Source organism: Bufo gargarizans, chromosome 2, assembly GCF_014858855.1.
Source record: "Bufo gargarizans isolate SCDJY-AF-19 chromosome 2, ASM1485885v1, whole genome shotgun sequence".
NCBI classification, from domain to species: domain Eukaryota; kingdom Metazoa; phylum Chordata; class Amphibia; order Anura; family Bufonidae; genus Bufo; species Bufo gargarizans.
Window position 1 is genome coordinate 238950456 of NC_058081.1, and position 72089 is coordinate 239022544.

Genomic DNA, 72089 nt, shown 5'->3' on the forward strand with positions numbered 1-72089 from the left:
GTATTAAATGGCAGCATTCGCCTTATAAGATGCACTTTTGGGGGGAAAAAGTGCGTCTTATAGGGAGAAAAATATGGTACATTTATATATGTTTTTATATATTATATTTGTGTATATTTTTATAAACCTTTTCTTTTTATATTTTTTCTTATATTGTATACTATTTTATATGTGAGAACAACTAATAAATGAGATATTTGAATAATATGGATAAGATTCTTCTGGATTCCTCCAAATGAAGTGTGCCTGTCTACAGTTATAAATCAATTTGATAATATATATATGAACGGGGTGAATCATAAAGTCAGAGCACCTTATACATAGTGGAGAAGGGAGGTGAGTTGCCAAGTTAAAATATTGTGCAATAGCCTTAATCCTATTTGCTAAAGATTTATTAGCTCTGTTTCTGCAATAATAATACATGGATTTGGATTTGTGGAGGTAGACCTCAAATCTGGATTGCACTAACGCATATTTTAAATTTTTCTATTGGGTTTAGAAGGTAATTTTGGCAGATTTTTGATTGTCACGCTCTACTTGTCTAATCTGGCCTATGAGTAGTTTGATCTTTTGATTTCTCTCTTTTCCAAAGCAGAGTATTTTACAAAGATACCCCTCATGACCGCTTTGTGAGCGCACCAGATCGTGGACAATGTTCCTGCAGAGCGGTGCGGAATAGAGGTAAATATTTAGGGTTATTCAAAATGGAATTATTCAATCTCCACGGGGCTCACGAGGGAGAGTATTGTAGGTTAACGAGTATAGAGGTAGGGGCATGGTCGGACCAAGTTATCGTACTGATATCTGATGAAATTATATTTTGTAGTAGTCTTTTATCCACTAATTCAAGAAAATATAATAAAGTCTCTGTACAGGATATTTGCCCCCTCAAGCGCTGCAAATCCTAGGACAATGTGAGTGAAAGAGTCCACCAAATATAGCAATAGAAAAGGATTGCGCTGCAGGAGAAAGTTATTTTTCTATTTCAGTCAGTTCCCTTTCTTTTTTATTCGAAAAAGGTCTTCAGCTAATAGGACCACATACACACGTCAAATCTCAACAGTGGCAAGGAAACCTGAAATGGAGTGAAAAAACGCACTATGGTGTAGTATGCTCCAAACACCTGTTGCGCCTTGTGAATAAGTTATACAAAAGTACAGGTATAAAAGCGTGTTTAAAAACAATCTGTTTTTAAACACGCTTTTATACCTGTACTTTTGTGAGTATATTAAAATATTTTTATCTGACACATTGGTACGTACTTCACCATTCTTGTGACCTCCTTCCTTTGAGACCTCTGGAAGTGGAAGTCCGGTGCTATCCTCTACAAGCAGCATTCTACCTTTGGATCGCAGTTTGGATTAACACCTGCTGAACCGACGGCTCCAGGCTTACGTCTGCTATACCTACTGAGCTCTCCTATAGAAGACACCGATGAGACCTCTATCCACGTGTTTCACCAGTGGAGTCTTGTGAGTATAACTTATTCACAAGGCGCGATAGATATTTGGAGCATACTACACCATAGTGCTTTTTTTTTACTCCATTTCAGGTTTCCATGCCACTGTTCAGATTTGACGTGTGTATGTGGTCCTATTAGCTGAAGACCTTTTTCGAATACAAAAGAAAGGGAACTGACTGAAATAGAAAAAGAACTTTCTCCTGCAGTGCAATCCTTTACTATTGTTTTATCCACTAATGCCATATCTATGCGGGAGTATGAGTTATGGGGGCTTGAGAAAAAAGTTAAGTATTTTTCAGACTCATGGAATATGCGCCATGGGTCAAAAATCTCTTAATGAGAAGTCTCTGTCCGTACTGTCCACTGGTGTCTTGTCAATCGCAGGGTCAATAATTTTATTATTGTCGCTGCAGAGTATTAAAAACCCCTGTCTTATTGGTGTCAGTTTGTTGAAGAAGCAGTAAAGGAAGTGAAGCTGTGATTTTTTAGGTGCGTATATGGATGCTATAGTGTAAAGCTGATTATTGATTAGACAGACAATGATAATGTAGCGGCCTTGGCTGTCTGTAGTAGTAGATATAAGTTTAAAAGAGACCATATCTTCAATGGCTAGCATCACCCCTGCTTTTTTCTTTTCAGGGTGGGAGTGAAAAATATGAGGAACGCGCCTATTTTGAATCCTAAAAACTATCTTTAGGCAATACATGAGTTTCCTGGGCACCTAGAATGTCACAATGTAAGTTAGATACTTCTTTCCAGAAGCATGCTCTTTTGAAAGGGTTCAACCCTTTGACATTTAGGGATGAGATCTTTAATGCCATATCAGGTACCTAAGAACAAGCCCATAAACCTCTGTAATGCCATATAAAATGTACAATGCTACATAGAACAATAGAGTGCAAAGATGTGTCAGTAAATCAGAAGTGGGTAATGACATGTCAACCTAAAAAAAAAAAAAAAAAAAACAGAACAACCAACAAGGAAAGTAAAACTTTTAAGAAACCATACAAACCCAGTAACAATTGCCATGGTTAGGGTTGGAGAGAGAGGGGGAGATCCTGTTCGCTATGTAAAAACAACTACATGAGCTAAGAAAAAGAACAAAAATATCAAAAATAAAAAAAAATGTGGCAAAAAAAAATCTGAATTTTATCTAACAGCGGACCTTCAACAGCCACCGCCAAGACATGATTTATTGGGATGTCCCAACAGAAAACCAACAGCTCGTATATGGGGGAGTCTCCAAAGTAGATGAGAAAGTCAATGACATTTGTGTGTTTCCCTCTTGTGGCTGGAGTAAGGACCACCTCTCCGGAAGGTTTGCAGCTTGAGATGGAGAAAGTAAAATAAAGTTAGTGCCATTTCTACTGACAATAGGTTTCACTGGGAAACCCAAGCGATATGGAATTCCAGAGAGATTATGGTATATTAAGCAAACTCCCCCCTCCTGGCTAGAGTTGCTGGAGAAAGGTCAGCATAGAAAGAAACTTGTTTAAAACGCTCAGGAATGTCTTTTTTTCTTCCTGCTTCCCCGAGCAGCTTGTTTTTTAAATGGAAGAAGTAAAGGCGAGCTAGTACATCCCTCGGTGTGCTGGCGGGCATAGATTTGGGTTTAGGGACTCTGTGCACCCTATCTATAAGTAAATCCCTCTCTGGGGTGTCCAGCAGGATTGATGTAAAGAGATATATCAGATAATCATGGAGAGAGTCCTCTTTAATGTCTTCAGGGATATTTCTGAGTCTGATATTATTCCTTCTAGACCTATTCTCAAGATCTGCTAATTTCAGTTTCATGGCAGCAACCTCATCCTGTGTCTCATTATGGGAATCCACTAGGGAGTTGTGTGCCTGCTTAAATTCCTCCATCTTTTTCTCAAGGTGCGCAGTGTGATCCCCAATGGACATGATGTCTGTCCTTATAGTGTTTAAGACTAACTGAATATGCTCCAGCGCAGTTTGGGTGCCTCTGGGACACTTTATAATGCTGTACTCGGATGTGGCTGCTGGAGCTCAGCTATGCTGCTTAGCTCTGCATCTGGCTCATTCGACAAAAAATGAGACCCTATCTAAGAGAATCACATTAAAAAACTATGGCAAATGCAAACCAATCCATCAAAATCTCTGCTGCAAAAGCCATATAGCGCTCCTCCCATTCTGAATCCTGCCATGTGCCCCCACAGCAGTTTACCGCCACATATGGGGTGTTGCCGTATTCAGAAGAAAATGGGTAACAAATTATGGGGTCCTTTTTCTCCTGTTACCCCTTGTGAAAATGAAAAATTTGGGGGGCTAAAGCAACACTTTATTGAAAGAAACAAAACTTTAATTTTCACAGCCAAGTAACATAGTAACATAGTACATAAGGCTGAAAAAAGACATTTGTCCATCCAGTTCGGCCTGTCATCCTGCAAGTTGATCCAGAGGAAGGCAAAAAACCCCTGTGAGGTAGAAGCCAATTTTCCTCACTTTATGGGAATAAAAAATTCCTTCCCGACTCCAATCAGGCCATCAGAATAACTCCCTGGATCAACGACCCCTCTCTAGTAGCTATAGTCTGTAATATTATTACGCTCCAGAAATACATACAGGCCCCTCCTGAATTGCTTTATTGTACTCACCATCACCACCTCCTCAGGCAGAGAGTTCCATAGTCTCACTGCTCCTACCGTAAAGAATCCTCTTCTATGTTTGTGTACAAACCTTCTTTCCTGCAGAGGATGTCCCCTCGTCACAGTCACAGTCCTGGGGATAAATAGATGACGGGAGAGATCTCTGTACTGACCCCTGATATAGTTATACATATTAATTAGATCTCCCCTCAGTCGTCTTTTTTCTAAAGTGAATAACCCTAATTTTGATAATCTTTCAGGGTACTGTAGTTGCCCCATTCCAGTTATTACTTTAGTTGCCCTCCTCTGGACCCTCTCCAGCTCTGCTAAGTCTGCTTTGTTCACTGGAGCCCAGAACTGTACACAGTACTCCATGTGTGGTCTGACTAATGAGTTGTAAAGTGGTAGGACTATGTTCTCATCACGGGCATCTATGCCCCTTTTGATGCAACCCATTATCTTATTGGCCTAACTTCCGTAAAACGCTTAGGGGGTCAAAGTGCTCAGTACCCCTCTTAATATATTTTGTGAAGGGTGCAGTTTCCAAAAATGGGGTCACTTTTTTTATGAGGGCTTCCACTGTAGGGGTACGTCAGGGTCTCTTCAAATACAAAATGGTGCCCAAAAATCATTCTAGCAAAATCTGCCTCAAAAATCCATATGGCGCGCCTTTTCTTCTGACCACTGCCACATGCCCATAGAGCAGTTTACCACCACATATGGGGTATTTCTGTAAACTGCAGAATCAGAATAATGCATATTGAGGTTTAATTTGCCTTTGACCATTGCTGCGTTGCAAGAAAAAATTGATTAACATGAAAAATCTGCATTAAAAAAATGAAAATTTGAACTTTCACCTCCATTTTCCTTTAATTCTTGTGGAACACGTAAAGAGTTAACAAAGTTCGTAACATCAGTTTTAAATAATTTGAGGTGTAGTTTCTAAAATGGGGTCATTTATGGGTGGTTTCCATTATGTAAGAACCTCAAAATCACTTTATAACTGAATTTGTGCTTAAAAAAATTGAAAATTTTGTTGAAAATTTGAAAAATGACTTCTAAGCCTTCTAACGTCCTAAAAAAATAAAATGACATTTACAAAATGATGCCAACATAAAGCAGACATATGGGGAATGATGACTGATTTTATGAGGCATTACTATCTGTCTTAAAAGTAGAGAAATACAAATGTAGAAAATTTAGAATTTTTTTCACATTATTGGTAAATTGGGGATTTGTTTATAGATAAGGGAAAAATATATTGACTCAAATTTAGCACTGCTGTGAAGTGTCACAAGAAAACAGTTGCAGAATGGCTCAGATAAGTAATAGTGTTCCAAAGTTATTACCACATAAAGTTACACATGTCGGATTTGCAAAAAATGGCCTGGGCAGGAAGGTGAAAACTGGCCCGGGGTAGAAAGGGTTAATGTATTTTATTTAATAAACAAGTTATTTTCATCTGTATCTAAAGGTTGTGTAGGTATCAGTATATTTGCTATTCTGCTGGCAGTTGTTATTTTTCTAACTTGTGTAACACTATTTTAACATTATCTCAGCATTTTCTTGTTTCCCTTGTCAACATCCTCTGTGCAACCTGTGGAACATCTGCTTGTACTTCTTTTTTTGGGCAATCTGCAATAAGTGGCAAACGCCTGTAGAAGACATACATTTTTACAAAGAATTTCCAAAGATTGATACAATCTTTCATTCATATCTGCATCAGAGCCTCCATTTGGAGCCTCCACCACAGATTCTATCCAAAAGCCTGACAAAAAATGTGTGGCAGACTGTGCTATTTTATTTGGCAGAAATCTGAAAAACCCCATTATACACAGTTAGGTCTGTTGGCGTGTGTAATTTTGGTTATGTGCCTAGGACGAAATAGTACAATGGAAGTAGATAGAAGTGATGTGAACATAGTCTAACATATTTCACGTGGGAATATAATGAAAACATATTATGAGCACATGGGATAGTATTACTTTTAGCTCAATCTTTTTGTGTTACATGTTTTACCATCTTCATCCACTAGATGGAAGCCTACATGTGTTTTCCTATGAAATTAGTATTGTTTATGGCTATAATAATACATTGTATATTTGCAGGCTATATGGAAGTAACATGTAAGTAACATGTAAATAACATGTAAGGAACATTATTATGTTTAGTAAATGATAAATTATTATTTTTGTTAAAGCAGCTGAGGATCCCTAACACTGATTCTAATTCTGACCTTGTAAGCAAGGGGAGAGATTAACCCCTTGAGTCTTGGAGGATTTTTCATTTTTGCATTTTTGTTTTTTCTCCCTGCCATCACAGACCCATTACTTTTTTATATTTTTCCATTCACATAGCCATATCAGGGCTTGCCTTTTGCGGTACAAGTTGTAGTTTCTAATGGCACTTCATAATATTGCATACAATGTAGGAGGAAGCTGGGGTGGAATTGGAAAATAAAAAAATAAAATGCAATTCCGCCACAGATTTCAGGTTTTGTCTCTGTGGCGTTCTCTTTGTGATAAAAGTGACCTGTTACCTTTATTCTTTAGATCAGTCTGGTTACAAAAATACCACATCTATATATTTTTCCTTTTAATACTTAACTTAAATTAAAACTTTAAAAACATTTTTTTTTCTTTTCATTGTTATATTCTGACCCCATTAACGTTTTTTTTTGTTATGTCTACAGAGCTGTTTTGGCGCTTATTTTTTGCAAGACCATCTGTGGTTTGTATTGATACCATTTTAGAGTTTGTGTAACTTTTTGATCTCATTTTATTTTCATATTTTTTATTCTTTTTGGTAAGTGAGATGAAAAAATTGTGAATTGGCCATTTAATTACACAATTTGTCATATGGGGTAAATATTTTTATATTTCAATAGTTCAGGAGTTATGCCTATGATCTTTATTTTTTATTATTTATTTTTATTATAATCTTGGGGAAAGAGGGGTGATTTCAATTTTTTTTATTTTTTTTATTATTTTAAACTTTTTTTTTTCTTGGCCCGGAAGTGCGTGCTTTTGTCACATTTGATCACCTGGATATTCGGGTTCGACAGGTTTGGCCGAACTTCACAAAAAAGTTCGAGTTCGGGACCCAAACTTGACCCCGAACCCCATTGAAGTCAATGGGGACCCGAACTTTTGAGCACTAAAATGGCTGTAAAAATGTCATGGAAAAGGCTAGAGAGCTGCAAATGGCAGCAAAATGTGGTTAAGAGCATGGCAAGTGCTCTGCAAACAAATGTGGATAGGGAAATGACTTTAAATAACATAAAATACAAAAAAATAAATAAAAATCTTGATCTAGGAGGACGTGGTCCATATGGAGTAGGAGGTTGAGGAGGTGGTGGATGTGGCGGTGTAGGTGGAAGCAGCGGTGGAGGAGGAGGAGGTAGCCTCCAATGCTTTTTGGTTTTAAATTTATTTTTATTTTTTAAATTAGGGTATACCCCAAAACATTGGGAAATATAACCTGTGATAACCCACTCCAGTCGTGCTAAACACACGTTCAGACAATACACTGGCTGCAGGGCAGGCCAGCACCTCCAAGGCTTAAAGGGCAAGCTCAGGCCATGTGCCCAATTTGGAGACCCAGAAGTTGCAGGAGGCAGAACCATCAGTCAGTTTGTGTAGGCATGTGCAAACATACTGCCCCACCATGTCGCACGTCCCTGTGATGTTCACGATCCAATTGGATATCTGCTCTATCAACTTTCGATGTTCTTTTCTGCGCCTAACATGTTGATTATGGTTAGCGGCGAATCAGGGTTCCACCCCGGAGAGGGAGCGTGAGAAAGAGAAACTACATCCAAGGGAGATAAATGAATGAAATTTAATTGTGATCGAGCGGAAATGTGGGAGAAGCTATTAAAACAGAAGAATTGCAGAAAAGGAGTGGGGCGCTGCAATTACCCACTCCCGACTCAGGGAGATAGTGACGATAAATGACAATGCAGGACTCTTAAGATGCCCTGTTATTGGAATGATTAATAAAAAATTATAGGGAATGTCACTAGGGTATTTTGGATTTGGAAACGTTAGCCAGGAGAGGCCCTGCTGCCGCTTTGTTGACTCTAGATAAATTCTGCCTGATCGCACGTTCCTGTGACGTCCACCATCCATTTGGATTTCTTCTCTATCAACTTTCGATGTTCTTTTATGACTAAAATAGAAAGAAATATCTCCCAATATGTTATAGGGTACTTATCGGCGCTGCAAGTCCACCGCGTGACGTGGGTCAAGTTCACATAAAGTTTAAGCGAAAATAAACGGTGGTCGAGCTGCCCAATGCACAGGAGTCCGTCCAGCCAGAGATATATCGGGTAATCAAGCTTCTCACAATGCAGCCACACAATGAATCCAGGGGTCGATACACCAATTGGCATCCAAAAACCGCTGTAATGAAATTCTGCCGCACAATAGTGAAGTTCCACAGGATTGGTTTCCCAAAAGTATTTATCATACTTACAAAATCGTATATGTTAAAAGGCATAAACATATCATAGTTCCGCGCGTAGCACCCGACCTAGATTTCGCCAGTCAGCTTCGTCAGGGGCAATAGAACCACTCCCTTCAGGTGTGGTATTTAAGGACAATGCTTAAAGCATGCCCCCTCCTCGAGGTTACAACGTATTCTTTAAAGCAATCACATTCTTTTACAGCAATATCACATCATATCTATTCGATAAAACAACTAAATGTTCTCATAAATAAAATGTATAATAAAATCGCAAAAATTAAATCATTCCTCCTTTTCATTCTAAACAACCACCCTTGCCATTGATAAAGTGATCATCTGACTCTTCCTCTGATCACATGATCACCTTCATCCAATAAAATTTTACAACTCCTAGTAGTCTAATCACATGGTACCAAGATACACTCCTCCTTTCATTCATACGATGGTCCCTGTTCACCCAATCCGATCATATGTCGATTTTCATCCGATTAAATCCTACACTTATCCACCTAATCCAAATATTGCATATTTACTTCTGTTTCATTAAATCGCAAAAATATTGATTCTATCTTCGACAGAGCGAATATACAGGAGACGGTCCACAAGCCTCACTTATTCAACCAAGCAAGGCTTAAGATTTTATGGGATTAGAAAAAGGTCAATCCTAATTGGCGGGGGGGGGGGGGGGATCCTGTATCTGAGATTAATCACAAAGAAGTGGAGTGAATATATAAAATGGACACCCTGAAACCGAGCGGGCTAAATATCGATTTCGATATTTCGAATGTTGTTTTTCATCGATTTCGCCTCTGATGAAGCTGACTGGCGAAACCTAGGTCGGGTGCTACACAAGGAACTATTATATGTTTTATGTCTTTTAACATATATACGATTTTGTAAGTATAATAAATACTTTTGAGAAACCAATCCTGTCGGAACTTCACTATTGTGCGCCACGATTTCATTACAGCGTTTTTTGGATGCCAATTGGAGTATCGACCCCTGGATTCATTGTGTGGCTGCATTGTGAGAAGCTTGATAACTAGATATATCTCTGGCTGGACGGACTCTTGTGCATTGGGCAGCGCGACCACCATTTATTTTCTATGTTCTTTTATGAGTCTACCATGTTGATCACGGTTATCGGCGAATCAGGGTTAATGATGATGATGATGATGATGATGATGTATAGTCTTGTGTACACGCAGTCTTACCCTTAGGGCCTCGATGCACTTAGCTGGCTGATTCAACAAGGGAGGAAAAAAAGAAGGCATGACACTTTGCTATGGGCCGCAAAGGCTTAGAGTATAAGGCACCTATTCCAGAGACCGATTTCCTAGCACTTATCAAATGGAGAATCAAGAAAAAGGGAGGGAAGGTAGTGGAATCTCAAGGTTCAAAGGGTTAGGACGAGATATAGAGAATGTGAAGAGAACAAAATTTATAAACGTGAGGAAAAGGTATCTTTAAAATAGAAGGGACATTACCAACCGTGAATTTATAGACTAAGGTTTAGGAAAACCCACAAAATTATATGAACCAAAAATAAGTGTTACATAGGAAGATCAAATGCCTGTTTGAAAAGTAGGGTTTTCAGTGCACGTCTGAATGAGAGAAGACTGTGAATCATTTTCAGGGCCAAAAGGTAGGTGGTGCCAAAATCTGGCCCCTTGAGCCAAAAAGGATCTATCTCCACGTCTGATCTTATTAACTTGCGAGATGTTAAAATTCGCAGAGTTACTAGACCTCAATGTCCTCAACGGGACGTACCTGGTGAATTTACGTTGCAGGTACAAGGGCCCCACACCATGGAATACCCTATGCATGAAGCATCCAATCTTGAACATCGCCTATTGTTGGACGGTGAGCCAGTGGAAGGCATTAACAGAGGGAGTGATATGCTCTCGGCGGGCAACACCCGTTAATAGCCTTGCTGCGCATTCTGCACAAGTTGAAATCTATGCAAGTCCCATGTACAAGGCATTACAATTGTCCAAACCAACTGCTGATCCAACCAAGGCTTTCCTTAGAGGGGATTCGATGTATTTTAAGATCCTTCTCAGAAGTTTCAGCTGGTAGTGGCAGGTACTAACCACCTGATTTATCTGAGGAGCCAGGGTTAGTCTGGAGACCAAGAGCACTCCCAAATCCCTGACCTGGATGGCTGTCTCAGGGACAGGTCCAAAAGACAATGGCCATTGGGGTGCTGAGGGTGTAATTTTCTGGTCACTGAATGTAATACATTCAGTTTTGGTGCCATTAAGCTTTAGATGATTGATCCAGTGATTCATTTCCAAGAGACATCCGGCCAGATCGACTTGATCAACTGTACCCTTGGCAAGCCTAAAGTACAGTTGTGTATCATCCGCATAAACATGAAACTGAAGATTGTGGCTCCTGATGATGTCGTCCAATGGTCTCAGATAGATGTTAAACAAGACTGGAGATAGTGCCGAGCCTTGTGGTACTCCACAGGACAGTGGGAGATCAGCTGAGTGAAATACCGCCAGCTTCGCTTGTTACACCCTGTCCTGGAGAAATTAGACCATCCATGCCAAGGTCTTTCCATCTAGTCCGGCTACCACTTTCAACCGGTTCAGTAACACTTGATGGTCAATAGTGTCAAAAGCGGATGATAGGTCCAGAAGGACTAGGACCATAGAGTCGTTCTGGTCTAATGCCATCAGTAGATCGTCCTAGACATTGACCAGAGCGGTCTCAGTACGCCTTCCGGGTCGGAATCCAGACTGGAAGTCATGAAGAATGTAATTGGCCTCCAGATATCCCTGTAGTTGTGCAACAACCTCCCTCTCGCCTATCTTTGCAGCGAACGGCATTCCTGAAATCGGTCTAAGATTACTCAGATCAGTCACAGGTAGCACCTGGTTTCTTAGGCAGGGGTGTTACTACTGCCTGCTTTATAATAGCCGGCACCTGACCGCTGGAAAAGGTGCAAACAGATCTGGGATCCACTGCCCGCTTACCCGCTGGGGGGAGTCAATTAGCCGCTGGGGTTCCACCCTAGAGAGGGAGCGTGAGAAAGGGAGACCTCGTCCAAGGGAGTTCAATGGCTGCAATGGGATGAAGCGGAAATGTGGGACAAATTATTAAAGCAGAAGGATCGAAGGAAAGGGCCAATTAAAGACGAATTTTAGAAATTTAAGTCTCTGTCACCTATGCAGAGCAGGGTTTTTTATCGCCAGAAATGAGTTAATGTCACCCACCAATGGAACAGATTATTTTAAAAAATTTCGGTCCCTGTCATCAATGCAGAGCAGGGGTTTATTCACGTCAAAAATGGTAAAATGTCAACCCAAGAATGTAACAGAAAAATAAGTGAAATTTATTAACCTGTCTACTAGGTAGAGTAGGGGTCTATCACAGCCAACAATTGTTGAATGTCACCCGAAAATGTAAAAGAAAAATTTGTAAAATTTATTAAGCTGTCAACTAGGTAGAGCAGGGGTATATCACAGCAAAAAATTGGTTAATTTAACCAGAAAATGTAACAGACAAATTAGTGAATTTTTTAACTGTCTACTAGGTAAAGCAGTGGTGTATCACACCCAAAAATTTGTGAATTTAACCCGAAAACAGACCAATTAGTGAAATGACATAACATAAAATACGTACAAATAAAAAAATAAAAATGTGATTTATGAGGTGGAGGACTATATGAAGTAGGATTTTGAGGAGGAGGTGGATGTAGCGGTGAAGGTGGAAGCGGCAGTGGAGGAGGACGAGGTAGCCAACACTAGTTTTTGGTTTTAATTTCTATTTTTATTATTTTTATTAGGGTACACCCCTAAAGAGTGGGAAATATCAAAAATACAACAATGAGCGTAGTAAAGAATGGCTGAGTAAGGCCGATATAAATGTCTATTCTGAAAACGGTACGGACAAGTCCTGTGTAGGGATGAGCGAACCCAAACTGTATAGTTCGGGTTCGTACCGAATTTTGGGGTGTCCGTGACACGGACCCGAACATTTTCGTAAAAGTCCGGGTTCGTGTTCGGCGCTTTTTGAAAGGCTGCAAAGCAGCCAATCAACAAGCGTCATACTACTTGCCCCAAGAGGCCGTCACAGCCATGCCTACTATTGGCATGGCTGTGATTGGCCAGAGCACCATGTGACCCAGCCTCTATTTAAGCTGGAGTCACGTAGCGCCGCACGTCACTCTGCTCTGATCAGCATAGGGAGAGGTTGCAGCCGCGACGTTAGGGCGAGATTAGGCAGTGATTAACTCCTCCAAAGGACTTCATTCAGAGATCGATCTGCAGCTGTGGATAATTGAACTGCTGCTATAGAATTGCTCACTGTTTTTAGGCTGCCCAGAGCGTTTTTCAGTCACTTTTTTCTGGGGTGATCGGCGGCCATTTTGTGTCTTGTGGTGTGCCAGCACAAGCTGCCACCAAGTGCATTTAACCCTCAATGGTGTGGTTGTTTTTTGGCTAAATCCTACATCAGGGTGAAGCTGTCACACCAAGTGCATTTAACCAGCAATAGTCTGGTTATTTTTTGGCCATATACTACATCAGGGGCAAGCTGAGCCTGTCACCAAGTGCATTTAACCCTCAACGGTGTGGTTGTTTTTTGGCTAAATCCTACATCAGGGTGAAGCTGTCACACCAAGTGCATTTAACCAGCAATAGTCTGTTTATTTTTTTGGCCATATACTACATCAGGGGCAAGCTGTCACCAAGTGCATTTAACCCTCAATGGTGTGGTTGTTTTTTGGCTAAATCCTACATCAGGGTGAAGCTGTCACACCAAGTGCATTTAACCAGCAATAGTCTGTTTATTTTTTGGCCATATACTACATCAGGGGCAAGCTGCGCCTGTCACCAAGTGCATTTAACCCTCAATAGTGTGGTTGGTCAAGCTGTCACACCAAGTGCATTTAACCATCAATAGTGTGGTTCTTTTTTGGCCATATCCCAGTCTAATTCTGTCAGTAAACGTATACCTGTCACCCAGCGCCTAAATACTAGGCCTCAAATTTATATCCAGCTAAATCTGTTGTTACTGCTGTGGCTGGTCAAGTTATTTAGTGTCCGTCAAAGCACATTTTTTGTTCTGGGTTGAAATACAATTCCCAATTTAGAAATTTCCTAATTTAGTGGTTTCTGCTGTATCAGGCCTACTTTAAATTTATCCCTAAAAGGGTATATTAGATTCAAGGTGCACATAGGGTCATTCTGAATAACTTCACACACACGCTACTGTGCATTTCCAAGTCTAATTCTGTCAGTAAACCTATACCTGTCACCCAGCGCCTAAATAATAGGCCTCAAATTTATAGTCAGCTAAATCTGTCGTTACTGGTGTGGCTGGTCAAGTTATTTAGTGTCCGTCAAAGCACAGTTTTTGTTCTGGGTTGAAATACAATTCCCAATTTAGCAATTTCCTAATTTAGTGGTTTCTGCTGTATCAGGCCTACTTTAAATTTATCCCTAAAAGGGTATATTAGATTCAAGGTGCACATAGGGTCATTCTGAATAACTTCACACACACGCTACTGTGCATTTCCAAGTCTAATTCTGTCAGTAAACCTATACCTGTCACCCAGCGCCTAAATAATAGGCCTCAAATTTATAGTCCGCTAAATCTGTGGTTACTGCTGTGCCTGTATTAGTGTAATACGGTACCTAAATAGATAGCCAGATAGTGTTAGGTGTCTTTAAAAAAAGGCCTGAATTTGAATTCAATACATTGGGTCAAATAATATTTTTGTTGTTGTGGTGAACGATAACAATGAGGAAAACATCTAGTAAAGGACGCGGACGAGGACATGGTCGTGGTGGTGTTAGTGGACCCTCTGGTGCTGGGAGAGGACATGGCCGTTTTGCCACAGCCACACGTCCTAGTGTACCAACTACCTCAGGTCCCAGTAGCCGCCATAATTTACAGCGATATTTGGTGGGGCCGAATGCCGTTCTAAGGATGGTAAGGCCTGAGCAGGTACAGGCATTAGTCAATTGGGTGGCCGACAGTGGATCCAGCACGTTCACATTATCTCCCACCCAGTCTTCTGCAGAAAGCGCACAGATGGCGCCTGAAAACCAAGCCCATCAGTCTGTCACATCACCCTCATGCATACCAGGGAAACTGTCTGAGCCTCAAGTTATGCAGCAGTCGCTTATGCTGTTTGAAGACTCCGCTGGCAGGGTTTCCCAAGGGCATCCACCCAGCCCTTCCCCAGCGGTGGAAGACATAGAATGCACTGACGCACAACCACTTATGTTTCCTGATGATGAGGACATGGGAATACCACCTCAGCATGTCTCTGATGATGACGAAACACAGGTGCCAACTGCTGCGTCTTTCTGCAGTGTGCAGACTGAACAGGAGGTCAGTGATCAAGACTGGGTGGAGGACGATGCAGGGGACGATGAGGTCCTAGACCACACATGGAATGAAGGTCGTGCCACTGACTTTCACAGTTCGGAGGAAGAGGCAGTGGTGAGACCGAGCCAACAGCGTAGCAAAAGAGGGAGCAGTGGGCAAAAGCAGAACACCTGCCGCCAAGAGACTGCGCCTGCTACTGACCGCCGCCATCTGGGACCGAGCACCCCAAAGGCAGCTTCAAGGAGTTCCCTGGCATGACACTTCTTCAAACAATGTGCTGACGAGAAGACCCGAGTGGTTTGCACGCTATGCCATCAGAGCCTGAAGCGAGGCATTAACGTTCTGAACCTTAGCACAACCTGCATGACCAGGCACCTGCATGCAAAGCATGAACTGCAGTGGAGTAAACACCTTAAAACCAAGGAAGTCACTCAGGCTCCCCCTGCTACCTCTTCTGCTGCTGCCGCCTCGGCCTCTTCTGCTGCTGCCGCCTTGGCCTCTTCTGCTGCTGCCGCCTCGGCCTCTTCTGCTGCTGCCGCCTCGGCCTCTTCCTCCGCCTCTGGAGGAACGTTGGCACCTGCCGCCCAGCAAACAGGGGATGTACCACCAACACCACCACCACCTCCGTCACCAAGCATCTCAACCATGTCACACGGCAGCGTTCAGCTCTCCATCTCACAAACATTTGAGAGAAAGCGTAAATTCCCACCTAGCCACCCTCGATCCCTGGCCCTGAATGTCAGCATTTCTAAACTACTGGCGTATGAAATGCTGGTGGACACAGACAGCTTCAAACAGCTCATGTCGCTTGCTGTCCCACAGTATGTTGTTCCTAGCCGGCACTACTTCTCCAAGAGAGCCGTGCCTTCCCTGCACAACCAAGTATCCGATAAAATCAAGTGTGCACTGCGCAACGCCATCTGTGGCAAGGTCCACCTAACCACAGATACGTGGACCAGTAAGCACGGCCAGGGACGCTATATCTCCCTAACTGCACACTGGGTAAATGTAGTGGCAGCTGGGCCCCAGGCGGAGAGCTGTTTGGCGCACGTCCTTCCGCCGGCAAGGATCGCAGGGCAACATTCTTTGCCTCCTGTTGCCACCTCCTCCTTCTCGGCTTCCTCCTCCTCTTCTTCCACCTGCTCATCCAGTCAGCCACACACCTTCACCACCAACTTCAGCACAGCCCGGGGTAAACGTCAGCAGGCCATTCTGAAACTCATATGTTTGGGGGACAGGCCCCACACCGCACAGGAGTTGTGGCGGGGTATAGAACAACAGACCGACGAGTGGTTACTGCCGGTGAGCCTCAAGCCCGGCCTGGTGGTGTGTGATAATGGGCGAAATCTCGTTGCAGCTCTGGGACTAGCCGGTTTGACGCACATCCCTTGCTTGGCGCATGTGCTGAATTTGGTGGTGCAGAAGTTCATTCACAACTACCCCGACATGTCAGAGCTGCTGCATAAAGTGCGGGCCGTCTGTTCGCGCTTCCGGAGTTCACATCCTGCCGCTGCTCGCCTGTCTGCGCTACAGCGTAACTTCGGCCTTCCCGCTCACCGCCTCATATGCGACGTGCCCACCAGGTGGAACTCCACCTTGCACATGCTGGACAGACTGTGCGAGCAGCAGCAGGCCATAGTGGAGTTTCAGCTGCAGCACGCACGGGTCAGTCGCACTACGGAACAGCACCACTTCACCACCAATGACTGGGCCTCCATGCGAGACCTGTGTGCCCTGTTGCGCTGTTTCGAGTACTCCACCAACATGGCCAGTGGCGATGACGCCATTATCAGCGTTACAATACCACTTCTATGTCTCCTTGAGAAAACACTTAGGGCGATGATGGAAGAGGAGGTGGCCCAGGAGGAGGAGGAGGAGGAGGAAGAGGGGTCATTTTTAGCACTTTCAGGCCAGTCTCTTCGAAGTGACTCAGAGGGAGGTTTTTTGCAACACCAGAGGCCAGGTACAAATGTGGCCAGCCAGGGCCCACTACTGGAGGACGAGGAGGACGAGGATGAGGAGGAGGTGGAGGAGGATGAGGATGAAGCATGGTCACAGCGGGGTGGCACCCAACGCAGCTCGGGCCCATCACTGGTGCGTGGCTGGGGGGAAAGGCAGGACGATGACGATACGCCTCCCACAGAGGACAGCTTGTCCTTACCTCTGGGCAGCCTGGCACACATGAGCGACTACATGCTGCAGTGCCTGCGCAACGACAGCAGAGTTGCCCACATTTCAACCTGTGCGGACTACTGGGTTGCCACCCTGCTGGATCCATGCTACAAAGACAATGTGCCCACCTTACTTCCTTCACTGGAGCGTGATAGGAAGATGCGCGAGTACAAGCGCACGTCGGTAGACCCGCTACTGAGAGCATTCCCAAATGTCACAGGGGAACAAGTGGAAGCCCAGGGGCAAGGCAGAGGAGGAGCAAGAGGTCGCCAAGGCAGCTGTGTCACGGCCAGCTCCTCTGAGGGCAGGGTTAGCATGGCAGAGATGTGGAAAAGTTTTGTCAACACGCCACAGCTAACTGCACCACCACCTGATACGCAACGTGTTAGCAGGAGGCAACATTTCACTAACATGGTGGAACAGTACGTGTGCACACCCCTCCACGTACTGACTGATGGTTCGGCCCAATTCAACTTCTGGGTCTCCAAATTGTCCACATGGCCAGAGCTAGCCTTTTATGCCTTGGAGGTGCTGGCCTGCCCGGCGGCCAGCGTTTTGTCTGAACGTGTATTCAGCACGGCAGGAGGCGTCATTACAGACAAACGCAGCCGCCTGTCTACAGCCAATGTGGACAAGCTGACGTTCATAAAAATGAACCAGGCATGGATCCCACAGGACCTGTCCATCCCTTGTGCAGATTAGACATTAACTACCTCCCCTTAACCATATATTATTGTACTCCAGGGCACTTCTTCATTCAATCCTCTTTTTATTTTCATTTTACCATTATATTGCGGGGCAACCCAAAGTTGAATGAACATCTCCTCTGTCTGGGTGCCGGGGCCTAAATATATGCCAATGGACTGTTCCAATGTTGGCTGACGTGAAGCCTGATTCTCTGCTATGACATGCAGACTGATTCTCTGCTGACATGAAGCCAGATTCTCTGTTATGGGACCTCTCTCCTCTGGCTGGGTGCCTGGGCCTAAATATATGACAATGGACTGTTACAGTGGTGGCTGACGTGAAGCCTGATTCTCTGCTATGACATGCAGACTAATTCTCTGCTGACATGAAGCCAGATTCTCTGTTACGGGACCTCTCTCCTCTGGCTGGGTGCCTGGGCCTAAATATATGACAATGGACTGTTACAGTGGTGGCTGACGTGAAGCCTGATTCTCTGCTATGACATGCAGACTGATTCTCTGCTGACATGAAGCCAGATTCTCTGTTACGGGACCTCTCTCCTCTGGCTGGGTGCCTGGGCCTAAATATATGACAATGGACTGTTGCAGTGGTGGCTGACGTGAAGCCTGATTCTCTTCTATGACATGCAGACTGATTCTCTGCTGACATGAAGCCAGATTCTCTGTTACAGGACCTCTCTTCTCTGGCTGGGTACCTGGGCCTAAATATATGCCAATGGACTGTTGCAGTGGTGGCTGACGTGAAGCCTGATTCTCTTCTATGACATGCAGACTGATTCTCTGCTGACATAAAGCCAGATTCTCTGTTACAGGACCTCTCTCCTCTGGCTGGGTACCTGGGCCTAAATATATGCCAATGGACTGTTGCAGTGGTGGCTGACGTGAAGCCTGATTCTCTGCTATGACATGCAGACTGATTCTCTGCTGACATGAAGCCAGATTCTCTGTTACAGGACCTCTCTCCTCTGGCTGGGTACCTGGGCCTAAATATATGCCAATGGACTGTTGCAGTGGTGGCTGACGTGAAGCCTGATTCTCTGCTATGATATGCAGACTGATTCTCTGCTGACATGAAGCCAGATTCTCTGTTACGGGACCTCTCTCCTCTGGCTGGGTGCCTGGGCCTAAATATATGACAATGGACTGTTGCAGTGGTGGCTGACGTGAAGCCTGATTCTCTTCTATGACATGCAGACTGATTCTCTGCTGACATGAAGCCAGATTCTCTGTTACGGGACCTCTCTCCTCTGCCTGGGTGCTGGGCCTAAATATATGCCAATGGACTGTTACAGTGGTGGCTGACGTGAAGCCTAATTCTCTGCTATGGGACCTCTCTCCAATTGATATTGGTTAATTTTTTATTATTTTATTTTTATTTTTATTCATTTCCCTATCCACATTTGTTTGCAGGGGATTTACCTACATGTTGCTGCCTTTTGCAGCCTTCTAGCTCTTTCCTGGGCTGTTTTACAGCCTTTTTAGTGCCGAAAAGTTCGGGTCCCCATTGACTTCAATGGGGTTCGGGTTCGGGACGAAGTTCGGATCCCGAACCCGAACATTTCCGGGAAGTTCGGCCGAACTTCTCGAACCCGAACATCCAGGTGTCCGCTCAACTCTAGTCCTGTGGGATCATTGTCTGGTTCATTTTAATGAATGTGAGCTTGTCTACATTGTCTGTGGACAGGCGGCTGCGCTTGTCTGTGATAACGCCCCCTGCCGTGCACAACACACGTTAAGATAATACACTGGCTGCAGGGCAGGCCAGCACCTCTAAGGTGTAAAGGACAAGCTCAGGCCATGTGCCCAATTTAGAGACCCAGAAGTTGAAGGGGGCAGACCCGTCATTCAGTACGTAAAGGCGTGTGCACACATACTGCTCCACCATGTTGCTGAAATGAAGCCTCCTGCTAAGACGTTCCACATCCGCTGGTGGTGCTGGTTGTTGTGGCGTGCTGACAAAGCTTTTCCACATTTCGGCCATGCTAACCCTGCTTTCTGAGGTGCTGGCAGTGCCCCAGCTGCGTTGGCGACCTCTTACTCCTCCTCTGCCTTCGCCTTGTGCTTCCACTGTGCCCCCGCTGTCAGGTGGGAATGCCACCAGCAGCACGTCTACCAGCGTGCGCTTGTACTCGCGCATCTTACGTTCACGCTCCAGTGAGGGAATTAAGGACGGTACATTGTCCTTGTAACGAGGATCCAGCAACGTGGCCACCCAGTAATCAGCACAAGTTAGAATGTGGGCAACTTGGTGGTCGTTGCGGAGACACTGCAGCATGTAATCGCTCATGTGTGCCAGGCTGCCCAGAGGCAACGAAAAGCTGTCCTCTGTGGGAGGTGTATCGTCTGTGTCCTCTGTATTCCCCCAGCCACTCACCAGTGATGGCCATGAGCTGGTTTGGGTGACACCCTGCTGTGAACACGGTTCCTCCTCCTCCATCTCTTCATCCTCCACCTCATCATCCTCCAGAACTGTGTCCTGGCTGGACAATTGTGTACCTGGCGTTTGTGGGTGCAGGAACGCACCCTCGGAGCCACTTGTGAATGACTGGACGGAAACCCTACGAAATGATCTCTCTTCCTCCTCCTCCTCCTGTTCCACATCCTCTTCCATCATCGCCAGCAGCGTTTTTTCAAGGAGGCATAGAAGTGGGATAGTAACGCTGAGAATGGCGTAATCGGCACTGACCATGTTGGTGGAGTACTCAAAACAGCACAACAAGGAACACAGGTTTTGCATGGAGGCCCAGTCATTGGTGGTGAAGTGGTGCTGTTCCGCAGAGCGACTCACCCGTGCTTGCTGCAGCTGAAACTCCACTATCACCTGCTGCTGCTCGCACAGTGTGGCCAGCATGTGCAAGGTGGAGTTCCAACTTGTGGGCACATCGCATATGAGGCGTTGAGCGGGAAGGCCGAAGTTACGCTGCAGCGCTGACAGGCGAGCAGCAGCAGGGTGAGTACGTCAAAAGTCCGCACAGATGGCCCGCACTTTATGCAGCAGCTCTGACATATTGGGGTAATTTTGAAGGAATCTCTGCACCAGCAAATTCAGCACATGCGCCAGGCAAGGGATGTGCGTCAAACCGGCTAGTCCCAGAGCTGCTACGAGATTTTGCCAATTATCGCACACCACCTGCTGGGTTTGAGGCTCACTGGCACCAACCACTCATCGGTCTGTTGTTCAAGGCCCGTCCACAGCTCCTGCGCGGTGTTGGGTTTGTCCTTCAAGCAGATAGGTTTTAAAACTGCCTGCTATCATTTACCCCTGGCTGTGCTGAAGTTGGTGGTGAAGGTGTTACGCTGACCGGATGAGGAGCTAGTAGAGGATGAGAAAGCGGAGTAGGAGGAGGAAGCAACAGGAGGCAAACTAAAGCGCCCTGAAATCCTCTGTGGTGGAAGTACATGCGGCAAACTGCTATCCGACTCAGGCCCAGATGTAGGATATTGCCAAAAAAGGGTGTTTTTTTTTAAAACCAGATTATTATTGCAGTATTTCAAGCTTGGATTTGAATGTCACAAAAGCACCTATGCTGTGCTGGTGCACTGAGATTGCATAAAATGGCTGCCGCCGCCCATCTAACTAACAGATGGATAAAAGTCGCTGGGCTCAGGGCATGGTAAAAAGATTGTGCACTGCACCCACACAACTAAATCTATGTAGATCGCTGAGTTCAATTGGAGTTCTGATTAAAGATTCTGTCCTATTCTCTCCCTCACAGCAGCAGCATACTCTCCCTACACTAAGCACAGCAGAGTGACGTGCAGTGCTATGTGACTCCAGCTTATATAGAGGCTGAGTTAGATGGCTTCTAAGGGCACACAGTTAAACGCTTGTTGATTGGCTGCTCTGTAGCCTTTCAAAAAGCGCTAAGAAATCACTGAACACCGAACCCGAACTTTTATAGACATGTTCAAGTTAGGGTTCGGGGTCCAAAAATCCTAAAGTTCGGTACGAACCCAAACTTTACAGTTCGGGTTCGCTCAACCCTAATCACGACATCAAAAGGGTTAAATCTCTGCAATCCGCATCATAGATAGTCGCAGACATTAGCCCTGTCTTATCATTCCTGGTGCTGTTTGAAACTGAGGTAAGACTTTAGGGGTTAATCCTCAATATGTTCACTTAAAGTTAGAATCATTCACATGTAGTGATGTCAGAGACTAAAATGATGTTTTGTACCGCACTGTTCTTTGTAAAGGACAATGATGCTGGAATTAAAATGTTATTTTTTCTAGGGAGATTAGACAATCCTTAGAGGTCAAATCTCCACTATCATATCCTAAATAGTGATGAGCGGCATAGGCAATATTCAAACTCGCGATATTTTGCGAATTTTTGGCCGAATATTCGCCATAAATTCGCAAATTTAAGAATTTGTGATCTCCAGTTAATAGTCGCGATAAAAATTCGTGATTAGAATATTCGCGATCAACACTAAGGGGTAGGCAACTTTCCTATTGGTTGCTAGGGATGTTGCTAAGTGCAGATATTCGCTATATATTCTAAATATTCGCAAATTCTCGAAGTGGCGATATTCTCGATTAAAATTCTCGATTCGAATATTCGCGCTTAACACTAATCCTATACATCGAGATCTGTCATCAATAAGAAGCCAAGAAGATGAAAATCGTTTTTACTAACTTGTGAGCAGTGTTTAAAGTATCACTAACATTTGCAGATGTGTATTGTTATGCTGTGACGGCTAATAAAGAAGGCAATAGATTCAGTAATAATCTGAAACAGAATGCATGTAGAGAAATATTGTGCAACCGTAATTAGATATTCCTAGTAGTAACTTAATACGGTATAATTCCATTCTGACTGCATCATACTTCTTATCCATTTGGTAACATAGCATATGCAAGAACACTAAAGTAGGTCAAATCACAGTTTGACATTTCCTGTGAATAGCGAAAGTAACAGGAACTGTTCTAAAAGCAAGACACATGAAGTAAATGTAGTGTCCTGGAGCAAGGGTTCTTTGGCGACTTGTGGACATTTGCCTCTATTGCTACTATGCACAGCCATCAATTCCCTACTTTATTGCACTTTGAAGGGTTAACTTCCCCTATAATTTATGCTGTTATTTACACTTATACTGTTTGATATTGTTGAACTGTATTTTATATGCTTATTGTAATATATGCTGTTCATTTGCACCGCATACATAAAAAAAATATATATATATGAAAATTCTGCCATTGTAGTGGCGGGCCAGATGACTGTTGGGAATGGTTCATTCTATATTGCTGGACTGCTGCTTTAGAGACAATATCATTGCTGTGCAGTGAACAGCTAATTTCTATGCCTTTTATCTAGTATTTATATCAATATAAATGATTCTCTCACCAGGACAAACACCGAGATGGTAGTTGTTTTCCCCCACAGAGAAATTATAACATTGCATGACTACCCAGGTTATGCATGGATGGCCAGTTTCAATAAAGCGGAGCTACTCTTTCAGAATTGCTCTCCATTCTAATATGGTTTCTACATTGTATCAGCTAGTGGCTATTATCTTCACCATAACACATATTTTACTACAAATAAATATGGATAAGCTATACATCTTCCTTTCCATACAAAAGTATCACATCAGAAAGGTTCAAACATGTGGGATTTATATAATTCCATTTAACAATTATTAAGCCTGTTTATCACTGATATCATAAAATGATTTGTTTTACACCTTGGTGTTCATTGTCTTCTTGTCTGAATTTGCAAGACCAAACAAATTACATATTTTATCATGCTGTTGTCTTACTGTGCTGTTATGTTACAAGGTCTTAGTACTGAAGCTGTATTACGGTAAATCATCTCATTACTATTTAAAGCGTAACTGAGTTTTCAAAACAGCTGTATAGGTAGATTCATATCACTCAGAAGCAGGAGGCGTATCCTTTCAGTGAAATCTGCCAGCACTGTACTGCTGTGACATCCTTTCCCTTACTTCCCACTACATTTTTTTTACAGAAGAGATAAGGAGGGGGAAATCAAACTTACAGATATACAGGGGACTCCTAAAATTTTTAAAAGTTGTCTAGAAGCAGTACTTTTATCAGATTAAGGATCTCAGCTAGCTCTGACACACACCAATCTACTCTCAGGGATCTTCTGAGTCTCTGTTACCAGGGACAGATCTTGTCTGACAACAAGCAGTAGACTGCAAGTTAGGTGGAAGTGAGACCACCAGTGGCTATGACTTTACAGCTTTTTTCAGGTGAAGGCATATTTTTTTTAAATGATGTGATTTAGAAATGATCTATTTACACCATTCTTTATGAAATGAAATTGTGTGAAAGTACAGTGAGTCTAAGGCTAGTTTCACACTAGCGGCAAGGAACTCCAGCCAGAACAGCCTGTCGGACCCATGCTGGCGATTGTGTGCACGTGCCCCCAGACTACTGCATTGACTATAATGGGGGTGAGTGAGCGTTCCGGCGGTAGCATGGCGAAAATCCCAAAAGGAGGCCAGAATAAAACTATGACATGTCATAGTTTTATTCCGGCCGCCTCACGGCATGTTTTCCATGCTGCCGCCGGAGCTCTCGCCCTCCCCCATTATAGTCAATGGGGCCGGAGCGGTAGTCCAGGGGCACGCGTGCACTAGCGGCAGCACAGATCCAACAGGCTGTTCACCCGCCGGAACAGCCTGCCGGAGTTCCTTGCCGCTAGTGTGAAAGTACCCTTAAACGCTTTATCCACACTCAAACATTTTCTTAGCACTTTAGTTCAGGCATGGCCAACCTGCGGCTCTCCAGCTGTTGTACAACTTCAACTCCCACCATGCCCTGCTGTAGGCTGATAGCTGCAGGTAGTCTGGGCATGCTGGGATTTGCAGTTTTGCAACAGCTGAAGAGCCTCAGGTTGGCCATCCCTGCTTTAGTGCAATGGCAATAAAAAATAAAGCAACTTTGTAAACAGATTTGATTAAATACTGTTTTGTGTCTACAGCTCTTACGCAGACCAATGTGTCTCCATAGAGACTACAAACAAACCTTGTGTGCCATACTTTCTTACATCTGTCTCTACTTTTTGCTCATATGCCAGAAAATGGCAAAATACATTTAATCAAGTCTAGCTTCAAAGTTGCTTAATTTTCTGGTTTAGTTTCATTGAGACATTACCAAAAAATGTTCTTGCAAAAGTGAAAACACCCTTTAAAACTAAAATTTGGCATTTTGTGTTTAGTGAACTCTTGATTATGGATCCCAGGTTGTCACATTTGATATATTTCCTAATTCTGCTTTAACCTAGTAATAAGCTCCAACACCAGGATATATTTTGATAAATTGTTATTAAATTCACAAAAACCGTGTCTCAGTACAATAAAATAATAAAGCTTTATACAGAAATTTCATTATACTTTAGAAGCTCTTAGCTTAGCTTGGAGACACATAACCCGTGCTATTTAAATTGATCAAGTCTTGCAACATATCATTTACTTTACTCACGCAAATTATAGTGTTTGTAGATTTTTTTCCTTAGTATTCCACATATCGTAGGATGACTTACTTAAATATAGTTGTGTGTTTTGTTGCCTACAGGCCCCTATAATAAGACTTCTGCCATTGCATTCTAACTTTAGTTCTGTAAAAAAAAGAGTGTTTCTTGTATCATAGTGGGATCTGTTGTTTTCAAGCACAGCTAAGCTGATGTCATTTTTGGACTTTATCAAACCATGACACTAACGGCCAATATAAACATAATAAACAGGACTAAATACAGAACACATGAAAAATCCAGGCAATCATTCCGTTAAAATGTCTTAGACTGAGTTCACACGGGCGAGATTTCCACGCGGGTGCAATGCGGGAGGTGAACGCATTGCACCCGCACTGAATCTGGACCCATTCATTTCTATGGGGCTGTGCACATGAGCTGTGATTTTCATGCATCACTTATGCGTTGCGTGAAAATCGCAGCATGCTCTATATTGTGCGTTTATCACGCAAAGCAGGCCCCATAGAAGTGAATGGGGCTGAGTGAAAATCGCAAGCATCCGCAAGCAAGTGCGGATGCGGTGCGATTTTCACGCATGGTTGCTAGGTGACAGTCTATTCACTGTATTATTTTCCCTTATAACATGGTTATAAGGGAAAATAATAGCATTCTGAATACAGAATGCTTAGTAGGTGGTCAATTGAGGGTTAAAAAAAAATAAAAAAATTAACTCACCTTCTCCTCTTTTTACTTTAATGATGAACTACCGGCTAGGACCTGTGGTGACGTCAGATCACATGCTCCAATCACATGGTCCATCACATGTATTCAGAATACTATTATTTTCCCTTATAACCATGTTATAAGGGAAAATAATAACATCTACATAACACCGAACTCAAACCTGAACTTCATGTGAAGAAGTTCGGGTCTGGGTACCACAGTCGGTTTTTTATCACGCGCGTGCAAAACACATTGCACCCGCGCGATAAAAACTGAACATCAGAACGCAATCGCAGTCAAAACTGACTGCAATTGCGTACCTAATCGCGCGGGTTTGCCGCAATACACCGGGACGCATCCGGACCTAATCCGGACACGCCCGTTTGAACCCAGCCTTAGACTGCATAAAAATTTTGTTTTTCACAATCAGTTTTGCTCATATAATTTTTCATTCTAAATTTCACTCATGTGTTTTGGAATAAACTTTAAAGTGTTTAGATTCTTTGCACCCTTCAAGGTAAGCATATTTCTGGCACAGAAAAGTGGTTGGCCAAATAAAAATAAAAAAAAACATTAATATTTGAACTCCATTTAAAGGGGCTTTTCAGGAGTTAAAATAAATTAGGCTAACAGTAAGAAATGATTGTCCTGATGATATCATGTATATCCATGTAACTGCTGCAGCCAATCAGTGGCCTCAGCGATATAGTGCCATACATGCAATTATCACTGTTGAAGCCACCACTGGAAGCAATGAGTTAAAGGAAATGTGTCACCAATTTTTTTTTTCCGCCAGTTAAAACCAGATAGTAGCACATTTCTTCTAATCTCTTTTTATTTTCTGATTGCCGATTTTTTTTTATTCTATTTCCTGAACATGATTATGGGGGCTGCCATCTTACCTGAGCTCTTCTCAACAGCATTTAGAGAGCATTAAGAAATTGCTTTATGGGAATGGACTGAGGGGGACCTCATTGATTTCTATGGGAGAGGTTTCTAGGTATGTTCTGTGACTTGTGCAGAGGTCATTGTATAAGGAAACAATAGATAAGCTTTAACAATCACATATTTTGAATGGTGGATCCTGTCTTATCTGTCATTCTCATCTTGCCTGTAATGATATCACTTCTGTGTATAGATAAACATGTAACTTGCAGTAAAGTGATCAGTACAGACAGGGCCGGCCTTAGGTGTTCAGGCGCCCTGTGCGAGCTAACCTTGTGGCGCCCCCCCTTACCCCTGGTTTTTTGGGACCCATAATGCTGCTACACGATACGGTATCTGAATCTATGGGACTCCTGTGGATATACCATTAAAGTTTTATCTGCAGTCCTATGTAACACCACAAATAACACCACATGGCTCTCTGAATACAGATAAAACAGTGATGGCTCTCTGATTTCCGTAAATGTAGTAGTGTTACCTCTGGTCCTATGTAAAACCACAGATAACACTAGTGCTGCTAATGTGGTAGTGTTACCTGCAGTCCTATGTAAAACCACAGATAACACTAGTGTAGATCATGTGGAAGTGTTACCTTCGTCCTTAGTGTGCCTCCCTGTGTCTATCGCACGGACTCCATGCTGGCGCTGCCTCCTCTTCCATCTTCTTCTTGCCCCGCACAGAACATTCTGAACTTCTGATGCAGCTGCGTCAAGACATAGGAACACTGTGGGCATGGTGATACACCCAGGGAGAGACACACACACAGGGACGGACAGCCACACACACACAGGGACGGACAGTCACACACACACAGGGACGGACAGTCACACACAAAGGGACGGACACACACACACACACAGGGACGGACAGTCACACACACAGGGACGGACAGTCACACACAAAGGGACGGACACACACACACAGGGACGGACAGTCACACACACAGGGACGGACAGTCACACACACAGGGACGGACAGTCACACACACAGGGACGGACACACACACACACATACATACAATAAATATGATCACATCACAGCTCCTGCCTGTCTGCTTTGGTAAAGCTGGGCATAGATGGGCTATGCCAGGCTTTAGCAGAGTGGTCACAGGACAGTGGACACAGGGCACGATATGTATGCGAGCACAGCTGAACGAGTGCAGGGCAAGGCACTTGTTAGTATTGCACCTAAAATATGCCCCCATAAAGAAATGCCACAGGTAACCAGTGACATGTTTTGTGGGGGGCATCTTATATGTGCAATAATACATATCGTCCAATACAGACATCCAAATTTCATGTTAGTGCAAAATCCATTTTATTGATAGTTGTTGTCCAATCAATTAATACTTTTTATTAAAGGGTTTCTGTCATCAGAAAAAACGTTACGTTATGTAGCTGACTGACATTAGCGATGGGCTGATGTCAGCAGTACATAACTCCCTGCCGACTTATAATATGCTAATGAGCCTCTAGGTGCTATGAGGGCGTTCCTGCAGCACCTAGAGGCTCTGTCTATTCAACCTTTGGCAGTGGCACGCCCATGTCCAGTTGATTGACGTCCGAGTTCTCCTCTTCGTCCCATAAATCCTGCGCCTGCGCCGAATACTAAACGGGACGGCGCAGGTGTGGGATTTACGGGACGAAGAGGAGAACTCGGACGTCAATCAACTGGACATGGGCGTGCCACTGCCAAAGGCTGAATAGACGGAGCCTCTAGGTGCTGCAGCAACGCCCTCATAGCACCTAGAGGCTCATTAGCATATTATAAGTCTTTATTGTAATAGAACGGCGGCAGCGGCGGGCAGGGAGTTATAAAACACTCTGTTATGTACTGCTGACATCAGCCCATCGCTCATGTCAGTCAGCTACATAACGTTTTTTCTGATGATTGACAGATTTCAGAATCCTGTTTGAACACTGTTACATTACACTTCAAATGTTTTATATTTATACCTTTTTAGAAGTAAGTGAGTGACTATCCAGGACAACAGGTGTCAGGACTCTCAGAGTTCAGTTCAGGACTCAGGACTGTCTTAGTTAGTCAGGTTGAAAAACCACTGCTGCTGCACTGCAGCCTGCAGGTAGGGCACAATAGTGGGCACTGGGCTGGGCACAGGGCACTACTTGGGCAGGCTGCCTGGCTGCTGCTGGAGGAGCTGGACTGGAGAGAAGTGAAGAGGAATGATTTTAATTCTCCCACGGGTGAAGGAGCTCCCTGCCTCTCTCTCTGATGCCACTTCCTGACTGTGGACCGTCACCTGACTTCCTTGTCAGAGAGAAGGAGGCAGGGTCACTGGGAGGCAGCCGCAGGCAGGGGAGGAGCGAGGAGGAGGGAGACTGACTGATTGAACAGTGAGTGAGCCGCTGCGCTGCCTGGCTGGGGGCACGGCACACATCACTGTAGTGTAGATAGAGGAGGAAGGGAGCAGGGAGAGGAGGGACTCGGCTCGGGGAGGCTCGGGACTGGAGAGCTGCGCTCAGCTGATCACCCGGCTGCCGGCGCTGCAGTGAGTGACAGCAGGGCACCCTAAGCTCAGAGCAGCCGCGGGCCCCGCCCCCTCCTCACTATTTCCAATAGTACGTGCGCTTTCAGCGCTGTTAGTTAGCCGGCGGCCGCACGAAAATAGTATTAAGTATACTTAGTTTGCGGCAGACTGTCGGCCGCCTGGCGCCCCTGTTCCTATGGCGCCCTGTGCGGCCGCACAGCCCGCACACCCCAAAGGCCGGCCCTGAGTACAGATCAAGAAGTGGCACCTATTAATATTCCTAGTGGTCAATGGGAAAACTGCAGGAGTTTATGGTTTTTGTTTAAAGAGGACCTTTCATCGGTCCAAACATTGTAAGATAATTATCAGGCTGTGTAGAGCGGCTCCCCGGGATCTCACTGCACGTACTATTAATCCAGGGCGCCACTCGGTTCTCCCACTATGTCCCGCGGTATTTTCGCTGACTTGGTTATACTGGGAGGAGCCTGCCCTTTTTCTCCTGTGCATTCCTTCTCCAAGGCTGTAGCGCTGTCCAAGTGCAGAGCTCACAGCCTGGAATGTTTTTTTCTCCCAGAATTGCGCTGCAATTGGCCAGCACTACAGCCTGGGAGAAGGAGACGCCCAGGAGAACAAAAGCAGTCTACGACCCAGTATAACCAAGTCAGCAAAAATAGTAAGTGCAGTGAGATCCCGGGGCGCCGCTCTACACAGCCTGATAGTTATCTCACAATGTTTGGACCGATGAAAGGTCCTCTTTAAATATAGATATTGACATGAAAGATAACATCATCAATTTTATTTTTTAAGTATGTTAAACAGAAAAACACGATTTAAGCAATAATTTTCTAATTACAAATTTCCTTTGAATTCTTTTAAAGTACTGCATTACGTGGAATGGGGGAGAGGGTGATTTGGTGGTGATTATTGGCTGGTAAATGTTGAGTAAGCAATTCATATATGTTCCTAAGGACTCATTCAGTGACAGTGTCCGTTTTGCGGTCTGAAAAACACAGATACCGGCCGTGTGCGTTCCGAATTTTGTTGAACGGAACAACCAGCCCTATGATAGAAATGTCTATTCTTGTCCATAATTGTGGACAAGAATAGGACATGTTCTATCTTTTTTTTTGCAGGACCACGGAATGGAGGTACTGCTTGCTGTCAGCAGTAGCACGGTGTGCTGTCAGCATCTTTTGCAGCCCATTGAAATGAATGGGCCTGCATCTATTCCACAAATATATGGTTGTCTGAATGAGCACTAAGGCCAATAGCCATAGATACAGCTATACTACTCCATCCTGTGAGCGCAGACCAGACAAAATAAAGATGTATAAAGAATCAAAAATATAGTTTGAATTACTTTTAACTTTTAAACATTAGTTTCTCCATATAATTTAACCTTCTGGTCATCTAATTATACCACCCTGTATGATCAAAGCATCTGTGAATATAGAATTTATTGAAGCACAAAGGCAAAAGTCATAAGCCAGCAGCACTTTTATTGGTGTAAATTCTGTATTTAGAAGTGCCCGGCATAAGTGCGTCAGTAATTGTTCTAGAGGCAATATAAGGGGTGCATTTAGAGTGGGTGCATTGGTGGGGCATCTGGAGCTGGCGCACTCATAGGGTTACACCTAAAGCAAAGGCATTTGGGGGACCTACAGCACTCTTAAGTCTGCAGTGAGCAGCAAACATATAGTACACAGATCTGAGTCTACTATAAACAAATCCCCTATTTCCCCCTTACAGTCTCCTACACCTTACTACAGTCACAGACCTGTAAAATCAGCTCAGCACTGCAGAGGAGTCCTTCTCTTCTGCAGCCACAGTTTCCTTACAGCAGGGAGGGCAGGAGGATGGCCTCCTTCACTGCCAACAGCCCGAGAAGTCTAGAAGGTACTACCTCCTCCTGTACAATTTACACCAGTAGGAGGCTGCATCACTGTGTGACACTGCCACCTGCTGGATACAATGATTATCTCTCCTCTAAAACGGAGGATAAATAATTACTCCTCCGTTTTATCTCCCAGCGCAGGAGACTGGGGGCCCACAAAGGAATCCCCCACATCTCCAGTGGGCTAGTCCAAGCCTGCCATTAGTACTGCCCCTTAGCATTGGCTATTTACCTGTAACATTTGTTACTATCGATTTACTTGTCAAATGTTTTGTGGCTTACAAAATTTCTGCTTATATTTATCCTCCACCCAGTACTAGTCATATCCCCTCCCCCTTCAGGAGCACAGCACTTTAAATTGTTGTGATTCATCTCCTTTTTTTAATCATGTTCTGTGTGTGTGAATTTAATAAAGATGTGTGTTTTTTTTAGCTATTTTCCTGTGTCTCTATATAGGTTAATTTGTTGGTTACAAGTCAGCTTATTATTTGGGGTGTCAATACCTTCTATAATATTGGTTAACCTTTTTGTAATTATTATTTTCACACAGTGGATTGGCAGAGATGCCTTGCCACCTTTTAAACATGCGTATGTAGCAAAGCTATAAAAATAGCTAAGTCAGCCTCACATCTGCAACTAATTCTTTCAGGACAAAAGCACTTTATCAGAGAAAAGCAGATGAGAACAGTTGTTCTAGTTGCAAGGCCTCAGGGGGAACTTCTGGGTTGGTACTATTACTGTTATGACCAGTTGAGAGACCAGTTGATATCAATGATGACTATGGTAAGCCAGACAATGCTCAGCTTGATATTTTCTGGGGAAAATATATGCAAATTATCATGTCTACCATCTGTCAGCATCAGATAGTTTTAAGAAAGCTAATTTGAATATCTTTCCCAGAAACCCAAAGGAGTATCGCCTGGCTTACAATACTGCACACATGTACTTGACATAATAGGGGCTCTCTATAATGAGAAAGAGTACCTCTTAGACAAAGCATATATATCATTGAGAAACATACATTTGTATATTAGCCTTTCTCTTGCTGGTTCGGGATGAATTGATTTGTGCCCAAATCAAATTTTTCAAAAAATGTGTAGAAATTCAAGCAAAACGAATCTTGCTGCAACCCCTTCATTCACAGAATTGAAAAGAGTACCAAAGATTGATTGCCCAGTGATATGCCATCACTTTGGTATTGTGTAGAAGAGCATAGTGCATGAGAGAAAAGAAAGGATGCTTCTCCTTGTTACGTCATTGTTCTACATTGTCTCTGATATTCACTTTATCTGTAGTCTGCTATTTACCTGCATATTCTCATTCCATTTTTTTAGGCTCTATTTCTCAATAAGTTCCTTTAAGCAGAACAATCTGCATCAAAATGAAGAGCTTGTGTAGACGTAGCATGGGGACCCAGCTGTGCGCACCAGTTGTTTAGTTAGCACACTGCTGGGTAGAGATACCAGGGCAATATTTTCGAAGTAATGGAAAATGTTATCGCTAAAAGCCACAGAATTCTGAAATCATGCAGGTGAAAGGGACACCAGCTTACACCATATTATTTGCTTTCATTTTAAACTACCATTAATTCCAGGGCACTGTACATAAGTATAATGATTTCTGTGTATTACATAAAATAAAACACAGTACAGTAAATCTTATTAAAGGATTGACAGTACAGAGAAAGAGGACCCTGCCCACAAAGGTTTACTATCTTCAAGAGAATGGGAAGAATGGAATAGGAAGGATGGGAATGGGCAGCACAGTGGCTCAGTGATCAGCACTGGTCCTGAGTTCGAATCTGACCAAGGGCAACATCTGCATGGAGTTTGTATGTTCTCTACATGTTTATGTGGGTTTCCTCCCACACTCCAAAGACATATTAATAGGGAACTTAGAATGTGAGTCTGTAAAGCACTGCTGAATATATGCATAAAAGAAACTTAAAAAATAAATAAGACAGAAGCTGGGAGAAATTTTGCAGGCAGTTGTATGAATTATAAAATTAGAAGAGGAAAGCAAAGAAGGAGTTGGGTGGGCAGAGTTGGACTGAATCCCATGGGCCCACTCTCTGTGAATGCAGGACATATGCAAGTTCACATTTAAATAAATTTTTTATCATTGCACATTGAGGACCTATCAATATAGTTTAATAGGCTGTTTGATCCAAGGAGAGCTTCAAGTTATTCTTTGCTAGACTGTAGGGACCATGTATTATAAAGAGTCCTGTTTTATAAGGGACCAATTATTTTGTCAGTGCTTGGGCCCACCAGAGCTATTGTGTGGGGACAGGTTGTGGATGGCTTTATATGTCATTGTCAGAATTTTGAGATAAATTTATTGAGCAATGGGTAACCAGCAAAATAATTTGTAAAGGGTGTTAGATGGGAGGCCACTGAAAAGAATGTTGTAGTAGTCTAGGTGGGAGATAATTAGGGCATTACCTAGCATTTTTGTTGAATTGAAGTTGAGAAACGAGTTGCTTTGAGGTGGTAAGGGCTTGGAAGTGCAGTTTGAAAGACGGCAGAGTCAAAAGTTAACTTGAAGTAGTGGATTTTTACAGGGAAAGTGTGCAGCCATTAACTGTGATTGATAGGTCTGGTGGAAAGGTTGAGTCAGAGTGTGGAAAGATGATGAATTCAGTTTTCTCCAAAACAAACTGTGCACCACCAGACACTGGTGTGTTACTATTTGCTAGCATAAATATGTATAGTAAGATAAGCTACAGTAGACTATTTTGTATTATAACACTTACAATATGTTGATACAAAAATATTTTGGTTTTGTTACCTATGCAAGAAATAGAGTGAAAAGTAAATTAGAAAGTGACCTCAGATCTCTGGTTTGTATTCAGATCATTTTTGAGAGCTGACCATGTTTTGATAAATTCCCAAAGGTAAGAGAACAGAACAATCACAACGCACAAGGAGAGCACTCATTCTGTGTATTAGTTGTTGCCAGACATCTGCATCCAATTAGTAACTGAGCTAGTCAATCAGAAAAGAGGATGACCTAGATTTGAGAGAAGCTATTCCCGCAGCACTTATCATCACTGAATACTGTTTGCTCAGTGGAAACCTTAATTGCTACACATAGCTACTAAGAGGGATTTCTCAGAAAAAAATGACTTGGTACATTTTAAATAATTGTATGTATTAACCTATACTTAGATTCTATGCTCTCCTACATCCTATTGGTATAATTTTGTAGGCTTGTTGACAGTTTGTGCAAATATCCATTGAACTAATACTGAGCAGTCTTTATAATGAATACTATTGTGCTACATGTTAGAAAAATAACATAAGGGCCTTTTATAGCTTTTCAGGACAGTGCATTGTGCTTGTGTAGCATGCTCTCCATTCACTTCTATGGGAGTTCCAAAAAGGGCAAAGCAAGCATGTTCAGCTGGTTCCTGAACTCCCATAGAAATGAATGGAGAGAACACTGCGCAAGTGCTTACTTCTCCTTTCCCCTCTATGGGAGTTCCAGAAATAGCTATTTTCAGTGCACCCATAGAAGTGAATGGACAGGGGCCATTCTTGCGCAGTGTGCCCTTATTCACTTTGGAGTGCCCAACTCTAGAGATAGATGAGGGTTCCAGAGGTGGGACCTGCAGCTATCAGACATTGGTGACATATCCTAGCAATATGCCACCACGGTGCGTAATGGACCAACCCCTTTAATTGCATCCTCACCAAATCAGTGTACAAATAAGTAGCTTCACTGTGCTGTACACATAAATAGTACCACCATTTCATGTACATAGATAATGACACTACACCATACTAACACTGCCACTGTGCCAATCACTTATATAACACCTTTTATTCTCATGCAGTTGCTGGGCTTGAGGTGACCCCCAAAGCTACAATGGGTCTCCTGGATACCATCGAGAAGTCATCTCTGCTCTACAGAGGCGATGGTAAGGTGTGGTGCACCCCAATGGAAAATGAGTCCAGAGTGTCAGGGTTTGCAGTAAAGCAAAGGCTTCTCCAGTCTCCACCCTGGCAGAAGAAGGTTCCATGTTGAGGAAAAGCCTGAGCTAGCAGTCTCTTTCTTAAAAAGGCTGGTACTCTGACCAAAGGGCTGGTGGCCTAGGGTATGTGGTTCAGTCACCTGGCTGGCTCCCTAGCCAAAGTGCTGGTGACCCAGAGTATGGCAGACTATTCTCATCTCAGCAACTTCTTCTGGTCACTCATGCAGTCTCTCAACCATCACTCAACCATCATAAAGATGGTTTTCCAATACAGGTAGTTACAAATGTGGCCACAAAAAAATATAAACTTATCCACTAATTGAAGCGGAAAAGTGTTTTTCATCTTTTGTCACCCAGAGATAATACAATATCAAGAGCTACAATATGAAGAGATTGTATCTTGAGGTTTGTTCTAGTTGTCATAAACAATACGTCGGATGCACCACAACCCCCCTAAAAGTCAGAATCAGACGCCATTTGTGTGACACTAATCAGAATAAAACTTCCAATAGATCCATGTTATTTAGACATATTAAAGAGGTGCAAGGGTGGGGGCACCGGCAGTTTCTGGAATAAAAAGGGCAGTCAGACCAGTGAAGGGAGGGGACCACAGAAAATTGTTGAATAGGTAGGTGTTTTATAAATCTGTTAAATACAAGATTACCTTTGGGCTTGAATCGCTGTCAAGATTTTATTTGTCAATATTAAAACAATACATTTATTATTCATATCATATATACAATATATCCACTGCAATATTTGTACTATGAGATTGTTCTTTCATTAATGTGGCGTATATAGGGTTAAACTGCTATGTGTTCAACCCATTAGTTCAGTGGTAGGCTTGCTTTAATATTCCAAATGGTAATTTAGAGGGGGACAGTCATTCAATAACATACTAGGACTACGGATTTGTATATCTGAAACACATAAGCATAAGTCATGTTAGTATTGGATCAATGTTCAGACTTCTTTTATTTTTTTCTTCAATAAAGAGAATGTTTTACTTGGTCATAGAGTGCTGAATTTGGTATGCTGACTGAGATCACAATACTCCAATACTGAAATATTGCAGTGTGCTATACAGTTTTTCAAGTAAAGACTAGTGATGAGCGAACATTCTTGGCCGAGTACCGGTTCGGCTCGAGCATCGCTATGCTCGGCAGATCTGAGCGCTTGGCCGAGTACCACATGTGCTCCAGCGCCATGCTCGAGTCTCCTCCCCGCACGTTTGGCGCCTTCTAAGCAGCCAATAAACATGCTGGTAAGTATTGCCATCACTGTAATGACATTAGACATATTTTCTACTGGCATTACAGTGATTGGCTGGCCGGAACACGTCATCGGGTGCTATATAGCACCCGGTCACGCGGGTTTGGATCATTGCGAGTCAGGGAGAGCTGCTGTTAGGAAAGGACAGAGTGTAAAGAGAATTTGATCGCAAATTACCTATTTTAAAAACGTTTCAAAGACCCAAAAGTCCTTTTAAGGACTACTGTGTGTGTTGGCAGCAATTTACAATATACAAAAAAAAATTGCTTCATTGGCTATCTTAATAGAAGGTGTCCCATATATTGGGAAAAAGTGTAAATCAATATATATACAAATTTCACTGATTCTGTGTACAGTTTTCTTGTCTGCGGCAGAAACCGTTTATCTCAGCGCATTGCATTTCAATACCGTCTGAGTGCTTCAATCCCATATATTGGGAAAAATTCAAATCAATATATATACAAATTTCACTGAATCTGCACACAGTTTTCTTGTCTGCGGCAGAAACCGTTTATCTCAGCGCATTGCATTTCTATACCATCTGAGTGTTTCAGGCCCATATATTGGGAAAAAGTGAAAATCAATATATATATATACAAATTTCACTTAATCTGCACACAGTCTTTTTGTCTGCGGCAGAAACAGTTTATCGCAGCGCATTGCATTTCTATTCAGTCTGATTGCTTCAGGCCCATATATTTGGAGAAATTAAAAATGCGTATATATACACATTTCACTAAATCAGCACCCAGTTTTCTTGTCTGCGGTTTAAAACGTTAATCGCAGTGCATTGCATTTCTGTACCGTCTGTGCGCTTCAGGCCCATATATTGGGAATAATATAGTCATAAATATAAACAACATCATAAAACAGTGTCTGTACTGCAGATTACAATCTGTGACTAAAATACTGTCCAAAATCTGTGCTGTTCTGTGTCATACTGTATACTGCCCTGTATCTGAAAACTGTCTTTTGTGGACAGTAAAAAAAACTGCTTCACAACCATAAAAAAATCCATAAATATGAAGAAGGCCAGCACTAAGGGACGTGGAAGTCTGCGTTATGCTGATGGTTCAGGCAGAGGTCGTGGCACTGGGCGCAATAAAACTGTGCCTGCTGCCAGTGCACCCAAAAAAAAAAGTTATAAAACTGTACTTCATGTCCAACTTAGCTAGGCAGTGCAGGACAACACTGTCCAAGTCTGACCAGTGCGAACAGTTGGTCGGTTGGCTTGCTGACGATAATGCTTCAAGTCGGCTAAACACCACCCTCTCTTCCACCAAGTCCAGTCTCTGTAGCCAAGAGTCTGATCAGCCAACTCCCCGCTCTGATCATCCTTCCTCCCACCATGGAGAGGCCTGCCAAACGAGTGATCCCACATTCGGATATTCCCAGGAGCTCTTTTCAGCTCCACTATTAGATTTGGCCCTCGCGGCCAGCATGCTTGAAGAGGGACCTGAGATATTGTGCCCTCATTCCCAACCTCTTAAGCCTTTACAGTCTCAGGAAGATGACGGTGGTGAAAGTCAATCATTAGTTCATGAGGTGGATGACGATGAGACACAGTTGTCAATCACTGAGGTTGTGGTTAGGTCAAGACAGGAGGATGATCAGGGTGAGAAAGTGGAAGAGGAGGTGTTGAACGATGAGGTCATTGACCCAACATGGGAAGGTGAAAAGCCGAGCAAGGACAGCATTACAGAGAGGACGGGATCCACAGCACCGCAACAGGATGGAAGAGGCAGTGGGGTTGCAAAAGGGAGAAGTCGGCCCACACCAAACAGACCCGCAACCATTACACCGATAACCCCCATGCATAAACCTCACCACCACCAGCATGATCCGCCAAATGGCATCCAAGCACCCTACTAAGTGGGCCGAATGCAAGCACCCTACTAAGTGGGCCGAATGCCTGGGTCCACAATCTGGGTGCGCGGGTCACCCCACTGCCTCCTCTTCCCCTGTGTTACATGCTGTCCAATCCCCTGTCCAAGATGCAGGCCCAGATGCCTCTTGCCCTGCACCTGGACCTTCGAATGAACCAGCAGCAACAACTTCCCTGTCCCAGTGCAGCGTCCAAATGTCCATACTACAGTCATTTGAACGCAAGCGCAAATACCCACCCACCCACAGGCCATAGCTCTTAATTACCAACTTTCAAAATTACTGGCCATTGAAATGTTGCCATATAGGCTTGTGGACACTGAGGCCTTCCGCAGCCTGATGTCGGCCGCGGTCCCTCGGTACGCAGTCCCCAGCAGCCACTATTTTTCACGGTGTGCCGTGCCTGCCTTACACCAGCATGTGTCCCAGAACATCACCCGTGCCCTGACCAACGCAGTTACTGGGAAGGTCCACTTAACCACGTACACATGGACAAGTGCTGGTGGCAAGGGATGCTACATTTTCCTGACCACACACTGGGTGAATTTGGTGGAGGCCGGGAGTGAGTCATACCCTGGGATGGCACAGGTGCTACCCACGCCCAGGATTGCAGGCCCTACGTCCATCAGGGTCTCCGCAAGCAGCTATGTTACTGGCTCCAACCCCCACTTCTCGCCCTCTTCTGCCTCATCTTCCTCCACTTCCACCTCCAGCAGCAGTCAGCCATCAGTCGCTAGCTGGAAGCAGTGTAGCACTGCTGTGGGGAAACATCAACAGGCCGTGCTGAAGCTGATCTGCCTAGGGGACGAACAGCACACCACCGCAAAGCTTTAACAGGGTATAAGGGACCAGACTGAGCTGTGGCTCTCTCCATTCAACCTACAACCAGGCATGGTTGTGTCTGACAATAGCCGTAACTTACACACATCCCATGCCTAGCCCACGTCTTAAACTTAGTGGTTCAGCAGTTTTTAAAAAACTTTGATGAATCCACACAGATGGTTAGTGGCGATAATGCTATTATCAGTGTAACTATCCCACTGCTGTGTCTACTCAAACGATCGCTGCTCACAATTAAGGATGACGCTATGAATGTGAGAGACGAGGAAATAGGGGAGGTCATTACACAGGGTGATAGCCTAATTCAGCGCAAATTAGACCACGAAGAGGAGGAGCTGGATGGACAGAAGAGGAGGAGGAGGATAAGGAGATGGAGAGTCATCCTGATGTTGACATCGACATCTTGCCTGTTGGTACTATGGCACACATGGCTGACTTCATGTTAGGCTGCCTTTCCCGCGACCCTCGCGTTATATGCATTTTAGATAACACAGATTACTGGGTGTTCACCCTTCTCAACCCTCGCTACAAAGAGAACTTCTCATCTCTCATTCCTGTGGTGGAGACGATGAGTAAAATGGTGCAATACCAGAAGGTACTTGTTGAGAGATTGCTCCAAAATTTTCCATCTGACAACGAGGCCGGCAGAGTCTGTACTTCCTTAGGCAACCGAGAAAGGGAGACAAGGGGAACACACAGAAGTTCCAACAAAGACAGGGCAACGATCTCCAAGGCATGGGACACTTTAATGACACCCCGCTAGCAACCTCACCCTGAAGCGCGGCCTAGTGTTACAAGGAGGGAAAAGTTTCCGCTTGTCCACTGGCAATGCTGACAGGTTGACTCAGATAAAATGAAGAAGGCCTGGATTGCCCCTGACTTCTCAACTCCACCAGAGGAGAGCTGAGCTGATGATGAACATAAAGACAATTTCAATCTATCATTTATAATGTACTTAATCCACTGTAGTGTATTTCCATGCACCTTTTCCACCACAAAAAAGAAAAAAAGAGTATATGGTTGAATCTTGTTTTCTCCTCCTCCTCCTCATCCAGATTGTATATATTCCCTCCACTCGAATTTTTTTTAATAGGGTCTGCTCAACTGCAGGCCCTCAACTAAATTTTTTTTTTATAGGATCAGCTCAACTGCAGGCCCTCAACTAAAAGTTTTTTTATAGCGTCAGCTCAACAGCATCCACTCACATATAATCTTTTGGAGCGTCAGCTGAACAGCATGCATTCGCATATAATGTTTTAAAGCATCAGCTCACCTGTAAGCCATTCGCAAATAATGTTTTAGAGCGTCAGCTGAACAACATGCAATTTAAAATAATGTTTTAGAGTGTCAGCTGTACAGCATGCACTCGCATATAATTTTTTAGAGCGTCATTTGAACAGCATGCACTCACATATAATGTTTTAGAGCATCAGCTCACCTGCAGGCACTCGCATATAATGTTTTAGACCATCAGCTTAACAGCATGCACTCGCATATAATGTTTTACAGCATCAGTTCACTTGCAGACATTAGCATATACTGATTTAGAGTGTCAGTTCACCAGCAGGCACTCGCATATAATGTTTTAGAGCGTCAGTTCACCAGCAGGCCCTTGTCCCTCATGTTTTGTATAGTCAGATCAGCAAGCCCTTGCCCCAAATGTTTTTGAGGGTCACTAGCAGGCCACCAATAATAATTTTTCAAGGGTGTGTATGATGCCCTCCTTTATGTGTAACAAAGGGTGTTTTGGAGTGCCGATTCCTTGTAAATTTTGGCAGCCCTTTCACTTAGTCCATAGGCTTTATGAATGTAGGAGTTTCACTACCTGAACTATTGTACCATAATGTGAATGAGGCCCTCCTTTATGTGTATATGGTTGAATCTTTCTTTTCTCATCCTCCTCCTATTCTTCCACCATATCAACATGTTTATTTGTCGCATATAATGCCCTTGCATATATTCCCTCACATATAATTTTTTACAGGGTCAGCTCACCTGCAGGCCCTCACATATAATGTTTTACAGGGTCAGCTCACCTGCAGGCCCTCACCTACAATCTTTTACAGGGTCAGCTCACCTTCTGATGACGAAAGCAAAGTCTTGCCTCTTGGTACTCTGGCACACATGGCTGACTTCATGTTAGGCTGCTTTGCCACAACCCGCGCGTTATACGCATTTTAGACAACATGGATTTCTGGTTGTTTACCCTTCTCGACCCCTGCTACAAAGATAACTTCTCATCTCTCATTCCTCTGGTGGAGAGGACAAGCAAAACGGTGCTATACCAGAAGGTCCTTGTTGAAAAATTGCTCCAAAGTTGATAGGGCTTCTATCCAAATGGATCATTGCCGTCACAGGGACGTGCAATTGCCTAGAAGTAATCTAGAGTCAACAAAGCAGCAGCAGGCCTTCACCTACAAGTCCATTCTCAGTAGCCAAGAGTCTGGTCAACACAATCCTCACCATGATGGCACACTTTGTGAACGTTGTGGAGGCCAGGAGCAAGTTGGCTGCTGGCACCAGACTTGCCCTCCAATAGATCCTCGTTAACGGAAAGTGTACTCATTCCAATAACAGGGCCACTTAGGAGTGCTGTTTTGTTATTTATCGTCACTACCTCCCTGAGATGGGAGTGGGTAATTGCCGCGTGCCTGCTGCCTTCCTTGGACTCTTGTGCTTTAATAACTTGACCCACCCTCTCTGGATGGTTCACAATTAGGAAAAAAAAGGGGCAAGGCAACAACAGCCAAACAGATTTCAGCCATTGACCTCCCTTGGATGTGGTATCCCTTTCTCAAGCTCCCTCTCCGGCATCAAACCCTGATTCCCCATTACCTGTGGTCACCATGGTAGGCTCAGAAAAGAACATCAAAAGTTGATAGGGAAGATATCCAAATGGATTGTGGACGTCACGGGGACGTGCGATCAGACAGAAATTATCTAGAGTTAACAAAGCAGCAGCAGGGCCTCTCCTGTATAATGTTTCCTCATCCAAAATACTGCAGTGACATTCCCTGCAATTTTTTATTACTCATTCCAATAACAGGGCATCTTAAGAGTCATGTATTGTTATTTATCGTCACTACCTCCCCGAGGAGTGGGTAATTGCCGTGCGCCTGCTGCCTTTCTTGGATGCTTTTACTTCAAAAACTTGACCCACCCTCTCTGGGTAGTTTCTCAATTAGGAAAAAAAGGGGCAAGGCAACAACAGCCAATCAGATTTCAGCCATTGACCTCCCTTGGATGTGGTATCCCTTTCTCAAGCTACCTATCCGGCATCAAACCCTGATTCCCCATTACCCGTGATCACCATGGTAGGCGCAGAAAAAAACATCGAAAGCTGATAGGGCAGACATCCAAATGGATCGTCGCCATCACAGGGACTTGCAATCGCCCAGAGGTTATCTAGAGTCACCAATGCGGCAGCAGGCACTCGCCCCTAAGGTTTTAGATGGTCAGATCATCAGACCCTTGCTTCAAATGTTTTTGAGGGTCACCAGCAGGCCATCAATCATAATTTTTCAAGGGTGTGTATGATGCCCTCCTTTATGTGTAACAAAGGGTGTGTTGGAGTGCCGGTTCCTTGTAATTTTTGGCAGCCCTTTCACTTAGTGCATAGGCTTTATGAGTGTAGGAGTTCCACTAACTGAACAATTGCCCCACAATGTGAATGAGGCCCTCCTTTATGTGATATACATGCTGTTTCGGAGTGCCTCTTGCTTGTAATTTTTTGCAGCACTTGAACTTTATATGCTATTGAATATACAGGAAAAAATGTTTCCTAACAATTTTTCATGTAAAATTTATTTTTTGGGGGGTTTTGTGCGTAAAAGTGGCGTACAACTCGAACAACATGGTTCCCAGCAGCGACCTGGGAGTCCAAGATGCATCCAGACATCGTCCCCATGCTCTTCCCGATCCATTTCGGTGGTGTTTCTGTCACTTTCTGACCTTTTCCAATGGACTAGGCACCCTCCCCTCTTCAGAGCAGGGGGTGCTTGGTTGTCTCCCATTGACTTCCATTATACTCGGGTGCTCAGTCAAGCACACAAATATAGCAATGTGTTCAGGCCGAACACCCGAACACTTTAGTGCTCGATCATCACTAGTGAGGAGTGATCTAATGGCGAGTGTGAAAGAGACAATTGTGGGTGAGGATGGTAAAAAATGTGGAAACCTTATGGGTGGAGTTTTCAAGGCATATAAAGACTGAAAAAATTATACTTTGTGTAATCTATAGACCCACTAACATTACAGAGGAGATAGAAACGCAACTGTATAACCAAATAGAGTGGGATGCACAGGCTGGTACAGTGGTCATAATTGGAGATTTTACCTTCACAGACATTGACTGGGGTCATGATTCTGCCTCAACCGCAAAGGGGAGAAAATTCCTCAACTTGCTGCAGGACCACATTATGGGCCAGTTTGTAGAAGCTCCTACTAGGGGCAATGCTCTGCTGGATCTGGTGATTTCAAATGATGTAGAGCTTGTTGGAAATGTTACTGTTCGAGAAACACTAAGTAATAGTGACCACAATATAATTATATTCCCCCTAAACTATAAGAAGCAAACTCTGTTAGGCAGAGCAAAGACACTGAATTTTAAAAAGGCTAATTTCCTTGGGTTGAGGGCAGCATTTCAGGGCATAGACTGGGAGCAGCTACTGTCACATAATAATACTGAGGATAAATAGGAGAGATTTAAATCCACATTGAATAATTGCACAGAAAAATTTATTCCTTTAGGTAACAAGTATAAACGTCTAAAATTACCCCCCCCCCCCTTAATAAAATAATAAAATCAGTAAAAAGGAGATAAAATTAGCAAAAATACAAAACGAACAGCAGGTGACAAAACAAATCCCCAAAAATTATTTAAATATATAAATGCTAAAAAATACAAGGTATGAGCAGGTAGGTCCCCTAAACAATGGTAAGTCACTGAAGATAAGGAAAAGGCAGAGTTACTAAATGTTTTTTTAGCTCTGTATATGCAAAAGGAGAGAAAGGAGCTGATATCTGTGGTGCTGGGGCTGTTAGCCAATTGAGTATATTACTGGATGTACTAACTGTAGATATGGTCCAAGATAAGTTAAATAAGGTAAATGTGAGCAAGGCTCTGGATCCAGATGGATTACACCCAAGAGTGCTTAAGGATCTCAGTTCAGTCATTGCTGTGCCCCTGTTTACAATTTTTAAAGATTCTCTATGTACTGGTACAGTGCTTGCAGCAAGGCAAATGTGGTGCCCATATTTAAAAAAGGATTTTAGTTTAACTTCTGTTGTGGGAAAAATGTTTGAAGGACTCTTAAGGGACTATATTCAGGAGTATGTGACTGTAAATAATATTATAAGTGATAACCAACATGGGTTTACCTAGGACAGAAGTTGTCAGACTAACCTGATTTGTTTTGATGAGGAGGTGAGTAGTAGCCTCGACAGAGGGAAGGCTGTAGATGTGGTGTTTCTCAATTTTGCAAAGGCTTTTGATACTGTCCCTCAGACGTTTAATAGGTAAAGTAAGGTCTATAGGCTTGGAAAGTATAGTTTGTAATTGGATTAAAAACTGGCTGAAGGACCGTGTCCAGAGAGTTGTGGTCAATGATTCCTATCCAGAATGGTCCCAGGTTATAAGTGGTGTACCCCAAGGTTCAGTGCTGGGGCCTCTATTTTATTTACTTATTAATGATATTGAGGACAGGATTAATAGCACCATTTCTATTATTGCAGATGATACTAAGCTATGTAGTACTGTACAGTCTATGGAAGATGTCCATAAGCTACAAGCTGACTTGAACACTCTGAGTGATTGGGCATCAACTTGTCAAATGAGGTTCAATGTGGATAAATGTAAAGTTATGTATCTTGGTAGTAATAATCTATGTGCTTCATATGTCCTAGGTGATGTAACACTGGGAGAATAACTTATAGAGAAGGATTTGGGTGTCCTTGTAGATGGTAGATTAAATAACAGCATACAATATCAATCAGCTGCTTCTAAGGCCACCAGGATATTGCCATGCATTAAACGAGGCATCGACTCGTGAGGCAGGTATGTAATATTACCACTTTATAATGCGTTGGTGTGGCCTCATCTGGAATATGCAGTTCAGGTCTGGCCACCAGTCCATAGAAAGGACCACTGCAGCTGGAAAAAGTACAGAGGAGAGCGACTAAAATGATAAGGGGCATGGAGGGTCTTAGTTATGAACTTATTCATTTAGTCTTGAGAAGAGACATCTATACAAATATATAAATGGGCCATACAAAAAATACGGTGAAAAACTGTGCCATGTAAAATGCCCTCAAATGACAAGGGGGTACTGCCTCCGACTGGAAAATAAAAAGTTCAGTCTCCGGAAGCATCAAAGCTTCTTTACTGTAAGAACTGTGAATCTGTGGAATAGACTTCCTCAGGACGTGGTCACAGCAGGAACAGTGGACAGTTTAAAAAGATGAATTCTTAAAAGTAAACAACATTAATGCTTATGAAAACGTGTAGAAATCTGAGTCTCACTTCCTGCTGGGATTTGTGTCCCCACCTATACCTTGGCTGAACTTGATGTACTTATGTATTTTTTCAACCGTATCAACTATGTAACTATATTGTGTTATTGATCCTGCGAATTCCCAAAGCCACTCCTTTTTTTCTAGACACTTTACAAAGGTGTCTAATTAAGTGCAGCAAGTGTCTTAAACCCTTAAAAAATATGGCAAATGGCACGTGCACCACGATTCTGTGCCAGTTTGACCCCCAGTTTTATTACTTCTACTGCTACATCATTGTACAGTTAAAAAATTAACCCTACACTTATATTTTTCGCTCAAACAGTGTTGATATGTGATCCTTCACTCCTCCACAATGTAGGGGTAGACATGTTGATGACAATGTGCGCTACCAGCACTTCTACTGTATATTATAGGAAATGAGCAAGACTGCATAAATCCAGCCTAGTCTCCTCAGGATGTCCCATTCTTTAGGCTCACAGCGGTTTTCATCCGTCCAATTCTCTGAATATTTGCCAGGTTGCCAAAGGATCTCCACCGGTCCCCATTACAGTTAATGGGGCCATTGTGTATAGGGCAGCTGCTCCCTGGTGGAACAGCCTGCTGGAGATGTACACTAGCCTTACATAGTAAGCATAATATTGTCTTATTTCATAATTCTATGCCATCATTCTACAGTGATTATTTTAGTGTTTACTTTTAATTTTCAGGAACCAAATTATTTAAAAAATAATAAAATTACATAAAACAAAATATATCAGAGCAAAGCAAATAAGGTAAATTGAGCAAAAATAACTGAGAAGCATTATGATGGTATTGGTTCATTGTAGTACTTTTGTACTGTAGTACATTGTAGCAATGTTAGTCCTTTTGGCCCTAACACATTATATGTAACTTGGCTCATCTGTTAGCATATTGTGTAAGATCGCCCTCTATGGTGTCATGTGGCAGAGGGAGTTTTGGACCCCCTCAGACACCTGAAACCTCTCCACCCTCTATTGCTTGCTACCAACTGGGAAAGCTTTGAAAGAAAGTGGGATGCTGACACATAGCCAACTACATACAAGTGAACAGCTTCTGCTTCTATAAAACATGCATACTTTCTGTAAAAATTGACATGCTGTAGAATTTCCATGGACAAAAAGCTCTAAATTATTAAGAAATGTATTTAAATGTTTATTCTTGAGCCAGCTGGAGTCATGCATAATGGATCACTTGAAGGGAAGAGGCTTGCAAAAAGGGAAATTCAGAAACCTGCCAGGCTTTAGTTATAAATCTGATTAACTGGTAAAAATTGATTCCTGTTTAAATAACATGTCAGAGTTGAAGAATAAACTTACATATTCAAATACTTCCTACATTTCCACACACTGTGAACATAGCAGATTCTTGATGTGTTTCATAGAATTGTCCATTTCTATCCCATAGATTTTATTAAAAATTGATGTAGATGTCAAGATAATTTTCTTTGTTGCTCATCTGCCTAGGCCAAAAAGAACAAACCAGCGTGTATGTGTAACCATAAGCATGATCATGATTGGTATGACATGGGGCAGGCAGATGCTCTGCAAAACTGCCAGGAAATTTACATAAAAAACCTACAATACATACTTGACATAAATATTACCCCTTTTAATGGCATTTCCAAAACTTTAATTTGGGAATGATGTTAAAAAGACCCTATCAGTTGAAGTAGAAATATTAATATTAGAAATCTGCTCTCCAATGTCTTTTTGTAAGGAAAGGTAAAAATCTCAATCGCTGTCAGTCAGACACAGGTGTTACCATGCTGAATTCTTGCTGAGCACCCGCCCTGCCTGCTCAGTCTGTTCACTTTAATTTACTCACAAAAGGTGTAAAAGGGGCTGGCCCATAACCAGGATGCAGGAAGTGATGACATACAGGAAGTGATGACATGGGAAGACAAGACACCATCAGTTAGAATACCCTAGCCAACAAACACATGTATGCAATAATCTACCATTGTAGTGTCCCACTAGGTAAAGGTGGGCACTACACAAGGGTTAATATGTGTATTGCATTAATGTGATGTTTAATGTGCATTTCCCTGTATTATCTGGGCGTCAGGGTGTAGTTTAGCCTCCCAGACGTTAGAGGGAGCTAGAGAGATATATAGAAAGGCCCAGACAGGGGAGGGTTAGTGTATGCCAGGGGACTAGAAGTACCACCTAGTCAGCCTGAAGCTCCTGAGGCTAAGCTTAGCTCAGTAGAGACACCCCAGTAGTAGGAGAGGACCTCCTGGAAAAAACCTGCAGCCACCTTCCAACCCAGCAGAGAAGTTAGCTGAGAAGCAGAGGTACTGTGATATATAAAGCAAGGGAGGAAGATTTTATACACCAAGGATTCAAGCAAGCAATTAGGCATCCGGGCCTTGGGATCCAGCCAGCTAGAATAGCTGAGGGGATAGAGCAGCCTTGTACTGCAAAGCATTAACTGTATACCCTCCAAGTATCTTGCAAGATTTAAACCTGCCGTATTGTAAAGTGAACCTGCTGTGCATTTGTGCTATAAAGGACTGCATCATCACCTACTGTAACTGCCTGTACAAAGTTGGACTGTTTTCCAAAGTAAAGCAACGTTTGGTTTACTATCTGTGTACTCTCTTAATCCTCCTACAAAATCGGTGTGCCACCGTTACAGGCACTGGCGTCACGATTCTTAAAGGGACCTTGCCTCAGGCACTCAAAATACCTGCAACATCCAGGGCACCTCACACACCATCAGGCCTGGTCCCTATTTACAGAGTGTGCCCCAGAGGAACTAGTGTCTACCTCCCCTTCACTGTCGCATGCCTGCCCAGGGTTCCCCTCTAAAAAGTGAGTAACCCTCGATTGCCCATAACCGTGACCTCACTATCGCTATACCCTGCAGGTCTGGCGTGCTGCACCATTACCACTGGAGTTAATTTTATCCAGCCTTGCTCAGTGATCAATGCCAGATAAAGTTACTATGATCCACATGCAGGTTTATTTACATGACAACGTCATTATCTCCAGCGGCTGATCAGGCGCACTAGAGACAACAAACGCACGTTCCTTTCATATATTGTTCTCTTAACAAATGCATTCACGCCAAGCCAATAAATCTGTGTCTTGCGTGGGGGCCCTAGCCGGCGGCAATACATGAGCCAACAAAACACTGCTCTGCTGAACACATCAGTCTCCCCCGGCCCACAGCCCAGTGCTTAGCACATGGACCATTCACCGATGGAGACCCCTGTGCCCAGCAGCTGTGACAGTACATACACGGGAAGATATCCACTCCAATGGTTTACCCTGACACTGAGAGACATGATGACAATACACAATATATTAAATACACATCCTAATAAAATTTCCACAACACAGTTTACAGTGCATAGCACTTTACTGTAGTTTTTTAGTGCAGAACCGGGCACATTAGGGACATGGTGTAGGATTGCCTGAGACCTTAGTTTGCTGTCAGCAACACTGGTTAATACATCATATTCTGTTCTCTGGAAACATATTGCTATTACTGTATTTAAGGACGGTGATTCAGTGCAATAACATCAAGAAATTTATTATTAACCCCTTTGTGCATTTAGACTTACAGTATGTATAAAATATATGTATATGGAAATGTATACACGGCTGTTTGCATAACTCTGAGCTCCAAATTACATTTTGTTGTAAGAAATTACAATGACAATAAAGTCTGATCTATAAAGGTAAGTCTATGTGCTACTGCGGGCACCTATGCACCACATGTGGGTTTACCTGTGGACGCACAACTGTGATTGACAGCAACAGTGTTAACAGCCAGTGCCAGAGAAAGCTTTTATCCTGGCTGCTTAGCCCCTTGGATGATAAAGAACAGGTCACCTAAGGAATTTGACAAAAGGGTCAACGGGTTACCAGGAACCTAACAAAAATCCCAGGTCTGCCACAGCATTATGCCTACAAGATCATGCCAGATTACTGACCTAATAAGTTGCCTGTCCATGACTAAGCATCCAAAAACATTAGGGTCCTTGTCTTTCTTGCCATTTTTTTTGTGTTTTGTTTTTTTCATAAAATAAAAGTTATAAAATAATTTTTGTTTGCCTTCTTTCAATTTTTTTTTTCTGTATAAAATTCTATCGGACAACACCTGAAAAAATGCCACACCCAAGGCATGCTGTAAACAAAAAAAAGTAAGGTAACTATTTTAAAATGACACAAAAATATTTGCTGGACATTTTATATTTTACTATTGGCCAACGTAACATCTGGACGTGGGTGTTTTTCACTGCTAAGCACACAGAGATACACCACAAGAAATGTCACTAAAAATACAGCGCTTTTTCAAAAAAGATATGACGTTAAACCATCCTTATGGTCCATAAATGCAATCAGCAGATTACAAAAGAAAAAACTAAAAATATCACTTATGAAAACTTTTACTTTTCCTGCAAAAATAAGCCCTTATCCAGCCCTCACTAAAAAGGTCATATTTTGAAGCGCTTTCTAAGTTATTTATAAATATGTTCATATTAGTTCACAAAAAACATGATTATTATTGTACAAAAGTAGTACATTTAAAAAATATATATGCATATTTGGTATTTTCTTTTTACTCCCCATCCCCCAAAAATTTAATGAACATTAAAGGGCATCCGTCAGCAGATTTGTACCTATGAAACTGGCTGACCTGTTACATGTGCACTTGACAGCTGAAGGCATCTGTGTTAGTCCCATGTTCATATGTGCCCGCATTCCTGAGACAAATGAGCAACAGGGGCATTGCCATTACAGCTAGAGGCTCTGCTATCTCTGCGACTGCTGCACCTTCTGCACGCTGATTGACATGGCCAGTTGTGATGATATTTACACTGTCTGGCGCTATCAAAAGTAGAGAGGGCACAGCAGTTGCAGAGACAGCAGAGCCTCTAGGTGTAACGCCCCCGTTGCTCCTAGAGGCTTAATTGTATATACTAAAACATAATTTTTCTGGGCAATGTTAGCACATATGAACATGGGACCAACACAGATGCCTTCAGCTGCCAAGCGCACATGTAACAGGTCAGACAGTTTCATGGGTACAAATCTGCTGACAGATGCCCTCTAAACTGCAAAGTGGTGCCATTCGAAAATACAACTCCAAATATCAAAAAAATGAGAAAAACATAGATCGCACATCCACATGCTATGCATTGATCTATAACTGCTTCTCAGCATAATAAATAGTATACAGCCCCCTGATACACGTGTTGTACACGAGGCACTAGTATAACTTTTGATCAAAAAGCATAAGCCCACTCACCATGCCAAGGTTGCCTCCTCGAGTGGTAACTTACTCTAATTTGGTGCGGTATCAAGTGGCGAACACAGACGAAACAGCACTGTGCCAGCGGGACCAAGCAGCCAAACAGCACCCCTGCTGCTTGTAATGCACCGAGCTGTTTTGCGAGGATCTCAACTGCGGAATCGTGTTGCATTAACCAGTGCCCAAGACCCAGGAGGAAAGTGAGGTTATAGATCAGGTTCAGTAGTGGATTCCCAGGCGGCTCTCTCAAACAACTGAGCGGAGAGTTAGGGATCCTAACATCATACACCTGTTCCCTGCTCTGAATGTATTATTAACGGCGAGATGCCATACGCCCTACAGGTGGATGCAGTAATTCATTTTGGTGTAGGCAACAGTTATAGTCCATGAATCATGTTTTGCATAACACACACCTCACTTGCATAACTTATACACAGAACAGAGTGCCTTGAATATTATTGCTTAGTTAGAAGGTATCGATAGTCCAGGTTATATTCAGCCACTGAATTTACTATACTTGCGGTTTGGTAGAATCCTGAGTAGCGTCCCGGATTGCCAGGGAGGTTAGCGGAGTGAGGAGTAAAGTTCCCAGGAGTTCTGGGGTCCGGATCCAATGCCTATGGGAGAGGCTTCAGTAGCAGTATGCACGGCGCACACTCCAAATTAGTGGAACGCTGTGCATAGCTGCCTCGGCGCTTATATGGGGTAGCTCCGCCCTGTGGGAGGAGCCCATGACATCATCGCGCACGTTGCGTTCCAGCATGGAACGCAAATGCCGCTGTGATGACCGGAGCAGTCGCTGTGGTCCAGATGGAACCACCCTGCCGATCCGTTACAGTACCCCCCTCCCAAGGGAACCCCTCTGGGGTACCCTAGAAGGGGAGGGCCGGTCGGGGAACCTGCGGTGAAACTCCCTTTGCAATTTTGGAGCGTGGACAACATCGGCCTCCTCCCAGGAATCATCTTGGGGACCATAACCCTTCCATCGTATGAGGTACTGGAGTCTCCCCCTCCTCCTTCTGGAATCCAAGAGCTCCTCAACCTCGAACTCTTCATCACCTTGGACAATGACCGGAGGTGACGGGGCAGGGTTCCTGCCCGGGAAAGGGTTAGGACGAAAAGGCTTCAGCAAAGATACGTGAAAGGTGGGGTGTACCTGAAAACGAGGAGGTAGAATGAGTTTCATCGTGTTGGGGTTGACGACCTTCTCGATACGGAATGGTCCCAGGAACTGTTTCCCCAATTTTTTAGAGGGAGTACCCAAGCGGAGGTTTTTGGTGGACAGCCAGACGGAGTCCCCTGCTTGATATGGGGGATTCGGCCTTCTGCGTCGATCATAATAAATTTTTTGTCGATCTCTAGCTCGGATAAGGTTTTCTTTAAGCTCCTTGAGGGTCTTCTGTAATGTGGAGATGTAATCTTCAGTAGCTGGCACGTTAGTAGGGATACTCATCGGAGTGAGAGGAGAAGGGTGAAAACCGTAGTTCGAGAAGAATGGAGAGTGAAGAGTGGAGGCACTTTTGGAATTGTTATAAGAGAATTCCGCGAGAGGAAGCAGGCGCTCCCAGTCGTCCTGGAGATATGAGCAGTGACAGCGAAGGTACTGCTCGAGGCATTGGTTTACTCTCTCAGTTTGTCCGTTTGTCTGCGGGTGGTATGCACTGGACATCCGATGGTCTATCTGGAGTTTCCCACAAAGAGCCTTCCAGAACTTGGAGATGAATTGTGAGCCTCTGTCCGATATCAGTTTAGTAGGCACTCCATGTAGACGGACGATGTTAGTCACAAAAACCTCAGCAGTCTCCTTCGAAGATGGTAATTTTTTCAGGGCCACAAAATGTGCCATTTTTGTTAGTAGATCAACAACAACAAGTACGGTATTATGACCATGTGAGGGGGGAAGATCAACTATAAAATCCAGTGATACCCACTCCCAGGGTCTGGAGGGCATCGGGAGATTCATTAGTAGGCCGTAAGGTTGCTTACGATCATGTTTGCAGGTGGCACAAATCTCACATGAGGCGACGTAGTCCTCAATTTCCTGTATCATGTTGGGCCACCAGTAATATCTGCGGACTAAATCCACGGTTTTGGAGATGCCCGGATGACCCGACATGGGAGTATCATGGCATAGTTGAATTACTTGTGTTGTAACGTTTGGTGGTATGTATAGATGATTTCCCTTATAATAGAACCCTTCATCATCCTTACGGAGTCCTGGAGGTAGATCGTTTTCATTTAGGGTTAAACAGTCCTTGAGTCTTTGTCGTAGAGCTACAGTGGCGATAATTTTTTTTGGGTGGAATTACCCACGAAGGGAATTCTGCCCCTGGATGGGGATCATTCAAACGAGATAGCGCGTCTGCCTTTCCGTTTTTTGAGCCGGGTCTGTATGTGATTTGAAAATCGAAGCGGTCGAAGAAGAAACTCCACCTCACTTGGCGAGAGGATAATGTCTTACCGGTCTTTAGGTATTGGAGGTTGCGGTGGTCTGAGTATATGGTGATTGGGTGTGTCGAGCCTTCCAATATATGTCTCCAATTTTCCAACGCGTTTTTTATTGCCAGAAGTTCCTTTTCCCCTATGAGGTAGTTAACCTCGGCCGGATTGAGTGTCCGGGAGAAAAACCCTACCGGATGTAGGGGCGTCATTAATGATGAACGTTGAGATAAGACAGCTCCTACAGCATGTTGGGAAGCATCTACTTCGAGGACGTACAAGTTGTTAGGGTCAGGTATGGTGAGAATGGGAGCGGATGTAAACCTGTCCTTCAGTAGTTGGAATTCTTCCTGAGCTTCTCCATTCCATATGAACCTCGTGTGGATGCTTGTAAGTCTGGTGAGCGGTTTTGTAGTTGCAGAGTAATTCTTGATGAATTTCCTATAGAAATTAGCGAACCCCAAAAACCTTTGAAGTGCCTTTCTGGATCCTGGAGTGGGCCAATTTTGTATACATTCAATCTTTGTCTGGTCCATCTGAATCCCCTCGGGGGAGATGATGTACCCCAGGAACGGTAGTATATAGGCAGAGATTCAGGTTGCGTCTTCTGGTTTTCTCTCTTTCTGTTAGAGGGCCCCTGAGGGCAGCTATCTCCATCTTTTCTTCAGGGGGATGCATCTCGGTTTGTCTACTGGGAGGTACATATCCATAGGACCGCTCTGCTCTGCGTTCACGGAGACGCCTGTCGAGGATGGTGACACGTTGCATAAGATCTTCAAGGGTGAGGGGCATGTCACCTCTTGCCAACTCATCCTTCAGTGCTTCGGAAAGGCCGAGACGTAACTGGTTCCTAAGACTGAGATCGTTCCACTCAGTCTCCCGAGCCCACCGCGTATATTCCGCGATAAAATCCTCAACAGGCCGTCTGCCTTGTTTAATGCTCCTGATGGCGGATTCCGCCGTCAGCTGCTTGCTATGGTCTTCATACAAGAGGGCCATGATTGTAAGAAATTGGTGGTAGTTGTCTAGGACGGGGTCCTCCCTCTCCAAGTAGGTATTTGCCCAGGCTCTGGGCTCCCCCCTAAGAAAGGAGATCATAGTGAGGACTTTTATCCGGTCAGTAGGGTAGGTCCTAGGACGAAGCTCAAACATTAATTTGGAAGCATTAATGAAATCTCGGAACTGCTTACGATCCCCTGAGAATAGTTCCGGAGGACTGACCATTGGCTCAGGTGCCTCCCTTGGGGGGTTTGTGTTCTGTGCGACAAGATCTCGCAATGTCTGGTTCTCTAGTTGCAGGTTCTGGACATCCTCTGAGAGGTTCTCAACCTTTTGTGAGAGGATGACGATGTGTCCTGCTAGTTCCGCTGGATCCATTGTGGTTCCACTAATATGTAATGCACCGAGCTGTTTTGCGATGATCTCAACTGCGGAATCGTGTTGCATTAACCAGTGCCCAAGACCCAGGAGGAAAGTGAGGTTATAGATCAGGTTCAGTAGTGGATTCCCAGGCGGCTCTCTCAAACAACTGAGCGGAGAGTTAGGGATCCTAACATCATACATCTGTTCCCTGCTCTGAATGTATTATTAACGGCGAGATGCCATACGCCCTACAGGTGGATGCAGTAATTCATTTTGGTGTAGGCAACAGTTATAGTCCATGAATCATGTTTTGCATAACACACACCTCACTTGCATAACTTATACACAGAACAGAGTGCCTTGAATATTATTGCTTAGTTAGAAGGTATCGATAGTCCAGGTTATATTCAGCCACTGAATTTACTATACTTGCGGTTTGGTAGAATCCTGAGTAGCGTCCCGGATTGCCAGGGAGGTTAGCGGAGTGAGAAGTAAAGTTCCCAGGAGTTCTGGGGTCCGGATCCAATGCCTATGGGAGAGGCTTCAGTAGCAGTATGCACGGCGCACAATCCAAATTAGTGGAACGCTGTGCATAGCTGCCTCGGCGCTTATATGGGGTAGCTCCGCCCTGTGGGAGGAGCCCATGACGTCATCGCGCACGTTGCGTTCCAGCGTGGAACGCAAATGCCGCTGTGATGACCGGAGCAGTCGCTGCGGTCCAGATGGAACCACCCTGCCGATCCGTTACACTGCTTGACGATGCCACCCAAGCACTGGGTCCCACCAATCCACCAGCACACCACCATAGCAACAATGGCAACCACGCAGTACCACACCATGTGAACAGATGTCAAAGCTCACCTATTCATATGCTCTCAGAAACTCCAACTGAGATCTGGTAGGAAGTTATTAACCCTTAAACAGTCACCTGCTAATTAAAATCACCTGGGTCGAATGGTAGGAGTGCTGATAACATGGGACATCCACATGCATTGACCTATAACTGCTTCTCAGCCCAATTAACATTGCTTTTCAGCGTATACCAACGCCTCATGCACAGTATGTATGTCAGGGGACTGTATACTATTTATTACGCTGGGAAACAATGTTAATTATGCTGAGAAGCAGTTATAGATCAATGCATAGCATGTCGATGTGCAATCCATGCTTTTCTCTTTTTTGTATATTCTATGAAAAAATCCTGCAGCTTAAAGGCCCAAAATAAGCCGGCCCCTACGAGCAAGGCTAGGGCTACATGGAGACATTTTGCAGTCATGCTACTAAAGGGACTGCATGAGAATAAAAACTGAGGGAGCTGCATTAAATCATAAAATAACAAAAAAAGACATATTTCCAGCCTTCAGCTTCCAGCATCGCTCCCCTGTGTTTCAAACTGGTGTATGTTTTCCAAGATGCCATGATGACATCCCATGCAACCTGCATGACCAGAGCGTGATACTGGGAGAAAAGGGGCAAGTATGGATTATTTCGTTATTTCACTACATTTGCTGCTCCCACTAGGGTTTTTATATATTTTAGGCAACCCTTTAAGCTACATCTGCAGTCCAAAGGAGTATGTTGCATTGCAAGAATCTTATGGACTGGAGCTTTTATTTGCTATTTAAAATCAATTTTGCTATGAAAGATTTCTATGTAGCCTAGGCTTTAAGATCAATGTAGGAAATGTTAATTAATCATGTCCTTAATTAAAGTCAGTTGTACCACTTGAATTTGTGGTGACATCTTTCAGTGTACACCATAAATATGCTAACATTATTTCCTTAATCAAAGAGCTGATCAGATGCATTTGTGGATTTAATTTTTCTTAGTAAGATATAAACAACTCTTAATTATTGTGAAGGCTAATCAGTATTGCTAAGCCTAATTCTCAGAAACAGCTAGCAGGAATCGGAGTGGTGAGCAACCGCATTATCTCAATATTCTAGCTAAAGATAGGAACCACTGCTGGGAACCATTGGGAATGAAATATGTGAATGGAACAAAGTAGGGCTGGGTTACTTAGCCCTATACATTCTTTTATACAGAATTGCCATATAATGTTGTCTGACTGTCAGTTTCACATCGATATAAAAATTGCTCACAAACCAAGCTACTAAAAAATCGCAAGAAATGATGTGCTTCCCAACTTTTTACTCACCCTGAATGTAGCACACATTCATATTAAAGAGACGGTCTAGTTTAGGAAATCCTGTTTCATATAACCTGCTTGCAAATTCTGAGTAAGGGTACAGCCACACATTCAGGTTTATTGATACAGTTTTAGAATCCAAAATCAGGAATGTGTCATAAAAGGAGAGAAAGTATTAAGGAGATATGCTACTTCCCTTTTTTAATTCATTCGTGGCTTCAAAACTGCATCAAGAACCCTGAACATGTGCCAATACCCTAAAGGTGGAATTACACTGCACTACTGTCAGGGAAAATTATCGGGAATACACCTTACTATGAATGCTTCTTCCCAATAATATACCTGTTTAAATGTACTGATGATCACCAGATGAACAAGCAAAATTAATGTTCATCGGGTGAAATTATTTTTCATGTGGGCACCTCAATCATAATTTCTGGGCAGCAGATCATGCCCAGAAACAATGAATCTACATGAAGATGAACAACTGCAGTAGCGATCACTCATCTCCACACAGTGAAGGTGATCACTGCATGTAAATGTTGCTCATTACTCCACTGACAAGCAGTACCTTCCGGATAATTGCCTGCTTGGTCATCGAATGTAAATGCACACTCAAGAAGAGGGGGATGATCTGTTCAGGATCCTCGCTTCTTGGCCAGGGTAGACAATAGTTACAATAAGCATCTCTTGCTTTGTTGGACCTTCCATTTCCTGCCCTGCAATACATGGACAACCCAATGATTTGAGTAATTTGTGCAATGCTATTGTGTAAAAGTAGGAAAAATGTTCAAACAAATCTTTCCAATTAAAGAGGCTTTGTAATTTTGAACATAGGATTTGATGTGATTAGGATATGCTATTAATATATAATTGGAGTAGCTCTGATGACTGAACCTCTTCAACCATGAAGTTGGCTGCAGCCCAAGAAAGAGAGCAGAGTTGTGTGTGGTATTGCAACTCAGTTACAGCTCAGTCTCATTCATTTGAGATTAGACACTGATAGACCATATATTTAAAACATGTTTAAAGTATCATATAGTTAGTACTAGAGAAGAGCGAATCAAAGTTGATAAAGTGGAATTCGATCCGAATTTCAGGAAAAATTTGATTTGCACCAAAGTCGAATTTCCTCACACTTCGTGGTAACGAATTGCATTTTTTCCTAAAATGGCTGCTTCACGTTAGGACATGGAGCACACTATAAAAGGAGAACAGGGTCCAATAGGGGAGTGTACAGACTGGGTAATTGGAGCGATTCTATTACACCTTGCTGCACTAATTAGGGATCCAAATTGCCGTTAGGCCTCATGCACATGACCGTATGTATTTAGCAGTCTGCAAAAAACAGAACCGCAAAAAATACGGATGACATCTGTGTGCATTCCGTATTTTGCGGAACGGAACAGCTGGATCTTGATAGAACAGTACGATCCTTGTCCGTAATGCGGACAATAATAGGGCATGTTCTACTCTTTTGCGGCATGGAAATACTGACATACGGAAACGGAATGCCCATGGAGTAACTTCCGTTTTTTTTTTTGCATTTGCAGACCCATTGAAAAAAATTGTTCCGTTTACAGCCCGCAAAAAAAACACGAACGGACACGGAAAGAATATATGCTCGTGTGCATGAGCACTAATACTGCTGCTTTTAGGCTTGCACTATATGATAGCTCAATAATTTCAGCAAATCTTGCTTGTTATTGGGGTGCAAGTGCTGTGTGATACAGTAATTTACGGGGTGTATTAATAGGAAATATACGTACGTCCAATTAGCTGTTCTGTGGTGAAGTTACATTGTTCTACGTTATTTTTTGGGGGTGTATTAATGGGAAAATAAATATGTCTTATTTGCCGTTCTGCAGTGAAGTTACATTGTACTACAGCCATTTAGGTGGTGTATTAATAGGAAATATACGAATGTCCTATTAGCATTTACATTGCTATACATTTTTTGGGGGGTGTATTAATAGGAAAAAAAAGTCTTAATTGCCATTCTGTAGTGAAGTTACATTGTACTACAGCCATTAGAACATATAGGTTACCAACAAACAAAACAAACGTAATCCCAATCTAAATGTTGGTCACTGTACAATAGCCCCTCAAAGGTAGTCAACTCTTAAAAATAAGATAAACCTACAAAAAAATGGAGTCTTTAAATGGCCAAGAGTACATAAAAATAACAATAATCTTTATGTAATAAATTTCATTAAAAAGATGAAAAACACAACCACTATAGTGTGGTACTACTGAGGGCCACAATACCAATATATCAAGTATGTAAACTGTGAGGGGTCAATATAAACACCATATATTCAGATAACAGACACATCTATACGGTAATTCAAAAATGTAAAGTGTATAGTGCCAAATGCATTGTAGCAAAAACTGTGCATGAATCTGATAAAGAAAGTCTTAATATATCTCCCACATTAGAGGAAGCATGATCATAAAATAAAACAAAGCTTACCCATGTATATCGGCTACCAATAAATAGAAAAAATAAGTAAGAGCAGCACTGCCCAATCTTCGTACCTGCAACGGTGACTCTTGTCATGTCCTCATAAACAGCGCTATAGGTGCTCAGTCCATTGTAAAGGATAATTTGTGAGCTCTTGTAGGTATAAGCAAGAAGGCGGCACTCACTGATGCTGTGTAGCGGGGCTGGGGTGGACCACTATATTCCACTGGATGTTAAAGTGGCGATGGCCGTTTTCGCGCTGCTGCGCTTCCTCTGGCCACCATTATTCATATATATTACTGTCACCTCAGAAGGACCATACGCCCCGACGTGTGTTTCGGCAACACACCTTCTTCTGGGGGTGCGGTTCTTTCTGAGGGTGAGTAGCATTTATACTACAACCCACCAATCAGTGCAAAGTAATCAAAAAGTTCAAAATGCATACCGGTGTGTGTGTGTGTGACTACGTCACAGTGAGGAAGCCGGCACCAGGAGCGCGTCCTTTACTCACTGCACCTGCGGCGAATACAGAAGTGGACGGCGCAGGCGCAGGACATCAATCAAGAGGAGCGGGGCGGGTTAGAAGGAGGACCTGGGCAGGATAAATGGTTAATATACCGAGCCTCTAGGTGCTGAATCAATGCCCACATAGCACCTAGAGGCTAATTAGCATATTTTAAAAGTGTGCTTTTTAGGAGAACGGCCGCAGGGACAAATGTAAAAAGAACACTGTTATGTACTACTGACATTAGCACATCGCTAATGTCAGTCAACTACATAACAAAAATTCTGATGGTAGAAACCCTTTAAGCTGCCGAAGGAGGTGAACATGGCTATTTGCCGAATTTTTGGGCAGAAGGTAAAGCGTGGCCAAGGTGCCAATGTTGGCACCATGGCCCTGCGTCAACATATGCAGCGTCACCATAAAGTGGCCTGAGAGAACCATGGATCCCATGTGGTGGTCCAGCCTGCCGCAGCAACAGCTACATCACCTAGTGGCACTCACGCATTTTCAGGCAGTCAAGGCTCCACCACCTCAGCAGAAGGGAGCTGTCTGTCCTTCCCATCACCTACTGGTCCTGATGCTCTTGCTCCTCATCCTCCTACTCCTTGTCGGTCATTTCGTCAGCAATCGATCAAATAAGCTATTGCCAAGAAACAACAGAATGCATGCACTCATCAAATGGCGCAGAAGCTGAATGTGCTTTTGTCCAAGTTGCTAGTGCTGGAGTCCCTCCCTTTCCCAGTGGTGGACTCTGCACCTTTCAGACAACTGATGGCTTGTGCCGAGCCAAGGTGGAGAGTCCCAAGCAGTCATTTCTTTGTGAAAAAGGTAGTACCAGCCCTGCACACATATGTAGAACAGAAGGTGGGCCAGTCCTTGCGCCTGTCGGTGTCTGCCAAAGTGCAAGGTAGCGCCAATGTGTGGAGCTGTACCTATGGTCAAGGACAATATATGTCCATTACAGCCCACTGGGTAAATGTGGTTCCTGCCTAGCCACAGCAACTTGGCCAGGTGACGCCGCTTCCGCCTCCATGTTCTCACGCCATTGGTCCTGCGACAATGTCCGCCTCTGCCTTCTAATCCTCCACCGTGTCCTATGCCTCCACTGCAGGGACAATTCACAGTGCCCCTCCAGCATACCAAATGTGCAGGGCACGGCAGTGTCACGCTGTTCTGCACCTAGTTTGCCTGGGCGAACAGAGTCACACAGGGGAGGAATTGCTCTGCGTTCTTCATCAAGAAATCAAATCCTGGCTTTCTCCTCAACAACTCAAAATCGTAACCATGGTGACTGACAGTAGGAAGAACATGGTGTTGCCACTGTGTCAAGGAGGGCTGAGCCATGTGCCCTGTATGGCGCACTTGTTCATTCTGGTTGTAAAGCGGTTCCTGAAGTCTTCACCCCATCTGCAAGACATCCTGAAAATGGCCAGGAAACTTTGCACGCACTTCAGACACTCGTACGCCACAAAGCACATCCTTCTTGAGCTGTAGCGGCAGAACAGCATCCCCCAACATAGGCTGATATGCAACGTTTCCACCCATTGGAATTCCACCCTCCATATGTTGGACCTATTATATGAATAGAGAAAGGCCATAAACAATTTCTTGATGATAAAGGAGGACAGAGGTACTCTCCTGTGCAACTTCGATGTTAGCCAGTGGCAGCTCATGCGTGACACCTGCCATTTGCTCTGACCCTTTGAGGAGGCCTATTTATTTGTCAGTCACCAGGACTATAGGATGAACAATGTCATTCCACTGATTCACGTCCTGGAACAGATGCTGCTAAATCTGGCTGGCCAGGGGACAGGAGACATGGCAACTATATCTCCCGGCCACATGAGCTCTGTGGGGGATGAACTAAAAGAGGAGGAGGAGGACATTCAAGCACAAGAAATGGGTGTTTTTTCTACACAGGTGACAGGAAAGGAGGAGCAGGAGCAGCTGGAGGAGCTTCAGGGCGATGAGGAAGACGAGGCAGATGACCCAGACACACCGTGGCAGTATGCAGTGGAGATGGAAACAGGGAGTCCCTCTGATTCACTTTCACAAATGGCCCGATGCATGCTCAGTTGCTTGCGTAGTGACAGCTGAATTGTCATCATTCGGCAGAGGGATGACTACTGGCTCTCCACCATGTTAGATCCTTGCTACTGGTCCAAAATGGGGGCCTTTTTCCACCCAGTGAGAGAGAGGAAAAAATGAACTACTATCGAGACATCCTATGTAGTCAGTCGGCTGCTGTATATGTGCACCATCGCCTATCATTATGCAGGTCTGACGAGGGGGCCCTATGTGCTCCCGTTCCACTGCCATGGTTGCTGGGGTGGGGTTGGGGGGGCATGAGCAGTACCAGCTCCATCAGCAGCAACTTAAGTCTAGAGTCGCTAATGAACAGTTTTCTTCACCCGTCTACTGAAGAAGCTACTCACTGTCAGCGTAGACATAGAGCTGAACCTGAATTAGCCGTTTCTAGCATACTTGGACTGCACCCTGCCACCCCACATCAAATATCCCCTGGACTACTGGGCAGCCAAACTCAATTTGTGGCCGGAACTGGCTGATCTTGCCCTGTACAAGTTTTCCTGCCCGGCCAGCAGTGTGGCATCAGAGCGGGTGTTTAGTGCGGCGAGGGCCATAGTTACCCGAAGGAGAACTCGTCTGTCCACCCAAAATGTGGAGAAACTGATCTTTTAGACCAACCTATAAGAAAAAACTCACATATAATGTGTAGATAACACTGGGGTGAAGTATACAGGTCCTTCTCAAAAAATGTGCATATTGTGATAAAGTTCATTATTTTCTGTAATGTACTGATAAACATTAGACTTTCATATATTTTAGATTCATTACACACAACTGAAGTAGTTCAAGCCTTTTCTTGTTTTAATATTGATGATTTTGGCATACAGCTCATGAAAACCCCAAATTCCTATCTCCAAAAAATAGCATATTTCATCCGACCAATAAAAGAAAAGTGTTTTTAATACAAAAAAGTCAACCTTCAAATAATTAAGTTCAGTTATGCACTCAATACTTGGTCAGGAATCCTTTTGCAGAAATGACTGCTTCAATGCGGCATGGCATGGAGGCAATCAGCCTGTGGCATTGCTGAGGTGTTATGGAGGCCCAGGATGCTTCGATAGCGGCCTTAAGCTCATCCAGAGTGTTGGGTCTTGCGTCTCTCAACTTTCTCTTCCCAATATCCCACAGATTCTCTATGGGGTCCAGGTCAGGAGAGTTGGCAGACCAATTGAGCACAGTAATACCATGGTCAGTAAACCATTTACCAGTGGCTTTGGCACTGTGAGCAGGTGCCAAGTCGTGCTGAAAAATGAAATCTTCATCTCCATAAAGCTTTTCAGCAGATGGAAGCATGAAGTGCTCCAAAATCTCCTGATAGCTAGCTGCATTGACCCTGCCCTTGATAAAACACAGTGGACCAACACCAGCAGCTGACATGGCACCCCAGACCATCACTGACTGTGGGTACTTGACACTGGACTTCAGGCATTTTGGCATTTCCCTCTCCCCAGTCTTCCTCCAGACTCAGTCCACTGCTTCCGCAGGTCCCCCAAGGTCTGGAATCAGTCCTTCTCCACAATCTTCCTCAGTGTCCGGTCACCTCTTCTCGTTGTGCAGCGTTTTCTGCCACACTTTTTCCTTCCCACAGACTTCCCACTAAGGTGCCTTGATACAGCACTCTGGGAACAGCCTATTCGTTCAGAAGTTTCTTTCTGTGTCTTACCCTCTTGCTTGAGGGTGTCAATGATGGCCTTCTGGACAGCAGTCAGGTCGGCAGTCTTACCCATGATTGTGGTTTTGAGTAATGAACCAGGCTGGGAGTTTTTAAAAGCCTCAGGAATCTTTTGCAGGTGTTTAGAGTTAATTAGTTGATTCAGATGATTAGGTTAATAGCTCGTTTAGATAACCTTTTCATGATATGCTAATTTTTGGAGATAGGAATTTTGGGTTTTCATGAGATGTATGCCAAAATCATCAATATTAAAACAAGAAAAGGCTTGAACTACTTCAGTTGTGTGTAATGAATCTAAAATATATGAACGTCTAATGTTTATCAGTACATTACAGAAAATAATGAACTTTATCACAATATGCTAATTTTTTTAGAAGGACCTGTAATATACTGAGCCAACCCAAAAAAAAAAACAATAACCCCAAAGAAAAGTGGGAGACACACATATAAAATATATGTAATTTATTGAGACATGATCACATAACAAACAATATATGAAACATAAGGCATAAGTGTACAAAACAATTGTGCCTTATGTTTCATATATGGTTTGTTATGTGATCATGTCTCAATAAATGACATATATTTTATATGTGTGTCTCCCACTTTTCTTTGGGGTTATTGGTTTTGTTTTTGGGTTGGCTGAGAAACTGATCTTTGTCAAGATGAATCAGGCCTGGGTCCGACAGGATTTCCACACACCAGTGCCTGATTATCCATGGTGCAACACCTAAACTTTGTCAAAAGAAACCTGTTTCTTATGGCTACCTGATTCAGCTACTATTCTGATGCTGCCACCCGATTGATGCCACACACCTACTGCCAGGTGCTGCTATAGCCACCCACCAGCTTCAGCTGGTACTGGCATTGACCCCCACCTTACTACTATGTCATTGGGCTAATCTGTGGTCTCCTCATGCTGCTGCCACATCACCACTCTGTGGTCTCCTCATGCTGCTGCAACCTCCCCACTATGTGGTCTCCTCATGCTGCTGCTAATTCAAAACTCTGTCACTGGGCCACTCTGATGGATTACTGACCATGTGAAGGAGGAAGCTCAACAGACAAGATCCGTTTATAGAGTTATTGTTCTGACAGATAAAAGGAAGGGAGAAATAATCAGTGACGTCAACACAAGCTTACTGCTGACACCCTCTCTACTCTGTCAGGGGGGCTATACTTGAATCAGTGTAGAAATACTGCACTGTAGAAATCTATGTGGAATCAGTGAATTACTGTAAAAGGAGTGCGCTCTTTCATGCTATAGTAGGATCTTGGGCCTCTGCACGGTTCTTTATACCTGACGCTAACATTGACCTGTAAGGCTGAGTTCACACTTGAGTTATTTGGTCAGTTTTGACTCCATAACTGCCCAAATAAGTGAAGTGTGCAGTGATTCTAAGAGCAACGTCTGTCATCTGCATGTAATACTGACTCACAGTATTGTTTCACTACCACAGCAGACTCCCTATGCATGTTTCTGCAAGGCACAGTGTTCTACACCATTATACAGGCTCTCTGCAACCAGGAAATTGCTGTTTTTTAATGAGATTCGGATCAAATCGAATCTTTTTCGAAAATTTGACGAACCGACCGAATTGAATTTTTGAGAAATTTGCTCATCTCTAGTTAGCACTATGGCACTTGTCAGTTTATATTAAGCAGACAGTTTTATTGGTGCATATAGACATAATAAATCCAGAGAAACATAAAATATGTGATTGCCAGAAGTACACATTACAAATGGACATTTTGCTCATAAGACCTTTTTCAGTACAATGAGTCTACGCAAAGACCAATAAATATAGCAAAAATACTGTAAGGAGAAACATAAATATACAAATCAAAAAAACAAGTGGCATAATCATAGGATCAAAAACGGAGAGTAGCAACCAATACTGCAGATGGACATAGAGCATGTACACAAGTAAAAAATGTAATCAAATATAAATGCATAATCACGAAGGAACCATGAGTACTACAGTAGCCCAAGGACAAACAGTGTGCAGCTATATTCTAGAATGGATATGATGGTATATAGGGGGCTATACATACAAAAGGAGAACAAAACAGAACAAAGTCATTGTAATTAGAATATCACTAACAATATAATGCAAACATAGGGCTCTGACAACGGGGTGAGAGATAGGGAAGAGGGGAGGGCAGTAAAGACAGGAGAAAAAGTAGAATCATTACTTGGAGCAGGGAGGCAAATGGAATTGTGGATGTCCAGGTTGTAAAGATATGAATAGCAGCATTTATTTGTAGCAGTACGCCAGTGTTGCTAGATGACGTCACTAGTAGTGTTGGGCGAGCATGCTCGCCGAACACAAATTTTACTCGAGCATCACTATGCTCGGCACATTGCGGTGTTTCCGCCGAATATCGCGTGTGCTCGAGTGCGATGCTCGAGTCTCCTCTCTGCACTTCTGTTGGCTGCTATGCAGCCAATAAACATGCAGGTAAGTACTGCCATTCACTGTAATGCTGTAGCCATGATGGCTACTGGCTTTGCAGTGATTGGCTGGCGGGAACGCGTCATACTGTATATAGCACCCGATGACACGTGTTCGGCTCAGTCTTAGTCAGGGAGAGCTGGAGAGCAGAGGGGAGAGATAGTGTAGGGAGTGAAATGGGAATATTTTAGTTTTTATACTTGTGTTGTAGAAATATTTATAGTTGTAATCTGCTCGCATCAAACTTTGTGTAAAGAAATAGGCCACAGTCAGAGACAGACCCAGGTGTTACCATCTTGATGGAATTCTGAGCAACTCCTCCCCCTCCCTGCCCAGTCTGTTCCTTTTATTTACTCACAAAAGGTGTAAAAGGGGCTGGGCCAAGACAAGGATACAGGAAGTGATAACATACAGGAAGTGATGACTTGTCAAAGGACAGGGAGGAGCAATCAATGTGGCTGGGCAGACAATGCACACACCCCATCCCTGTATAAGGAAGGATGAGTCATCTCCATTGTCTGACCAGCCAGGTGGCCGCCCACCCCCCATCACTGTCAGCATGGACCTCATTCAATACTGCTCAAAAGTGGCCAGTATCTAATGAAGATCATTCTACTGGTTCTTATAGGTTTGGATTTATCTGCATTGCTACGGCTATTGTCAGTATATGGTACGAGTATACCGACAAGGCAGATATGCATGTCTTAAAAGCAGATTTGTATCCAGAAAGGGATAGTGAAGCCGCAGCAGAGATATAATATGTATCTCTCGTTATGCAGACTTCACTTCTCAAATGTGTATAGACATTTGAAGGGAAGAAGCCCAGTGCTTGCACTTAGTGCTCACAAACCGGCAAACGCCCCCTACACACTGAGAACACGTCTCCAAGCCCATGAGAAGGTTTTCATACTGACGTTTTTACCACTGGTCCCGATTCAGCCAAAGTACCCTCTGCTAGAGCGTTCTTTGGCTAAATCCGACACAGGGAGACAGATGACAATCTATAAAAACACACACACATTCCGCATAGTTAAATTTCTACAACAGTCCCTCCTCTTTGTCATATGCTCCCCAGTGTCCCTCGACGAATCTCGATCTTTTTCTTTGAGAAAAAACAGTCTTGTCTACGAAAAGTCCTGAATCCATAAAACAAAACAGATGATGGAAAACAGAAAGTCAATATTGACATGTAGCTTCTTTTCTTCGGGAGGTGACTTAGGAGGTGGCGTTTCGCGTTGGTCGCCGGCTGGTTTGGGATCCTCTGCATCTGGTCCATGGTTTGGTCTTCAGGGCGTCTTAATGGAAACAAAAAAACATTTTCGCCCGGATCCATTGGAAAACCAGTGAGCACCAAGACCTTCCAAAGCTTTAAAAAGGATTCTGACCCTCACTAGTCATAGCTCCGCCTCTACCCTGCTCCTGTCAGTATGGGCCTGACCCTTGTCAATGGTGTCTGGCCCAAGACAAGGATACAGGAAGTGATGACGTACAGGAAGATGACATAGGAAGACAAGACACCATCATTTAGAATAACCTAGCCAGCTAATAAACACATGTATACTATAACCTACCATTACCACTGGAGTTAATTTTATCCAGCCTTGCTCAGTAATCAATGCCAGATAAAATTACTATGATCCTCATGCATGTTTATTTACAGGACAACGTCATTATCTCCAACGGCTGATCAGGCGCACTAGAGACAACAAATGCACGTTCCTTTCATATATTGTTCTCTTAACAAATGCATCCGAGCCAAGCCAATAAATCCGCGTCTTGTGCAGGGGGCCCTAGCCGACATCCATACATCAGCCAACAAAACACTGCTCTGCTGAACACATCAATCTCCCCCGGCCCACAGCCCAGTGCTTAGCACATGGACCATTCACCGACTGAGAAATTGATTGACATGTGAAAGGTTAGAAAGTTTGAAGATCGTTGTTTTCTGCACCACTTTCCTCCCTTCTCATCGTCCTTAAAACCAGGACGAAGAGAAGCTGGATTAAATATGGTGCATCGTCTCAAGGTTAGATGGAGTGATGAGGGAGGGATGAGAGAGAGAGGGAGAGATAGAGAGAGAGAAAGAGAAAGAGAAAAGCGCTTCTCTTGGACTCTGCAGTCTTAGCGGGACGGGAGCACATGACAGTGTTAGTTCGCACTGTCTGGGACTTTTGAATGCCCTGTTGCTGGAGATCGATGGATTCGTGCAGCCACAATTCTGCATTCTGGAGGGAACCATGGCTTTGGAGTCTAGCGGGGAATTTACAGACAAACTTTTTCCCAATCCAGACCTCAAAGGTCCCTTCTTTGGGTATGGTCCACTCTGAACCTACAGTCCCTTGGTGCCAATCTTTGAGGGGCTTAACAACTCCTCCTCCATAGATGGATTTCATGTACTGCTTGGCTGTCCTATAGTCAGAAGTGGTACCCTTCTGTTCCCTAAATTTCCCTAAACCCATGCTCGAGCCTTCTAAAAGTAGGTGCGTCCATCCTACAGTGTCCCGCGACCTACGCCATGGACTGTCCTGCGACACACACTTGGGCGGCTGCTTCATTCGCCTCTGAGTTGCCCTAGGGTTGCTGGCAACGACACACGGACTCCGTTCACCCTAGATAGACCTCAGGAAAAGGAGTAATCAGTGTGAGGAAAAGGGCTCTCGCCTAATGAGATATACCAGCCTCGGTTTTGGCTCTGAATAGTGACCTGACCACAGGATAGGGCTTCCAATTGACCTGGAGTGGAAAAAGGGGTGCACAGAGAACACACAGTACCTTCTGTGGGGACGAAGGGTGCACAGGAAACAAACTCACAGTACTCCTGTGGGGAAAGGGGTTACTCACACAGCTATTGGTATGCCCGGGTGATATATATATAATCACCTTGTCTCCTTAAAAAAAGCTCATCAACTCACTTTCCTTTGCAGATATGATTCTATGTAGTCAAGCTGAACAGCACGCGAAGCCCTTTTTGCAGTGACTGATCAAAAACCTCTCGCTCAGCAGCAACCCTTGAATTCAGACAGTAGTTCCCACACAATATCATGAGACCCGCAGTACTCCTAACCAAATCTACAGAGAAGAGAGAGGGAAAGAAAGACAAAAAGAAAGAAAAAGAGAAGAGAAAAGTACCAAAATATGAAAAAGGAAAAAAATTAATAATAGACTAAAAATTAAAATGGATTGGTAAATAAGGAAAATCTGGAAGAAACTTCAATAAAAACCTAAAACATAAAAATGGATTAGTAGAAGAAGACCTGTAAACAGGAGAGAAAAACAAACAACATAGAAAACTTCAGTTACAGTCTTGTTATATACATTGAGATTCAGTAAAAAGTTAATTTTAACTTAAAACCCAAAACTCAAATACAAAAACTAAAACCTTAGGAACACATACAATTGTATAGGACTGAATTAACAAATCAATGTCTTGGAGGGTTCACCTTAAACCGTACAGGAGAATTTCTACCCACCCAGTCATTGAAATGTTAATTTGCCCAGCCCCAAACAGCTTCAGATTCATTTTACCAGAGAAGCAGGATTTAACATTACAAGGTCCCAAAACCGTTTTTTCCTAGGGGAAGGGAAAAATCTATTCAAATTAGGTCCTAAGAGTTTAAATGGTTTACAAAGACCTTAATGTACCCTTCTTTGGCACACAAAAATTAGAAACTCTACTGAATTCCAAGAACCGATCTCTTTCCTCTCTGAGCTTCACATTTTTACATTTTAACCGTTCATATTGTGATTTAAAATCCGCTTCATTGATAAATGACCTTGGCTGTCCCTGGGTTCTCTGCCTTTGCAAAGAACTGTGTCTGGGACCATTACCCCACCTTGCTGAATAAACCACTTCACTTCTAGGTGTGGTTCTGGGGTACTTAACATGCCTGTGTCTGTTGCCATTAGCAACTAGTGTTGAGCGCAAATATTCGAATTGCGAATTTTTTTCGCGAATATTTAGAATATAGTTCTATATATTTGTGAAATCGAATATTCTTTTTTTTTTTTTTTCATCTGAAAATATGATTTCTCCCTGCTTCTTGCTTGTGGGTCAATAAGCCATTGGCCCACAAGCAACTTAAGCAGGGGGGAATCATGTTTTCATATGGAAAATAAAATGGCCAATATTCTAAAAAAAGGAATACATAGCAATATAGTGAATATATTCGTTATTTAGAATTTTGGCATAATTTTTTTCTTATCTGTACAGTTGTTCGCATACTCCTCCCCGACAAGCGTCCCCGTCACCATGGGAACGCTTGTGGGTTAGAAAATACCATCGGATCAGAGTTTTCCCTGAGATCGTGAAAGCTCAGATCCGATGGTATATTCTAACGCACAGGCGTTCCCATGGTTACGGGGACGCTTGTCGGGGAGCAGTATGCCAAAGTGGAATAACAGTACACATAAATTTCAGTCTATATGTGCATTTTACGAATATTCGTAATATTGCTCTAACTTCATCTTTTAGAATATTCGTAATATTCTAAAAGACGAAGTTAGAGCAATATTACGAAAATTCGTAAAATACACATATAGACTGCAATTTAGCTAATATAGTGCTATAATAATTTTTTTTTATAGTGTATATATTTTCCAAAGCTAAAGTTCAGAAGAGGCAAAAAAATTAGACAAAAAAAAAAAAGATTATAGCACTATATTAGCTAAATTACAGTCTATATGTGTATTTTACGAATATTCTTAATATTGCTCTAACTTCATCTTTTAGAATATTACGAATATTCTAAAAGACAAAGTTAGAGCAATATTAAGAATATTCGTAAAATACACATATTAGCTTAGCCATATTCATACGAAAGTTGCCATATACAGGGAAAAAAAATATTGAATTAATCGCATATATATGTAATGAATTTGGTATAAAGAAAGTTCGGGTGGAAATTCATGATGATATAGTCAGGTGGGGATAACTACAATCCTTTCCAAAACCGCATGAATACCGTAGGTCAGATTGCGGTTGAGATGAAACACTACACAAAGCCTGACAGGTTTTAACAGACTTGTGAAGATTTTGGAGTATGTTTGATACAAACCAAACATTTTTTGGTTAGCAAGTAGTGTGGTCAATATGCTATAAAGGTTGACATAAGAATATATATGTGAATAAATGACTTATGGCGAATACAGACAAATTCTTTGCAAAATAGGTGTTTTTCGGGTCCACACCAGGTTTTGAGAAAAGAAACCGACCCACACAGCTGATGATTGTAACTTAATTACCAAAGACTATATAAGGAGATTCAGAAGGGGGAGGCATTACCACTGAGGAAGGGGTAACAATAGACCTCGAAACGCATTTGGTGCTAGGACCCCTTGATGGACTTGGACGCTATGCACTAAAATACCGCTGGCATTGGAACCTTTCCTGTCTCAACAGCAGACCCGACGCGCACTCTCTGAGAACGGACTATAAGAGCTGAACACGCTCATTCGTGTAGCGAGCTCAGCGCGAGAAAAGGAGGCTGCCAAGTTATCCAAGCGCCGGCTCTTATATCTACGGAGCGGCGCCGGAAAGACAGACAGGGGAACGCGATCAGCCTAAGAAATCCCTGAAACTAAAGGACCAATATAGCAGCGGAGTTTAATACTACAGCGAAACAGTGAGTAATAGCGGGACGCCGCTTTAAAAAATCACTGCACCACTATCCAATTGAAATAATTCGTTCTGCAGAGATCTCTTTATAAGGATTTTCTTCTCTAAAGGACATTCTTTTCAAGGACTTTTTATACCCCAAATACTCAGAGGCCATTCATTTTAATCAATTCGACCTATAATGGTACCAAGAGGTTGAGGAATCGATTTTTATATTGTAATTGTATGTAATATTATGCTTATTAACAATTTATTAATGTTTATGTGTTATACTTTTAATAAACTGTAAGGTTCCATTAGCAAGAGAGTGCCCAGT